The sequence below is a fragment of the Macrosteles quadrilineatus genome, unplaced genomic scaffold (genome assembly GCF_028750875.1).
Source record: "Macrosteles quadrilineatus isolate MER2022 unplaced genomic scaffold, UCM_ALF_1.0 Scaffold_1__1_contigs__length_201487025, whole genome shotgun sequence".
NCBI classification, from domain to species: domain Eukaryota; kingdom Metazoa; phylum Arthropoda; class Insecta; order Hemiptera; family Cicadellidae; genus Macrosteles; species Macrosteles quadrilineatus.
Window position 1 is genome coordinate 92,408,584 of NW_026542594.1, and position 72,089 is coordinate 92,480,672.

The following is a 72,089-nucleotide window of genomic DNA, read 5'->3' on the forward strand; positions in this document are numbered from 1 at the left end:
TTGATACACATGATACTCATGATACACTTGATACTCTTGATACTCATGATACTAATGATACTCTTAATACTCATGATACTCATGATACTCTTAATACTCATTATACTAATGATACACATGATACTCTTGATTTTCATGATACTCATGATACTCATGATACTCTTGATACTCATGATACTCTTGATACTAATGATACTCCTGATACTCCTGATACTCATGATACTCATGATACTTTTGATACTCTTGATACTCATGATACTTTTGATACTCTTGATACTCATGATACTCATGATACTCTTGATCCTCATGATACTCATGATACTCTTGATACTCTTGATACTCATGATACTCTTGATACTCTAATACTCTTGATACTCTTGATACTCATGATACTCTTGATACTCTTGATACTCTTTATACTCTTGATACTCATGATACTCTTAAAACTCATGATACTCTTAATACTCATGATACTCTTGATACTCTCGATACTCATGATACTCATGATACTCATGATACTAATAATACTCTTGATACTCTTGATACTCCTGATACTCTTGATACTCATGATACTCTTGATACTCTCGATACTCATGATACTCTCGATACTTTTGATACTCATGATACTCCTGATACTCTTGATACTCATGATACTCTTGATACTCTCGATACTCATGATACTCTTGATATTTATGATACTCATGATACTCTTGAAACTCTTGATACTCTTGATACTCATGATACTTTCGATACTCTTGATACTCCTGATACTCATGATACTTTTGATACTCTTGATACTCATGATACTCTTGATACTCTTGATACTCATGATACTCCTGATACTCTTGATACTCATGATACTCTTGATACTCTCGATACTCATGATACTCTCGATACTCTTGATACTCATGATACTCATGATACTCATGATACTCATGATACTAATGATACTCTTGATACTCTTTATACTCTTGATACTCATGATACTCTTAAAACTCATGATACTCTTAATACTCATGATACTCTTGATACTCTCGATACTCATGATACTCATGATACTCATGATACTAATAATACTCTTGATACTCTTGATACTCCTGATACTCTTGATACTCATGATACTCTTGATACTCTCGATACTCATGATACTCTCGATACTTTTGATACTCATGATACTCCTGATACTCTTGATACTCATGATACTCTTGATACTCTCGATACTCATGATACTCATGATACTCATGATACTAATAATACTCTTGTTACTCTTGATACTCCTGATACTCTTGATACTCATGATACTCTTGATACTCTCGATACTCATGATACTCTCGATACTTTTGATACTCATGATACTCCTGATACTCTTGATACTCATGATACTCTTGATACTCTCGATACTCATGATACTCTTGATATTTATGATACTCATGATACTCTTGAAACTCTTGATACTCTTGATACTCATGATACTTTCGATACTCTTGATACTCCTGATACTCATGATACTTTTGATACTCTTGATACTCATGATACTCTTGATACTCTTGATACTCATGATACTCCTGATACTCTTGATACTCATGATACTCTTGATACTCTCGATACTCATGATACTCTCGATACTCTTGATACTCATGATACTCATGATACTCATGATACTCATGATACTCATGATACTCTTGATACTCTTTATACTCTTGATACTCATGATACTCTTAAAACTCATGATACTCTTAATACTCATGATACTCTTGATACTCTCGATACTCATGATACTCATGATACTCATGATACTAATAATACTCTTGATACTCTTGATACTCCTGATACTCTTGATACTCATGATACTCTTGATACTCTCGATACTCATGATACTCTCGATACTTTTGATACTCATGATACTCCTGATACTCTTGATACTCATGATACTCTTGATACTCTCGATACTCATGATAATCTTGATATTTATGATACTCATGATACTCTTGAAACTCTTGATACTCTTGATACTCATGATACTTTCGATACTCTTGATACTCCTGATACTCATGATACTTTTGATACTCTTGATACTCATGATACTCATGATACTCATGATACTAATGATTGATACTGATGATACTTTTGATACTCTTGATACTCATGATACTCATGATACTCTTGATACTCATGATTCTCTTGATCCTCTTGATACTCTTGATACTCATGATACTCATGATACTCATGATACTCTTGATACTCATGATACTCTTGATACTAATGATACTTCTGATACTCATGATACTCATGATACTTTTGATACTCTTGATACTCATGATACTTTTGATACTCTTGATACTCATGATACTCATGATACTCATGATAATCTTGATACTCATGATACTCATGATACTCTTGATACTCTTGATACTCTTGATACTCTTGATACTCTTGATACTCATGATACTTTCGATACTCCTGATACTCTTGATACTCCTGATACTCATGATACTCATGATACTTTTGATACTCTTGATACTCATGATACTCATGATACTCATGATACACTTGATACTCTTGATACTCTTGATACTCTTGATACTCATGATACTCATGATACTCATGATACTCATGATACTAATGATACTCTTGATACTCTTGATACCCTCGATACTCTTGATACTCTTGATACTCCTGATACTCTTGATACTCATGATACTCTTGATACTCTTGATACTCATGATACTCTTGATACTCTCGATACTCTTGATACTCTCAATACTCATAATACTCTCGATACTCATGATACTCTTGATACTCATGATACTCATGATACTAATGATACTCTTGATACTCTTGATACTCATGATACTCTTGATACTCATGATACTAATGATACTCATGATACTCTTGATACTCTTGATACTTTTGATACTCTTGTTACTCATGATACTAATGATACTCTTGATACTAATGATACTCTTGATACTCCTGATACTCTTGATACTCATGATACTCTTGATACTCTCGATACTCATGATACTCTTGATATTTATGATACTCATGATACTCTTGAAACTCTTGATACTCTTGATACTCATGATACTTTCGATACTCTTGATACTCCTGATACTCATGATACTTTTGATACTCTTGATACTCATGATACTCTTGATACTCTTGATACTCATGATACTCCTGATACTCTTGATACTCATGATACTCTTGATACTCTCGATACTCATGATACTCTCGATACTCTTGATACTCATGATACTCATGATACTCATGATACTCATGATACTAATGATACTCTTGATACTCTTTATACTCTTGATACTCATGATACTCTTAAAACTCATGATACTCTTAATACTCATGATACTCTTGATACTCTCGATACTCATGATACTCATGATACTAATAATACTCTTGATACTCTTGATACTCCTGATACTCTTGATACTCATGATACTCTTGATACTCTCGATACTCATGATACTCTCGATACTTTTGATACTCATGATACTCCTGATACTCTTGATACTCATGATACTCTTGATACTCTCGATACTCATGATACTCATGATACTCATGATACTAATAATACTCTTGATACTCTTGATACTCCTGATACTCTTGATACTCATGATACTCTTGATACTCTCGATACTCATGATACTCTCGATACTTTTGATACTCATGATACTCCTGATACTCTTGATACTCATGATACTCTTGATACTCTCGATACTCATGATACTCTTGATATTTATGATACTCATGATACTCTTGAAACTCTTGATACTCTTGATACTCATGATACTTTCGATACTCTTGATACTCCTGATACTCATGATACTCTTGATACTCTCGATACTCATGATACTCTTGATATTTATGATACTCATGATACTCTTGAAACTCTTGATACTCTTGATACTCATGATACTTTCGATACTCTTGATACTCCTGATACTCATGATACTTTTGATACTCTTGATACTCATGATACTCTTGATACTCTTGATACTCATGATACTCCTGATACTCTTGATACTCATGATACTCTTGATACTCTCGATACTCATGATACTCTCGATACTCTTGATACTCATGATACTCATGATACTCATGATACTCATGATACTCATGATACTAATGATTGATACTGATGATACTTTTGATACTCTTGATACTCATGATACTCATGATACTCTTGATACTCATGATTCTCTTGATCCTCTTGATACTCTTGATACTCATGATACTCATGATACTCATGATACTCTTGATACTCATGATACTCTTGATACTAATGATACTTCTGATACTCATGATACTCATGATACTTTTGATACTCTTGATACTCATGATACTTTTGATACTCTTGATACTCATGATACTCATGATACTCATGATAATCTTGATACTCATGATACTCATGATACTCTTGATACTCTTGATACTCTTGATACTCTTGATACTCTTGATACTCATGATACTTTCGATACTCCTGATACTCTTGATACTCCTGATACTCATGATACTCATGATACTTTTGATACTCTTGATACTCATGATACTCATGATACTCATGATACACTTGATACTCTTGATACTCTTGATACTCTTGATACTCATGATACTCATGATACTCATGATACTCATGATACTAATGATACTCTTGATACTCTTGATACCCTCGATACTCTTGATACTCTTGATACTCCTGATACTCTTGATACTCATGATACTCTTGATACTCTTGATACTCATGATACTCTTGATACTCTCGATACTCTTGATACTCTCAATACTCATAATACTCTCGATACTCATGATACTCTTGATACTCATGATACTCATGATACTAATGATACTCTTGATACTCTTGATACTCATGATACTCTTGATACTCATGATAGTAATGATACTCATGATACTCTTGATACTCTTGATACTTTTGATACTCTTGTTACTCATGATACTAATGATACTCTTGATACTAATGATACTCTTGATCCTCTTGATACTCTTGATACTCGTGATACTCATGATACTCATGATACTCTTGATACTCTTGATACTCTTGATACTCATGATACTTTCGATACTCTTGATACTCTTGATACTCCTTATACTCATGATACTCATGATACTTTTGATACTCTTGATACTTTTGATACTCTTGATACTAATGATACTCATGATACACTTGATACTCTTGATACTCTTGATACTCATGATACTCTTGATACTCTTGATACTCATGATACTCATGATACTCATGATACTCATGATACTAATGATACTCTTGATACTCTTGATACTCCTGATACTCTTGATACTCATGATACTCTTGATACTCTCGATACTCATGATATTCTCGATATTTTTGATACTCTTGATACTCATAATTCTCTTGATCCTCTTGATACTCTTGATACTCTCGATACTCTTGATACTCTTGATACTCCTGATACTCTTCATACTCATGATACTCTTGATGCTCATGATACTCATGATACTCTTGATACTCATGATACTCATGATACTCTTGATACTCATGATACTCATGATACTCTTGATACTCATGATACTCATGATACTCATGATACTCTCGATACTCTTGATACTGTCGATACTCATGATACTCTCGATACTCTTGATACTCATGATACTCATGATACTAATGATACTTATGATACTCATGATACTCATGATACTCATGATACTCTTAATGCTCATGATACTCATGATACTCATTATACTCTTGATACTCATGATACTCTCGATACTTTTGATACACATGATACTCAAGATACACTTGATACTCTTGATACTCATGATACTCATGATACTAATGATTGATACTCATGATACTTTTGATACTCTTGATACTCATGATACTCATGATACTCTTGATACTCATGATTCTCTTGATCCTCTTGATACTCTTGATACTCATGATACTCATGATACTCATGATACTCTTGATACTCATGATACTCTTGATACTAATGATACTTCTGATACTCATGATACTCATGATACTTTTGATACTCTTGATACTCATGATACTTTTGATACTCTTGATACTCATGATACTCATGATAATCTTGATACTCATGATACTCATGATACTCTTGATACTCTTGATACTCTTGATACTCTTGATACTCTTAATACTCATGATACTTTCGATACTCCTGATACTCTTGATACTCCTGATACTCATGATACTCATGATACTTTTGATACTCTTGATACTCATGATACTCATGATACTCATGATACACTTGATACTCTTGATACTCTTGATACTCTTGATACTCTTGATACTCATGATACTCATGATACTCATGATACTCATGATACTAATGATACTCTTGATACTCTTGATACTCCTGATACTCATGATACTCATGATACTTTTGATACTCATGATACTCATGATACTCTTGATACTCTCGATACTCTTGATACTCATGATACTCTCGATACTCTTGATACTCTCGATACTCTTGATACTCATGATACTCTCGATACTCTTGATACTCTTGATACTCCTGATACTCTTGATACTCATGATACTCTTGATACTCTTGATACTCATGATACTCTTGATACTCTCGATACTCTTGATACTCTCAATACTCATAATACTCTCGATACTCATGATACTCTCGATACTCTTGATACTCATGATACTCATGATACTAATGATACTCTTGATACTCTTGATACTCATGATACTCTTGATACTCATGATACTAATGATACTCATGATACTCTTGATACTCTTGATACTCATGATACACATGATACTCATGATACACTTGATACTCTTGATACTCATGATACTAATGATACTCTTGATACTCATGATACTCATGATACTCATGATACTCTTGATACTCATAATACTAATGATACTCATGATACTCTTGATATTTATGATACTCATGATACTCTTGATACTCTTGATACTCTTGATACTCATGATACTTTCGATACTCTTGATACTCTTGATACTCCTGATACTCATGATACTTTTGATACTCTTGATACTCATGATACTCTTGATACTCTTAATACTCATTATACTCCTGATACTTTTGATACTCATGATACTCTTGATACTCTCGATACTCATGATACTCTCGATACTCTTGATACTCATAATACTAATGATACTCATGATACTCTTGATACTCTTGATACTCTTGATACTTATGATACTTTCGATACTCTTGATACTCTTGATACTCCTGATACTCATGATACTTTTGATACTCTAGATACTCATGATACTCATGATACTCATGATACTAATGATACTCTTGATACTCTTGATACTCATGATACTCTCGATTATCTCGATACTCTTGATACTCTTGATACTCCTGATACTCTTGATACTCATGATACACTTGATACTCTTGATACTCATGATACTCTTGATACTCTTGATACTCTCGAAACTCTTGATACTCATGATACTCATGATACTAATGATACTCTTGATACTCTTGATACTCTCGATACTCATGATACTCTCGATACTCTTGATACTCATGATACTCATGATACTAATGATACTCTTGATACCCTTGATACTCATGATACTCATGATTCTCTTGATACTCATGATACTCTTGATACTCTTGATACTAATGATACTCCTGATACTCATGATACTCATGATACTTTTGATACTCTTGATACTCTTGATACTCTTGATACTCATGATACTCATGATACTCTTGATACTGTCGATACTCTTGATACTCATGATACTCTCGATTATCTCGATAATCTTGATACTCTTGATACTCCTGATACTCTTGATACTCATGATACACTTGATACTCTTGATACTCATGATACTCTTGATACTCTCGAAACTCTTGATACTCATGATACTCATGATACTAATGATACTCTTGATACTCTTGATACTCTCGATACTCATGATACTCTCGATACTCTTGATACTCATGATACTCATGATACTCATGATACTAATGATACTCTTGATACCCTTGATACTCATGATACTCATGATTCTCTTGATACTCATGATACTCATGATACTCTTTATACTCATAATACTAATTATACTCATGATACTCTTGATACTCTTGATACTCTTGATACTCTTGATACTCGCGATACTCATGATACTCTTGATACTCATGATACTCATGATACTCTTGATACTCTTGATACTCATGATACTCTCGATACTCTCGATACTCTTGATACTCTCGATACTCTTGATACTCATGATACTCTTGATACTCATGATACTCATGATACTCTTGATACTCTTGATACTCTTGATACTCATGATACTCTTGATACTCATGATACTCATGATACTCATGATACTCTTGATACTCATGATACTCTTGATACTAATGATACTCCTGATACTCATGATACTCATGATACTTTTGATACTCTTGATACTCATGATACTTTTGATACTCTTGTTACTCATGATACTAATGATACTCTTGATACTAATGATACTCTTGATCCTCTTGATACTCTTGATACTCGTGATACTCATGATACTCATGATACTCTTGATACTCTTGATACTCTTGATACTCATGATACTTTCGATACTCTTGATACTCTTGATACTCCTTATACTCATGATACTCATGATACTTTTGATACTCTTGATACTTTTGATACTCTTGATACTAATGATACTCATGATACACTTGATACTCTTGATACTCTTGATACTCATGATACTCTTGATACTCTTGATACTCATGATACTCATGATACTCATGATACTAATGATACTCTTGATACTCTTGATACTCCTGATACTCTTGATACTCATGATACTCTTGATACTCTCGATACTCATGATATTCTCGATATTTTTGATACTCAATATACTAATGATACTCTTGATACTCTTGATACTCATGATACTCTCGATACTCTTCATACTCTTGATACTCCTGATACTCTTCATACTCATGATACTCCTGATACTCTTCATACTCATGATACTCTTAATGCTCATGATACTCATGATACTCTTGATACTCATGATACTAATGATACTCATGATACTCTTGATACTCTTGATACTCATGATACACATGATACTCATGATACACTTGATACTCTTGATACTCATGATACTAATGATACTCTTGATACTCATGATACTCATGATACTCATGATACTCTTGATACTCATAATACTAATGATACTTATGATACTCTTGATATTTATGATACTCATGATACTCTTGATACTCTTGATACTCTTGATACTCATGATACTTTCGATACTCTTGATACTCTTGATACTCCTGATACTCATGATACTTTTGATACTCTTGATACTCATGATACTCTTGATACTCTTAATACTCATTATACTCCTGATACTTTTGATACTCATGATACTCTTGATACTCTCGATACTCATGATACTCTCGATACTCTTGATACTCATAATACTAATGATACTCATGATACTCTTGATACTCTTGATACTCTTGATACTTATGATACTTTCGATACTCTTGATACTCTTGATACTCCTGATACTCATGATACTTTTGATACTCTAGATACTCATGATACTCATGATACTCATGATACTAATGATACTCTTGATACTCTTGATACTCATGATACTCTCGATTATCTCGATACTCTTGATACTCTTGATACTCCTGATACTCTTGATACTCATGATACACTTGATACTCTTGATACTCATGATACTCTTGATACTCTTGATACTCTCGAAACTCTTGATACTCATGATACTCATGATACTAATGATACTCTTGATACTCTTGATACTCTCGATACTCATGATACTCTCGATACTCTTGATACTCATGATACTCATGATACTAATGATACTCTTGATACCCTTGATACTCATGATACTCATGATTCTCTTGATACTCATGATACTCTTGATACTCTTGATACTAATGATACTCCTGATACTCATGATACTCATGATACTTTTGATACTCTTGATACTCTTGATACTCTTGATACTCATGATACTCATGATACTCTTGATACTGTCGATACTCTTGATACTCATGATACTCTCGATTATCTCGATACTCTTGATACTCTTGATACTCCTGATACTCTTGATACTCATGATACACTTGATACTCTTGATACTCATGATACTCTTGATACTCTTGATACTCTCGAAACTCTTGATACTCATGATACTCATGATACTAATGATACTCTTGATACTCTTGATACTCTCGATACTCATGATACTCTCGATACTCTTGATACTCATGATACTCATGATACTCATGATACTAATGATACTCTTGATACCCTTGATACTCATGATACTCATGATTCTCTTGATACTCATGATACTCATGATACTCTTTATACTCATAATACTAATTATACTCATGATACTCTTGATACTCTTGATACTCTTGATACTCTTGATACTCGCGATACTCATGATACTCTTGATACTCATGATACTCATGATACTCTTGATACTCTTGATACTCATGATACTCTCGATACTCTCGATACTCTTGATACTCTCGATACTCTTGATACTCATGATACTCTTGATACTCATGATACTCATGATACTCTTGATACTCTTGATACTCTTGATACTCATGATACTCTTGATACTCATGATACTCATGATACTCATGATACTCTTGATACTCATGATACTCTTGATACTAATGATACTCCTGATACTCTCGATACTCATGATACTCTCGATACTTTTGATACTCATGATACTCCTGATACTCTTGATACTCATGATACTCTTGATACTCTCGATACTCATGATACTCTCGATACTCTTGATACTCATAATACTAATGATACTCATGATACTCTTGATACTCATGATACTCTCGATTATCTCGATACTCTTGATACTCTTGATACTCCTGATACTCTTGATACTCATGATACACTTGATACTCTTGATACTCATGATACTCTTGATACTCTTGATACTCTCGAAACTCTTGATACTCATGATACTCATGATACTAATGATACTCTTGATACTCTTGATACTCTCGATACTCATGATACTCTCGATACTCTTGATACTCATGATACTCATGATACTAATGATACTCTTGATACCCTTGATACTCATGATACTCATGATTCTCTTGATACTCATGATACTCTTGATACTCTTGATACTAATGATACTCCTGATACTCATGATACTCATGATACTTTTGATACTCTTGATACTCTTGATACTCTTGATACTCATGATACTCATGATACTCTTGATACTGTCGATACTCTTGATACTCATGATACTCTCGATTATCTCGATACTCTTGATACTCTTGATACTCCTGATACTCTTGATACTCATGATACACTTGATACTCTTGATACTCATGATACTCTTGATACTCTTGATACTCTCGAAACTCTTGATACTCATGATACTCATGATACTAATGATACTCTTGATACTCTTGATACTCTCGATACTCATGATACTCTCGATACTCTTGATACTCATGATACTCATGATACTCATGATACTAATGATACTCTTGATACCCTTGATACTCATGATACTCATGATTCTCTTGATACTCATGATACTCATGATACTCTTTATACTCATAATACTAATTATACTCATGATACTCTTGATACTCTTGATACTCTTGATACTCTTGATACTCGCGATACTCATGATACTCTTGATACTCATGATACTCATGATACTCTTGATACTCTTGATACTCATGATACTCTCGATACTCTCGATACTCTTGATACTCTCGATACTCTTGATACTCATGATACTCTTGATACTCATGATACTCATGATACTCTTGATACTCTTGATACTCTTGATACTCATGATACTCTTGATACTCATGATACTCATGATACTCATGATACTCTTGATACTCATGATACTCTTGATACTAATGATACTCCTGATACTCATGATACTCATGATACTTTTGATACTCTTGATACTCATGATACTTTTGATACTCTTGTTACTCATGATACTAATGATACTCTTGATACTAATGATACTCTTGATCCTCTTGATACTCTTGATACTCGTGATACTCATGATACTCATGATACTCTTGATACTCTTGATACTCTTGATACTCATGATACTTTCGATACTCTTGATACTCTTGATACTCCTTATACTCATGATACTCATGATACTTTTGATACTCTTGATACTTTTGATACTCTTGATACTAATGATACTCATGATACACTTGATACTCTTGATACTCTTGATACTCATGATACTCTTGATACTCTTGATACTCATGATACTCATGATACTCATGATACTCATGATACTAATGATACTCTTGATACTCTTGATACTCCTGATACTCTTGATACTCATGATACTCTTGATACTCTCGATACTCATGATATTCTCGATATTTTTGATACTCAATATACTAATGATACTCTTGATACTCTTGATACTCATGATACTCTCGATACTCTTCATACTCTTGATACTCCTGATACTCTTCATACTCATGATACTCCTGATACTCTTCATACTCATGATACTCTTAATGCTCATGATACTCATGATACTCTTGATACTCATGATACTCATGATACTCTTGATACTCATGATACTCATGATACTCATGATACTCTCGATACTCTTGATACTGTCGATACTCATGATACTCTCGATACTCTTGATACTCATGATACTCATGATACTAATGATACTCATGATACTCATGATACTCATGATACTCATGATACTCTTAATGCTCATGATACTCATGATACTCATGATACTCTTGATACTCATGATACTCTCGATACTTTTGATACACATGATACTCAAGATACACTTGATACTCTTGATACTCATGATACTAATGATACTCTTAATACTCATGATACTCATGATACTCTTGATACTCATTATACTAATGATACACATGATACTCTTGATACTCATGATACTCATGATACTAATGATACTCTTGATACTCATGATACTCTTGATACTAATGATACTCCTGATACTCATGATACTCATGATACTTTTGATACTCTTGATACTCATGATACTTTTGATACTCTTGATACTCATGATACTCATGATACTCTTGATACTCATGATACTCATGATACTCTTGATACTCTTGATACTCATGATACTCTTGATACTCTAATACTCTTAAAACTCATGATACTCATGATACTCATGATACTCTTGATACTTTTTATACTCTTGATACTCATGATACTCTTAAAACTCATGATACTCTTAATACTCATGATACTCTTGATACTCTCGATACTCATGATACTCATGATACTCATGATACTAATGATACTCTTGATACTCTTGATACTCCTGATACTCTTGATACTCATGATACTCTTGATACTCTCGATACTCATGATACTCTCGATACTTTTGATACTCATGATACTCCTGATACTCTTGATACTCATGATACTCTTGATACTCTCGATACTCATGATACTCTCGATACTTTTGATACACATGATACTCTTGATATTTATGATACTCATGATACTCTTGAAACTCTTGATACTCTTGATACTCATGATACTTTCGATACTCTTGATACTCTTGATACTCCTGATACTCATGATACTTTTGATACTCTTGATACTCATGATACTCTTGATACTCTTGATACTCATGATACTCCTGATACTCTTGATACTCATGATACTCTTGATACTCTCGATACTCATGATACTCTCGATACTCTTGATACTCATGATACTCATGATACTCATGATACTAATGATTGATACTCATGATACTTTTGATACTCTTGATACTCATGATACTCATGATACTCTTGATACTCATGATTCTCTTGATCCTCTTGATACTCTTGATACTCATGATACTCATGATACTCATGATACTCTTGATACTCATGATACTCTTGATACTAATGATACTTCTGATACTCATGATACTCATGATACTTTTGATACTCTTGATACTCATGATACTTTTGATACTCTTGATACTCATGATACTCATGATACTCATGATAATCTTGATACTCATGATACTCATGATACTCTTGATACTCTTGATACTCTTGATACTCTTGATACTCTTGATACTCATGATACTTTCGATTCTCCTTATACTCTTGATACTCCTGATACTCATGATACTCATGATACTTTTGATACTCTTGATACTCATGATACTTATGATACTCATGATACACTTGATACTCTTGATACTCTTGATACTCTTGATACTCATGATACTCATGATACTCATGATACTCATGATACTAATGATACTCTTGATACTCTTGATACTCCTGATACTCTTGATACTCTTGATACTCCTGATACTCTTGATACTCATGATACTCTTGATACTCTCGATACTCATGATACTCATGATTCTCTTGATACTCATGATACTCATGATACTCTTTATACTCATAATACTAATTATACTCATGATACTCTTGATACTCTTGATACTCTTGATACTCTTGATACTCGCGATACTCATGATACTCTTGATACTCATGATACTCATGATACTCATGATACTAATGATACTCTTGATACTCTTGATACTCTCGATACTCATGATACTCTCGATACTCTTGATACTCATGATACTCATGATACTCATGATACTAATGATACTCTTGATACCCTTGATACTCATGATACTCATGATTCTCTTGATACTCATGATACTCATGATACTCTTTATACTCATAATACTAATTATACTCATGATACTCTTGATACTCTTGATACTCTTGATACTCTTGATACTCTTGATACTCATGATACTCTTGATACTCTTGATACTCTTGATACTCATGATACTCTCGATACTCTTGATACTCTTGATACTCTCGATACTCTTGATACTCATGATACTCTTGATACTCATGATACTCATGATACTCTTGATACTCTTGATACTCTTGATACTATTGATACTCTTGATACTCATGATACTCATGATACTAATGATACTCTTGATACTCTTGATACTCATGATACTCTTGATACTCATGATACTAATGATACTCATGATACTCTTGATACTCTTGATACTTTTGATACTCTTGTTACTCATGATACTAATGATACTCTTGATACTAATGATACTCTTGATCCTCTTGATACTCTTGATACTCGTGATACTCATGATACTCATGATACTCTTGATACTCTTGATACTCTTGATACTCATGATACTTTCGATACTCTTGATACTCTTGATACTCCTTATACTCATGATACTCATGATACTTTTGATACTCTTGATACTTTTGATACTCTTGATACTAATGATACTCATGATACACTTGATACTCTTGATACTCTTGATACTCATGATACTCTTGATACTCTTGATACTCATGATACTCATGATACTCATGATACTCATGATACTAATGATACTCTTGATACTCTTGATACTCCTGATACTCTTGATACTCATGATACTCTTGATACTCTCGATACTCATGATATTCTCGATATTTTTTATACTCAATATACTAATGATACTCTTGATACTTTTGATACTCATGATACTCTCGATACTCTTGATACTCTTGATACTCCTGATACTCTTCATACTCATGATACTCTTGATGCTCATGATACTCATGATACTCTTGATACTCATGATACTCATGATACTCTTGATACTCATGATACTCATGATACTAATGATACTCATGATACTCATGATACTCATGATACTCATGATACTCTTAATGCTCATGATACTCATGATACTCATTATACTCTTGATACTCATGATACTCTCGATACTTTTGATACACATGATACTCAAGATACACTTGATACTCTTGATACTCATGATACTCATGATACTAATGATTGATACTCATGATACTTTTGATACTCTTGATACTCATGATACTCATGATACTCTTGATACTCATGATTCTCTTGATCCTCTTGATACTCTTGATACTTATGATACTCATGATACTCATGATACTCTTGATACTCATGATACTCTTGATACTAATGATACTTCTGATACTCATGATACTCATGATACTTTTGATACTCTTGATACTCATGATACTTTTGATACTCTTGATACTCATGATACTCATGATAATCTTGATACTCATGATACTCATGATACTCTTGATACTCTTGATACTCTTGATACTCTTGATACTCTTGATACTCTTGATACTCATGATACTTTCGATACTCCTGATACTTTTGATACTCATGATACTCTTGATACTCTCGATACTCATGATACTCTCGATACTCTTGATACTCATAATACTAATGATACTCATGATACTCTTGATACTCTTGATACTCTTGATACTTATGATACTTTCGATACTCTTGATACTCTTGATACTCCTGATACTCATGATACTTTTGATACTCTAGATACTCATGATACTCATGATACTCATGATACTAATGATACTCTTGATACTCTTGATACTCATGATACTCTCGATTATCTCGATACTCTTGATACTCTTGATACTCCTGATACTCTTGATACTCATGATACACTTGATACTCTTGATACTCATGATACTCTTGATACTCTTGATACTCTCGAAACTCTTGATACTCATGATACTCATGATACTAATGATACTCTTGATACTCTTGATACTCTCGATACTCATGATACTCTCGATACTCTTGATACTCATGATACTCATGATACTAATGATACTCTTGATACCCTTGATACTCATGATACTCATGATTCTCTTGATACTCATGATACTCTTGATACTCTTGATACTAATGATACTCCTGATACTCATGATACTCATGATACTTTTGATACTCTTGATACTCTTGATACTCTTGATACTCATGATACTCATGATACTCTTGATACTGTCGATACTCTTGATACTCATGATACTCTCGATTATCTCGATACTCTTGATACTCTTGATACTCCTGATACTCTTGATACTCATGATACACTTGATACTCTTGATACTCATGATACTCTTGATACTCTTGATACTCTCGAAACTCTTGATACTCATGATACTCATGATACTAATGATACTCTTGATACTCTTGATACTCTCGATACTCATGATACTCTCGATACTCTTGATACTCATGATACTCATGATACTCATGATACTAATGATACTCTTGATACCCTTGATACTCATGATACTCATGATTCTCTTGATACTCATGATACTCATGATACTCTTTATACTCATAATACTAATTATACTCATGATACTCTTGATACTCTTGATACTCTTGATACTCTTGATACTCGCGATACTCATGATACTCTTGATACTCATGATACTCATGATACTCTTGATACTCTTGATACTCATGATACTCTCGATACTCTCGATACTCTTGATACTCTCGATACTCTTGATACTCATGATACTCTTGATACTCATGATACTCATGATACTCTTGATACTCTTGATACTCTTGATACTCATGATACTCTTGATACTCATGATACTCATGATACTCATGATACTCTTGATACTCATGATACTCTTGATACTAATGATACTCCTGATACTCATGATACTCATGATACTTTTGATACTCTTGATACTCATGATACTTTTGATACTCTTGTTACTCATGATACTAATGATACTCTTGATACTAATGATACTCTTGATCCTCTTGATACTCTTGATACTCGTGATACTCATGATACTCATGATACTCTTGATACTCTTGATACTCTTGATACTCATGATACTTTCGATACTCTTGATACTCTTGATACTCCTTATACTCATGATACTCATGATACTTTTGATACTCTTGATACTTTTGATACTCTTGATACTAATGATACTCATGATACACTTGATACTCTTGATACTCTTGATAGTCATGATACTCTTGATACTCTTGATACTCATGATACTCATGATACTCATGATACTCATGATACTAATGATACTCTTGATACTCTTGATACTCCTGATACTCTTGATACTCATGATACTCTTGATACTCTCGATACTCATGATATTCTCGATATTTTTGATACTCAATATACTAATGATACTCTTGATACTCTTGATACTCATGATACTCTCGATACTCTTCATACTCTTGATACTCCTGATACTCTTCATACTCATGATACTCCTGATACTCTTCATACTCATGATACTCTTAATGCTCATGATACTCATGATACTCTTGATACTCATGATACTCATGATACTCTTGATACTCATGATACTCATGATACTCATGATACTCTCGATACTCTTGATACTGTCGATACTCATGATACTCTCGATACTCTTGATACTCATGATACTCATGATACTAATGATACTCATGATACTCATGATACTCATGATACTCATGATACTCTTAATGCTCATGATACTCATGATACTCATGATACTCTTGATACTCATGATACTCTCGATACTTTTGATACACATGATACTCAAGATACACTTGATACTCTTGATACTCATGATACTAATGATACTCTTAATACTCATGATACTCATGATACTCTTGATACTCATTATACTAATGATACACATGATACTCTTGATACTCATGATACTCATGATACTAATGATACTCTTGATACTCATGATACTCTTGATACTAATGATACTCCTGATACTCATGATACTCATGATACTTTTGATACTCTTGATACTCATGATACTTTTGATACTCTTGATACTCATGATACTCATGATACTCTTGATACTCATGATACTCATGATACTCTTGATACTCTTGATACTCATGATACTCTTGATACTCTAATACTCTTAAAACTCATGATACTCATGATACTCATGATACTCTTGATACTTTTTATACTCTTGATACTCATGATACTCTTAAAACTCATGATACTCTTAATACTCATGATACTCTTGATACTCTCGATACTCATGATACTCATGATACTCATGATACTAATGATACTCTTGATACTCTTGATACTCCTGATACTCTTGATACTCATGATACTCTTGATACTCTCGATACTCATGATACTCTCGATACTTTTGATACTCATGATACTCCTGATACTCTTGATACTCATGATACTCTTGATACTCTCGATACTCATGATACTCTCGATACTTTTGATACACATGATACTCTTGATATTTATGATACTCATGATACTCTTGAAACTCTTGATACTCTTGATACTCATGATACTTTCGATACTCTTGATACTCTTGATACTCCTGATACTCATGATACTTTTGATACTCTTGATACTCATGATACTCTTGATACTCTTGATACTCATGATACTCCTGATACTCTTGATACTCATGATACTCTTGATACTCTCGATACTCATGATACTCTCGATACTCTTGATACTCATGATACTCATGATACTCATGATACTAATGATTGATACTCATGATACTTTTGATACTCTTGATACTCATGATACTCATGATACTCTTGATACTCATGATTCTCTTGATCCTCTTGATACTCTTGATACTCATGATACTCATGATACTCATGATACTCTTGATACTCATGATACTCTTGATACTAATGATACTTCTGATACTCATGATACTCATGATACTTTTGATACTCTTGATACTCATGATACTTTTGATACTCTTGATACTCATGATACTCATGATACTCATGATAATCTTGATACTCATGATACTCATGATACTCTTGATACTCTTGATACTCTTGATACTCTTGATACTCTTGATACTCATGATACTTTCGATTCTCCTTATACTCTTGATACTCCTGATACTCATGATACTCATGATACTTTTGATACTCTTGATACTCATGATACTTATGATACTCATGATACACTTGATACTCTTGATACTCTTGATACTCTTGATACTCATGATACTCATGATACTCATGATACTCATGATACTAATGATACTCTTGATACTCTTGATACTCCTGATACTCTTGATACTCTTGATACTCCTGATACTCTTGATACTCATGATACTCTTGATACTCTCGATACTCATGATACTCATGATTCTCTTGATACTCATGATACTCATGATACTCTTTATACTCATAATACTAATTATACTCATGATACTCTTGATACTCTTGATACTCTTGATACTCTTGATACTCGCGATACTCATGATACTCTTGATACTCATGATACTCATGATACTCATGATACTAATGATACTCTTGATACTCTTGATACTCTCGATACTCATGATACTCTCGATACTCTTGATACTCATGATACTCATGATACTCATGATACTAATGATACTCTTGATACCCTTGATACTCATGATACTCATGATTCTCTTGATACTCATGATACTCATGATACTCTTTATACTCATAATACTAATTATACTCATGATACTCTTGATACTCTTGATACTCTTGATACTCTTGATACTCTTGATACTCATGATACTCTTGATACTCTTGATACTCTTGATACTCATGATACTCTTGATACTCTTGATACTTTTGATACTCTTGTTACTCATGATACTAATGATACTCTTGATACTAATGATACTCTTGATCCTCTTGATACTCTTGATACTCGTGATACTCATGATACTCATGATACTCTTGATACTCTTGATACTCTTGATACTCATGATACTTTCGATACTCTTGATACTCTTGATACTCCTTATACTCATGATACTCATGATACTTTTGATACTCTTGATACTTTTGATACTCTTGATACTAATGATACTCATGATACACTTGATACTCTTGATACTCTTGATACTCATGATACTCTTGATACTCTTGATACTCATGATACTCATGATACTCATGATACTCATGATACTAATGATACTCTTGATACTCTTGATACTCCTGATACTCTTGATACTCATGATACTCTTGATACTCTCGATACTCATGATATTCTCGATATTTTTTATACTCAATATACTAATGATACTCTTGATACTCTTGATACTCATGATACTCTCGATACTCTTGATACTCTTGATACTCCTGATACTCTTCATACTCATGATACTCTTGATGCTCATGATACTCATGATACTCTTGATACTCATGATACTCATGATACTCTTGATACTCATGATACTCATGATACTAATGATACTCATGATACTCATGATACTCATGATACTCATGATACTCATGATACTCTTAATGCTCATGATACTCATGATACTCATTATACTCTTGATACTCATGATACTCTCGATACTTTTGATACACATGATACTCAAGATACACTTGATACTCTTGATACTCATGATACTCATGATACTAATGATTGATACTCATGATACTTTTGATACTCTTGATACTCATGATACTCATGATACTCTTGATACTCATGATTCTCTTGATCCTCTTGATACTCTTGATACTTATGATACTCATGATACTCATGATACTCTTGATACTCATGATACTCTTGATACTAATGATACTTCTGATACTCATGATACTCATGATACTTTTGATACTCTTGATACTCATGATACTTTTGATACTCTTGATACTCATGATACTCATGATACTCTTGATACTCTTGATACTCTTGATACTCTTGATACTCTTGATACTCATGATACTTTCGATACTCCTGATACTCTTGATACTCCTGATACTCATGATACTCATGATACTTTTGATACTCTTGATACTCATGATACTCATGATACTCATGATACACTTGATACTCTTGATACTCTTGATACTCTTGATACTCTTGATACTCATGATACTCATGATACTCATGATACTCATGATACTAATGATACTCTTGATACTCTTGATACTCCTGATACTCATGATACTCATGATACTTTTGATACTCATGATACTCATGATACTCTTGATACTCTCGATACTCTTGATACTCATGATACTCTCGATACTCTTGATACTCTCGATACTCTTGATACTCATGATACTCTCGATACTCTTGATACTCTTGATACTCCTGATACTCTTGATACTCATGATACTCTTGATACTCTTGATACTCATGATACTCTTGATACTAATGATACTCTTGATACTCTTGATACTCCTGATACTCATGATACTCATGATACTTTTGATACTCATGATACTCATGATACTCTTGATACTCTCGATACTCTTGATACTCATGATACTCTCGATACTCTTGATACTCTCGATACTCTTGATACTCATGATACTCTCGATACTCTTGATACTCTTGATACTCCTGATACTCTTGATACTCATGATACTCTTGATACTCTTGATACTCATGATACTCTTGATACTCTCGATACTCTTGATACTCTCAATACTCATAATACTCTCGATACTCATGATACTCTCGATACTCTTGATACTCATGATACTCATAAAACTAATGATACTCTTGATACTCTTGATACTCATGATACTAATGATACTCATGATACTCTTGATACTCTTGATACTCATGATACACATGATACTCATGATACACTTGATACTCTTGATACTCATGATACTAATGATACTCTTGATACTCATGATACTCATGATACTCATGATACTCTTGATACTCATGATACTTTCGATACTCCTGATACTCTTGATACTCCTGATACTCATGATACTCATGATACTTTTGATACTCTTGATTCTCATGATACTCATGATACTCATGATGCACTTGATACTCTTGATACTCTTGATACTCTTGATACTCGCGATACTCATGATACTCTTGATACTCATGATACTCATGATACTCATGATACTAATGATACTCTTGATACTCTTGATACTCTCGATACTCATGATACTCTCGATACTCTTGATACTCATGATACTCATGATACTCATGATACTAATGATACTCTTGATACCCTTGATACTCATGATACTCATGATTCTCTTGATACTCATGATACTCATGATACTCTTTATACTCATAATACTAATTATACTCATGATACTCTTGATACTCTTGATACTCTTGATACTCTTGATACTCTTGATACTCTTGATACTCTTGATACTCATGATACTCTTGATACTCTTGATACTCTTGATACTCATGATACTCTCGATACTCTCGATACTCTTGATACTCTCGATACTCTTGATACTCATGATACTCTTGATACTCATGATACTCATGATACTCTTGATACTCTTGATACTCTTGATACTATTGATACTCTTGATACTCATGATACTCATGATACTAATGATACTCTTGATACTCTTAAAACTCATGATACTCTTGATACTCATGATACTAATGATACTCATGATACTCTTGATACTCTTGATACTTTTGATACTCTTGTTACTCATGATACTAATGATACTCTTGATACTAATGATACTCTTGATCCTCTTGATACTCTTGATACTCGTGATACTCATGATACTCATGATACTCTTGATACTCTTGATACTCTTGATACTCATGATACTTTCGATACTCTTGATACTCTTGATACTCCTTATACTCATGATACTCATGATACTTTTGATACTCTTGATACTTTTGATACTCTTGATACTAATGATACTCATGATACACTTGATACTCTTGATACTCTTGATACTCATGATACTCTTGATACTCTTGATACTCATGATACTCATGATACTCATGATACTCATGATACTAATGATACTCTTGATACTCTTGATACTCCTGATACTCTTGATACTCATGATACTCTTGATACTCTCGATACTCATGATATTCTCGATGTTTTTTATACTCAATATACTAATGATACTCTTGATACTCTTGATACTCCTGATACTCTTCATACTCATGATACTCTTGATGCTCATGATACTCATGATACTCTTGATACTCATGATACTCATTATACTCTTGATACTCATGATACTCTCGATACTTTTGATACACATGATACTCAAGATACACTTGATACTCTTGATACTCATGATACTCATGATACTAATGATTGATACTCATGATACTTTTGATACTCTTGATACTCATGATACTCATGATACTCTTGATACTCATGATTCTCTTGATCCTCTTGATACTCTTGATACTCATGATACTCATGATACTCATGATACTCTTGATACTCATGATACTCTTGATACTAATGATACTTCTGATACTCATGATACTCATGATACTTTTGATACTCTTGATACTCATGATACTTTTGATACTCTTGATACTCATGATACTCATGATAATCTTGATACTCATGATACTCATGATACTCTTGATACTCTTGATACTCTTGATACTCTTGATACTCTTGATACTCTTGATACTCATGATACTTTCGATACTCCTGATACTCTTGATACTCCTGATACTCATGATACTCATGATACTTTTGATACTCTTGATACTCATGATACTCATGATACTCATGATACACTTGATACTCTTGATACTCTTGATACTCTTGATACTCTTGATACTCATGATACTCATGATACTCATGATACTCATGATACTAATGATACTCTTGATACTCTTGATACTCCTGATACTCATGATACTCATGATACTTTTGATACTCATGATACTCATGATACTCTTGATACTCTCGATACTCTTGATACTCATGATACTCTCGATACTCTTGATACTCTCGATACTCTTGATACTCATGATACTCTCGATACTCTTGATACTCTTGATACTCCTGATACTCTTGATACTCATGATACTCTTGATACTCTTGATACTCATGATACTCTTGATACTCTCGATACTCTTGATACTCTCAATACTCATAATACTCTCGATACTCATGATACTCTCGATACTCTTGATACTCATGATACTAATGATACTCTTGATACTCTTGATACTCATGATACTCTTGATACTCATGATACTAATGATACTCATGATACTCTTGATACTCTTGATACTCATGATACACATGATACTCATGATACACTTGATACTCTTGATACTCATGATACTAATGATACTCTTGATACTCATGATACTCATGATACTCATGATACTCTTGATACTCATAATACTAATGATACTCATGATACTCTTGATATTTATGATACTCATGATACTCTTGATACTCTTGATACTCTTGATACTCATGATACTTTCGATACTCTTGATACTCTTGATACTCCTGATACTCATGATACTTTTGATACTCTTGATACTCATGATACTCTTGATACTCTTAATACTCATTATACTCCTGATACTTTTGATACTCATGATACTCTTGATACTCTCGATACTCATGATACTCTCGATACTCTTGATACTCATAATACTAATGATACTCATGATACTCTTGATACTCTTGATACTCTTGATACTTATGATACTTTCGATACTCTTGATACTCTTGATACTCCTGATACTCATGATACTTTTGATACTCTAGATACTCATGATACTCATGATACTCATGATACTAATGATACTCTTGATACTCTTGATACTCATGATACTCTCGATTATCTCGATACTCTTGATACTCTTGATACTCATGATACACTTGATACTCTTGATACTCATGATACTCTTGATACTCTTGATACTCTCGAAACTGTTGATACTCATGATACTCATGATACTAATGATACTCTTGATACTCTTGATACTCTCGATACTCATGATACTCTCGATACTCTTGATACTCATGATACTCATGATACTAATGATACTCTTGATACCCTTGATACTCATGATACTCATGATTCTCTTGATACTCATGATACTCTTGATACTCTTGATACTAATGATACTCCTGATACTCATGATACTCATGATACTTTTGATACTCTTGATACTCTTGATACTCTTGATACTCATGATACTCATGATACTCTTGATACTGTCGATACTCTTGATACTCATGATACTCTCGATTATCTCGATACTCTTGATACTCTTGATACTCCTGATACTCTTGATACTCATGATACACTTGATACTCTTGATACTCATGATACTCTTGATACTCTTGATACTCTCGAAACTCTTGATACTCATGATACTCATGATACTAATGATACTCTTGATACTCTTGATACTCTCGATACTCATGATACTCTCGATACTCTTGATACTCATGATACTCATGATACTCATGATACTAATGATACTCTTGATACCCTTGATACTCATGATACTCATGATTCTCTTGATACTCATGATACTCATGATACTCTTGATACTCATGATTCTCTTGATCCTCTTGATACTCTCGATTATCTCGATACTCTTGATACTCTTGATACTCCTGATACTCTTGATACTCATGATAAACTTGATACTCTTGATACTCATGATACTCTTGATACTCTTGATACTCTCGAAACTCTTGATACTCATGATACTCATGATACTCATGATACTCTTGATACTCATGATACTCTTGATACTAATGATACTTCTGATACTCATGATACTCATGATACTTTTGATACTCTTGATACTCATGATACTTTTGATACTCTTGATACTCATGATACTCATGATACTCATGATAATCTTGATACTCATGATACTCATGATACTCTTGATACTCTTGATACTCTTGATACTCTTGATACTCTTGATACTCATGATACTTTCGATTCTCCTTATACTCTTGATACTCCTGATACTCATGATACTCATGATACTCTTGATACTAATGATACTCATGATACACTTGATACTCTTGATACTCTTGATACTCATGATACTCTTGATACTCTTGATACTCATGATACTCATGATACTCATGATACTCATGATACTAATGATACTCTTGATACTCTTGATACTCCTGATACTCTTGATACTCATGATACTCTTGATACTCTCGATACTCATGATATTCTCGATATTTTTGATACTCAATATACTAATGATACTCTTGATACTCTTGATACTCATGATACTCTCGATACTCTTGATACTCTTGATACTCGTGATACTCTTCATACTCATGATACTCTTGATGCTCATGATACTCATGATACTCTTGATACTCATGATACTCATGATACTCTTGATACTCATGATACTCTTGATACTCATGATACTCATGATACTCATGATACTCTCGATACTCTTGATACTGTCGATACTCATGATTTTCTCGATACTCTTGATACTCATGATACTCATGATACTAATGATACTCATGATACTCATGATACTCATGATACTCATGATACTCTTAATGCTCATGATACTCATGATACTCATTATACTCTTGATACTCATGATACTCTCGATACTTTTGATACACATGATACTCAAGATACACTTGATACTCTTGATACTCATGATACTCATGATACTAATGATTGATACTCATGATACTTTTGATACTCTTGATACTCATGATACTCATGATACTCTTGATACTCATGATTCTCTTGATCCTCTTGATACTCTTGATACTCATGATACTCATGATACTCATGATACTCTTGATACTCATGATACTCTTGATACTAATGATACTTCTGATACTCATGATACTCATGATACTTTTGATACTCTTGATACTCATGATACTTTTGATACTCTTGATACTCATGATACTCATGATACTCATGATAATCTTGATACTCATGATACTCGTGATACTCTTGATACTCTTGATACTCTTGATACTCTTGATACTCTTGATACTCTTGATACTCATGATACTTTCGATACTCCTGATACTCTTGATACTCCTGATACTCATGATACTCATGATACTTTTGATACTCTTGATACTCATGATACTCATGATACTCATGATACACTTGATACTCTTGATACTCTTGATACTCTTGATACTCTTGATACTCATGATACTCATGATACTCATGATACTCATGATACTAATGATACTCTTGATACTCTTGATACTCCTGATACTCATGATACTCATGATACTTTTGATACTCATGATACTCATGATACTCTTGATACTCTCGATACTCTTGATACTCATGATACTCTCGATACTCTTGATACTCTCGATACTCTTGATACTCATGATACTCTCGATACTCTTGATACTCTTGATACTCCTGATACTCTTGATACTCATGATACTCTTGATACTCTTGATACTCATGATACTCTTGATACTCTCGATACTCTTGATACTCTCAATACTCATAATACTCTCGATACTCATGATACTCTCGATACTCTTGATACTCATGATACTCATGATACTAATGATACTCTTGATACTCTTGATACTCATGATACTCTTGATACTCATGATACTAATGATACTCATGATACTCTTGATACTCTTGATACTCATGATACACATGATACTCATGATACACTTGATACTCTTGATACTCATGATACTAATGATACTCTTGATACTCATGATACTCATGATACTCATGATACTCTTGATACTCATAATACTAATGATACTCATGATACTCTTGATATTTATGATACTCATGATACTCTTGATACTCTTGATACTCTTGATACTCATGATACTTTCGATACTCTTGATACTCTTGATACTCCTGATACTCATGATACTTTTGATACTCTTGATACTCATGATACTCTTGATACTCTTAATACTCATTATACTCCTGATACTTTTGATACTCATGATACTCTTGATACTCTCGATACTCATGATACTCTCGATACTCTTGATACTCATAATACTAATGATACTCATGATACTCTTGATACTCTTGATACTCTTGATACTTATGATACCTTCGATACTCTTGATACTCTTGATACTCCTGATACTCATGATACTTTTGATACTCTAGATACTCATGATACTCATGATACTCATGATACTAATGATACTCTTGATACTCTTGATACTCATGATACTCTCGATTATCTCGATACTCTTGATACTCTTGATACTCCTGATACTCTTGATACTCATGATACACTTGATACTCTTGATACTCATGATACTCTTGATACTCTTGATACTCTCGAAACTCTTGATACTCATGATACTCATGATACTAATGATACTCTTGATACTCTTGATACTCTCGATACTCATGATACTCTCGATACTCTTGATACTCATGATACTCATGATACTAATGATACTCTTGATACCCTTGATACTCATGATACTCATGATTCTCTTGATACTCATGATACTCTTGATACTCTTGATACTAATGATACTCCTGATACTCATGATACTCATGATACTTTTGATACTCTTGATACTCTTGATACTCTTGATACTCATGATACTCATGATACTCTTGATACTGTCGATACTCTTGATACTCATGATACTCTCGATTATCTCGATACTCTTGATACTCTTGATACTCCTGATACTCTTGATACTCATGATACACTTGATACTCTTGATACTCATGATACTCTTGATACTCTTGATACTCTCGAAACTCTTGATACTCATGATACTCATGATACTAATGATACTCTTGATACTCTTGATACTCTCGATACTCATGATACTCTCGATACTCTTGATACTCATGATACTCATGATACTCATGATACTAATGATACTCTTGATACCCTTGATACTCATGATACTCATGATTCTCTTGATACTCATGATACTCATGATACTCTTGATACTCATGATTCTCTTGATCCTCTTGATACTCTTGATACTCATGATACTCATGATACTCATGATACTCTTGATACTCATGATACTTTTGATACTCTTGATACTCATGATACTCATGATACTCATGATAATCTTGATACTCATGATACTCATGATACTCTTGATACTCTTGATACTCTTGATACTCTTGATACTCTTGATACTCATGATACTTTCGATTCTCCTTATACTCTTGATACTCCTGATACTCATGATACTCATGATACTTTTGATACTCTTGATACTCATGATACTCATGATACTCATGATACACTTGATACTCTTGATACTCTTGATACTCTTGATACTCATGATACTCATGATACTCATGATACTCATGATACTAATGATACTCTTGATACTCTTGATACTCCTGATACTCTTGATACTCTTGATACTCCTGATACTCTTGATACTCATGATACTCTTGATACTCTCGATACTCATGATACTCATGATTCTCTTGATACTCATGATACTCATGATACTCTTTATACTCATAATACTAATTATACTCATGATACTCTTGATACTCTTGATACTCTTGATACTCGCGATACTCATGATACTCTTGATACTCATGATACTCATGATACTCATGATACTAATGATACTCTTGATACTCTTGATACTCTCGATACTCATGATACTCTCGATACTCTTGATACTCATGATACTCATGATACTCATGATACTAATGATACTCTTGATACCCTTGATACTCATGATACTCATGATTCTCTTGATACTCATGATACTCATGATACTCTTTATACTCATAATACTAATTATACTCATGATACTCTTGATACTCTTGATACTCTTGATACTCTTGATACTCTTGATACTCATGATACTCTTGATACTCTTGATACTCTTGATACTCATGATACTCTCGATACTCTCGATACTCTTGATACTCTCGATACTCTTGATACTCATGATACTCTTGATACTCATGATACTCATGATACTCTTGATACTCTTGATACTCTTGATACTATTGATACTCTTGATACTCATGATACTCATGATACTAATGATACTCTTGATACTCTTGATACTCATGATACTCTTGATACTCATGATACTAATGATACTCATGATACTCTTGATACTCTTGATACTTTTGATACTCTTGTTACTCATGATACTAATGATGATCTTGATACTAATGATACTCTTGATCCTCTTGATACTCTTGATACTCGTGATACTCATGATACTCATGATACTCTTGATACTCTTGATACTCTTGATACTCATGATACTTTCGATACTCTTGATACTCTTGATACTCCTTATACTCATGATACTCATGATACTTTTGATACTCTTGATACTTTTGATACTCTTGATACTAATGATACTCATGATACACTTGATACTCTTGATACTCATGATACTCTTGATACTCTTGATACTCATGATACTCATGATACTCATGATACTCATGATACTAATGATACTCTTGATACTCTTGATACTCCTGATACTCTTGATACTCATGATACTCTTGATACTCTCGATACTCATGATATTCTCGATATTTTTGATACTCAATATACTAATGATACTCTTGATACTCTTGATACTCATGATACTCTCGATACTCTTGATACTCTTGATACTCCTGATACTCTTCATACTCATGATACTCTTGATGCTCATGATACTCATGATACTCTTGATACTCATGATACTCATGATACTCTTGATACTCATGATACTCATGATACTCATGATACTCTCGATACTCTTGATACTGTCGATACTCATGATACTCTCGATACTCTTGATACTCATGATACTCATGATACTAATGATACTCATGATACTCATGATACTCATGATACTCATGATACTCTTAATGCTCATGATACTCATGATACTCATTATACTATTGATACTCATGATACTCTCGATACTTTTGATACACATGATACTCAAGATACACTTGATACTCTTGATACTCATGATACTCATGATACTAATGATTGATACTCATGATACTTTTGATACTCTTGATACTCATGATACTCATGATACTCTTGATACTCATGATTCTCTTGATCCTCTTGATACTCTTGATACTCATGATACTCATGATACTCTTGATACTCTTGATACTCATGATACTTTCGATACTCCTGATACTCTTGATACTCCTGATACTCATGATACTCATGATACTTTTGATACTCTTGATACTCATGATACTCATGATACTCATGATACACTTGATACTCTTGATACTCTTGATACTCTTGATACTCTTGATACTCATGATACTCATGATACTCATGATACTCATGATACTAATGATACTCTTGATACTCTTGATACTCCTGATACTCATGATACTCATGATACTTTTGATACTCATGATACTCATGATACTCTTGATACTCTCGATACTCTTGATACTCATGATACTCTCGATACTCTTGATACTCTCGATACTCTTGATACTCATGATACTCTCGATACTCTTGATACTCTTGATACTCCTGATACTCTTGATACTCATGATACTCTTGATACTCTTGATACTCATGATACTCTTGATACTCTCGATACTCTTGATACTCTCAATACTCATAATACTCTCGATACTCATGATACTCTCGATACTCTTGATACTCATGATACTCATGATACTAATGATACTCTTGATACTCTTGATACTCATGATACTCTTGATACTCATGATACTAATGATACTCATGATACTCTTGATACTCTTGATACTCATGATACACATGATACTCATGATACACTTGATACTCTTGATACTCATGATACTAATGATACTCTTGATACTCATGATACTCATGATACTCATGATACTCTTGATACTCATAATACTAATGATACTCATGATACTCTTGATATTTATGATACTCATGATACTCTTGATACTCTTGATACTCTTGATACTCATGATACTTTCGATACTCTTGATACTCTTGATACTCCTGATACTCATGATACTTTTGATACTCTTGATACTCATGATACTCTTGATACTCTTAATACTCATTATACTCCTGATACTTTTGATACTCATGATACTCTTGATACTCTCGATACTCATGATACTCTCGATACTCTTGATACTCATAATACTAATGATACTCATGATACTCTTGATACTCTTGATACTCTTGATACTTATGATACTTTCGATACTCTTGATACTCTTGATACTCCTGATACTCATGATACTTTTGATACTCTAGATACTCATGATACTCATGATACTCATGATACTAATGATACTCTTGATACTCTTGATACTCATGATACTCTCGATTATCTCGATACTCTTGATACTCTTGATACTCCTGATACTCTTGATACTCATGATACACTTGATACTCTTGATACTCATGATACTCTTGATACTCTTGATACTCTCGAAACTCTTGATACTCATGATACTCATGATACTAATGATACTCTTGATACTCTTGATACTCTCGATACTCATGATACTCTCGATACTCTTGATACTCATGATACTCATGATACTAATGATACTCTTGATACCCTTGATACTCATGATACTCATGATTCTCTTGATACTCATGATACTCTTGATACTCTTGATACTAATGATACTCCTGATACTCATGATACTCATGATACTTTTGATACTATTGATACTCTTGATACTCTTGATACTCATGATACTCATGATACTCTTGATACTGTCGATACTCTTGATACTCATGATACTCTCGATTATCTCGATACTCTTGATACTCTTGATACTCCTGATACTCTTGATACTCATGATACACTTGATACTCTTGATACTCATGATACTCTTGATACTCTTGATACTCTCGAAACTCTTGATACTCATGATACTCATGATACTAATGATACTCTTGATACTCTTGATACTCTCGATACTCATGATACTCTCGATACTCTTGATACTCATGATACTCATGATACTCATGATACTAATGATACTCTTGATACCCTTGATACTCATGATACTCATGATTCTCTTGATACTCATGATACTCATGATACTCTTTATACTCATAATACTAATTATACTCATGATACTCTTGATACTCTTGATACTCTTGATACTCTTGATACTCGCGATACTCATGATACTCTTGATACTCATGATACTCATGATACTCTTGATACTCTTGATACTCATGATACTCTCGATACTCTCGATACTCTTGATACTCTCGATACTCTTGATACTCATGATACTCTTGATACTCATGATACTCATGATACTCTTGATACTCTTGATACTCTTGATACTCATGATACTCTTGATACTCATGATACTCATGATACTCATGATACTCTTGATACTCATGATACTCTTGATACTAATGATACTCCTGATACTCATGATACTCATGATACTTTTGATACTCTTGATACTCATGATACTTTTGATACTCTTGTTACTCATGATACTAATGATACTCTTGATACTAATGATACTCTTGATCCTCTTGATACTCATGATACTCGTGATACTCATGATACTCTTGATACTAATGATACTCCTGATACTCATGATACTCATGATACTTTTGATACTCTTGATACTCATGATACTTTTGATACTCTTGTTACTCATGATACTAATGATACTCTTGATACTAATGATACTCTTGATACTCTTGATACTCTTGATACTCATGATACTTTCGATACTCTTGATACTCTTGATACTCATGATACTCTTGATACTCATGATACTCTTGATACTAATGATACTCCTGATACTCATGATACTCATGATACTTTTGATACTCTTGATACTCATGATACTTTTGATACTCTTGTTACTCATGATACTAATGATACTCTTGATACTAATGATACTCTTGATACTCTTGATACTCTTGATACTCATGATACTTTCGATACTCTTGATACTCTTGATACTCCTTATACTCATGATACTCATGATACTTTTGATACTCTTGATACTTTTGATACTCTTGATACTAATGATACTCATGATACACTTGATACTCTTGATACTCTTGATACTCATGATACTCTTGATACTCTTGATACTCATGATACTCATGATACTCATGATACTCATGATACTAATGATACTCTTGATACTCTTGATACTCCTGATACTCTTGATACTCATGATACTCTTGATACTCTCGATACTCATGATATTCTCGATATTTTTGATACTCAATATACTAATGATACTCTTGATACTCTTGATACTCATGATACTCTCGATACTCTTGATACTCTTGATACTCCTGATACTCTTCATACTCATGATACTCCTGATACTCTTCATACTCATGATACTCTTGATGCTCATGATACTCATGATACTCTTGATACTCATGATACTCATGATACTCTTGATACTCATGATACTCATGATACTCATGATACTCTCGATACTCTTGATACTGTCGATACTCATGATACTCTCGATACTCTTGATACTCATGATACTCATGATACTAATGATACTCATGATACTCATGATACTTATGATACTCATGATACTCTTAATGCTCATGATACTCATGATACTCATGATACTCTTGATACTAATGATACTCATGATACTCATGATACTTTTGATACACATGATACTCAAGATACACTTGATACTCTTGATACTCATGATACTAATGATACTCTTGATACTCATGATACTCTTGATACTAATGATACTCCTGATACTCATGATACTCATGATACTCTCGATACTCTTGATACTGTCGATACTCATGATACTCTCGATACTCTTGATACTCATGATACTCATGATACTAATGATACTCATGATACTCATGATACTTTTGATACACATGATACTCAAGATACACTTGATACTCTTGATACTCATGATACTAATGATACTCTTGATACTCATGATACTCTTGATACTAATGATACTCCTGATACTCATGATACTCATGATACTTTTGATACTCTTGATACTCATGATACTTTTGATACTCTTGATACTCATGATACTCATGATACTCTTGATACTCATGATACTCATGATACTCTTGATACTCTTGATACTCATGATACTCTTGATACTATAATACTCTTAAAACTCATGATACTCATGATACTCATGATACTCTTGATACTTTTTATACTCTTGATACTCATGATACTCTTAAAACTCATGATACTCTTAATACTCATGATACTCTTGATACTCTCGATACTCATGATACTCATGATACTCATGATACTAATGATACTCTTGATACTCTTGATACTCCTGATACTCTTGATACTCATGATACTCTTGATACTCTCGATACTCATGATACTCTCGATACTTTTGATACTCATGATACTCCTGATACTCTTGATACTCATGATACTCTTGATACTCTCGATACTCATGATACTCTCGATACTTTTGATACACATGATACTCTTGATATTTATGATACTCATGATACTCTTGAAACTCTTGATACTCTTGATACTCATGATACTTTCGATACTCTTGATACTCTTGATACTCCTGATACTCATGATACTTTTGATACTCTTGATACTCATGATACTCTTGATACTCTTGATACTCATGATACTCCTGATACTCTTGATACTCATGTTACTCTTGATACTCTCGATACTCATGATACTCTCGATACTCTTGATACTCATGATACTCATGATACTCATGATACTAATGATTGATACTCATGATACTTTTGATACTCTTGATACTCATGATACTCATGATACTCTTGATACTCATGATTCTCTTGATCCTCTTGATACTCTTGATACTCATGATACTCATGATACTCATGATACTCTTGATACTCATGATACTCTTGATACTAATGATACTTCTGATACTCATGATACTCATGATACTTTTGATACTCTTGATACTCATGATACTTTTGATACTCTTGATACTCATGATACTCATGATACTCATGATAATCTTGATACTCATGATACTCATGATACTCTTGATACTCTTGATACTCTTGATACTCTTGATACTCTTGATACTCATGATACTTTCGATTCTCCTTATACTCTTGATACTCCTGATACTCATGATACTCATGATACTTTTGATACTCTTGATACTCATGATACTCATGATACTCATGATACACTTGATACTCTTGATACTCTTGATACTCTTGATACTCATGATACTCATGATACTCATGATACTCATGATACTAATGATACTCTTGATACTCTTGATACTCCTGATACTCTTGATACTCTTGATACTCCTGATACTCTTGATACTCATGATACTCTTGATACTCTCGATACTCATGATACTCATGATTCTCTTGATACTCATGATACTCATGATACTCTTGATACTCTTGATACTCATGATACTCTCGATACTCTCGATACTCTTGATACTCTCGATACTCTTGATACTCATGATACTCTTGATACTCATGATACTCATGATACTCTTGATACTCTTGATACTCTTGATACTCATGATACTCTTGATACTCATGATACTCATGATACTCATGATACTCTTGATACTCATGATACTCTTGATACTAATGATACTCCTGATACTCATGATACTCATGATACTTTTGATACTCTTGATACTCATGATACTTTTGATACTCTTGTTACTCATGATACTAATGATACTCTTGATACTAATGATACTCTTGATCCTCTTGATACTCTTGATACTCGTGATACTCATGATACTCATGATACTCTTGATACTCTTGATACTCTTGATACTCATGATACTTTCGATACTCTTGATACTCTTGATACTCCTTATACTCATGATACTCATGATACTTTTGATACTCTTGATACTTTTGATACTCTTGATACTAATGATACTCATGATACACTTGATACTCTTGATACTCTTGATACTCATGATACTCTTGATACTCTTGATACTCATGATACTCATGATACTCATGATACTCATGATACTAATGATACTCTTGATACTCTTGATACTCCTGATACTCTTGATACTCATGATACTCTTGATACTCTCGATACTCATGATATTCTCGATATTTTTGATACTCAATATACTAATGATACTCTTGATACTCTTGATACTCATGATACTCTCGATACTCTTGATACTCTTGATACTCCTGATACTCTTCATACTCATGATACTCCTGATACTCTTCATACTCATGATACTCTTGATGCTCATGATACTCATGATACTCTTGATACTCATGATACTCATGATACTCTTGATACTCATGATACTCATGATACTCATGATACTCTCGATACTTTTGATACTGTCGATACTCATGATACTCTCGATACTCTTGATACTCATGATACTCATGATACTAATGATACTCATGATACTCATGATACTCATGATACTCATGATACTCTTAATGCTCATGATACTCATGATACTCATGATACTCTTGATACTCATGATACTCTCGATACTTTTGATACACATGATACTCAAGATACACTTGATACTCTTGATACTCATGATACTAATGATACTCTTAATACTCATGATACTCATGATACTCTTGATACTCATTATACTAATGATACACATGATACTCTTGATACTCATGATACTCATGATACTAATGATACTCTTGATACTCATGATACTCTTGATACTAATGATACTCCTGATACTCATGATACTCATGATACTTTTGATACTCTTGATACTCATGATACTTTTGATACTCTTGATACTCATGATACTCATGATACTCTTGATACTCATGATACTCATGATACTCTTGATACTCTTGATACTCATGATACTCTTGATACTCTAATACTCTTAAAACTCATGATACTCATGATACTCATAATACTCTTGATACTTTTTATACTCTTGATACTCATGATACTCTTAAAACTCATGATACTCTTAATACTCATGATACTCTTGATACTCTCGATACTCATGATACTCATGATACTCATGATACTAATGATACTCTTGATACTCTTGATACTCCTGATACTCTTGATACTCATGATACTCTTGATACTCTCGATACTCATGATACTCTCGATACTTTTGATACTCATGATACTCCTGATACTCTTGATACTCATGATACTCTTGATACTCTCGATACTCATGATACTCTCGATACTTTTGTTACACATGATACTCTTGATATTTATGATACTCATGATACTCTTGAAACTCTTGATACTCTTGATACTCATGATACTTTCGATACTCTTGATACTCTTGATACTCCTGATACTCATGATACTTTTGATACTCTTGATACTCATGATACTCTTGATACTCTTGATATTCATGATACTCCTGATACTCTTGATACTCATGATACTCTTGATACTCTCGATACTCATGATACTCTCGATACTCTTGATACTCATGATACTCATGATACTCATGATACTAATGATTGATACTCATGATACTTTTGATACTCTTGATACTCATGATACTCATGATACTCTTGATACTCATGATTCTCTTGATCCTCTTGATACTCTTGATACTCATGATACTCATGATACTCATGATACTCTTGATACTCATGATACTCTTGATACTAATGATACTTCTGATACTCATGATACTCATGATACTTTTGATACTCTTGATACTCATGATACTTTTGATACTCTTGATACTCATGATACTCATGATACTCATGATAATCTTGATACTCATGATACTCATGATACTCTTGATACTCTTGATACTCTTGATACTCTTGATACTCTTGATACTCATGATACTTTCGATTCTCCTTATACTCTTGATACTCCTGATACTCATGATACTCATGATACTCTTGATACTCATGATACTCATGATACTCATGATACTCTCGATACTTTTGATACTGTCGATACTCATGATACTCTCGATACTCTTGATACTCATGATACTCATGATACTAATGATACTCATGATACTCATGATACTCATGATACTCATGATACTCTTAATGCTCATGATACTCATGATACTCATGATACTCTTGATACTCATGATACTCTCGATACTTTTGATACACATGATACTCAAGATACACTTGATACTCTTGATACTCATGATACTAATGATACTCTTAATACTCATGATACTCATGATACTCTTGATACTCATTATACTAATGATACACATGATACTCTTGATACTCATGATACTAATGATACTAATGATACTCTTGATACTCATGATACTCTTGATACTAATGATACTCCTGATACTCATGATACTCATGATACTTTTGATACTCTTGATACTCATGATACTTTTGATACTCTTGATACTCATGATACTCATGATACTCTTGATACTCATGATACTCATGATACTCTTGATACTCTTGATACTCATGATACTCTTGATACTCTAATACTCTTAAAACTCATGATACTCATGATACTCATAATACTCTTGATACTTTTTATACTCTTGATACTCATGATACTCTTAAAACTCATGATACTCTTAATACTCATGATACTCTTGATACTCTCGATACTCATGATACTCATGATACTCATGATACTAATGATACTCTTGATACTCTTGATACTCCTGATACTCTTGATACTCATGATACTCTTGATACTCTCGATACTCATGATACTCTCGATACTTTTGATACTCATGATACTCCTGATACTCTTGATACTCATGATACTCTTGATACTCTCGATACTCATGATACTCTCGATACTTTTGTTACACATGATACTCTTGATATTTATGATACTCATGATACTCTTGAAACTCTTGATACTCTTGATACTCATGATACTTTCGATACTCTTGATACTCTTGATACTCCTGATACTCATGATACTTTTGATACTCTTGATACTCATGATACTCTTGATACTCTTGATATTCATGATACTCCTGATACTCTTGATACTCATGATACTCTTGATACTCTCGATACTCATGATACTCTCGATACTCTTGATACTCATGATACTCATGATACTCATGATACTAATGATTGATACTCATGATACTTTTGATACTCTTGATACTCATGATACTCATGATACTCTTGATACTCATGATTCTCTTGATCCTCTTGATACTCTTGATACTCATGATACTCATGATACTCATGATACTCTTGATACTCATGATACTCTTGATACTAATGATACTTCTGATACTCATGATACTCATGATACTTTTGATACTCTTGATACTCATGATACTTTTGATACTCTTGATACTCATGATACTCATGATACTCATGATAATCTTGATACTCATGATACTCATGATACTCTTGATACTCTTGATACTCTTGATACTCTTGATACTCTTGATACTCATGATACTTTCGATTCTCCTTATACTCTTGATACTCCTGATACTCATGATACTCATGATACTTTTGATACTCTTGATACTCATGATACTCATGATACTCATGATACACTTGATACTCTTGATACTCTTGATACTCTTGATACTCATGATACTCATGATACTCATGATACTCATGATACTAATGATACTCTTGATACTCTTGATACTCCTGATACTCTTGATACTCTTGATACTCCTGATACTCTTGATACTCATGATACTCTTGATACTCTCGATACTCATGATACTCATGATTCTCTTGATACTCATGATACTCATGATACTCTTTATACTCATAATACTAATTATACTCATGATACTCTTGATACTCTTGATACTCTTGATACTCGCGATACTCATGATACTCTTGATACTCATGATACTCATGATACTCATGATACTAATGATACTCTTGATACTCTTGATACTCTCGATACTCATGATACTCTCGATACTCTTGATACTCATGATACTCATGATACTCATGATACTAATGATACTCTTGATACCCTTGATACTCATGATACTCATGATTCTCTTGATACTCATGATACTCATGATACTCTTTATACTCATAATACTAATTTTACTCATGATACTCTTGATACTCTTGATACTCTTGATACTCTTGATACTCTTGATACTCATGATGCTCTTGATACTCTTGATACTCTTGATACTCATGATACTCTCGATACTCTCGATACTCTTGATACTCTCGATACTCTTGATACTCATGATACTCTTGATACTCATGATACTCATGATACTCTTGATACTCTTGATACTCTTGATACTATTGATACTCTTGATACTCATGATACTCTTGATACTCCTGATACTCATGATACTCATGATACTCTTGATACTCATAATACTCTTGATACTCATGATACTCATGATACTCATGATACTCTTGATACTCATGATACTCTTGATACTAATGATACTCCTGATACTCATGATACTCATGATACTTTTGATACTCTTGATACTCATGATACTTTTGATACTCTTGATACTCATGATACTAATGATACTCTTAATACTAATGATACTCTTGATCCTCTTGATACTCTTGATACTCGTGATACTCATGATACTCATGATACTCTTGATACTCTTGATACTCTTGATACTTATGATACTTTCGATACTCTTGATACTCTTGATACTCCTTATACTCATGATACTCATGATACTTTTGATATTCTTGATACTTTTGATACTCTTGATACTCATGATACTCATGATACACTTGATACTCTTGATACTCTTGATACTCATGATACTCTTGATACTCTTGATACTCATGATACTCATGATACTCATGATACTCATGATACTAATGATACTCTTGATACTCTTGATACTCCTGATACTCTTGATACTCATGATACTCTTGATACTCTCGATACTCATGATACTCTCGATATTTTTGGTACTCAATATACTAATGATAATCTTGATACTCTTGATACTCATGATACTCTCGATACTCTTGATACTCTTGATACTCCTGATACTCTTCATACTCATGATACTCTTGATGCTCATGATACTCATGATACTCTTGATACTCATGATACTCATGATACTCTTGATACTCATGATACTCATGATACTCATGATACTCTCGATACACTTGATACTCTCGATACTCATGATACTCTCGATACTCTTGATACTCATGATACTCATGATACTAATGATACTCATGACACTCATGATACTCATGATACTCTTAATGCTCATGATACTCATGATACTCATGATACTCTTGATACTCATGATACTAATGATACTCTTAATACTCATGATACTCATGATACTCTTGATACTCATTATACTAATGATAAACATGATACTCTTGATACTCATGATACTCATGATACTCTTGATACTCATGATACTAATGATACTCATGATACTCTTGATACGTTTGATACTCATGATACTCTTGATACTCATGATACTCATGATACTCTTGATCCTCTTGATACTCTTGATACTCATGATACTCTTGATACTCATGATACTCATGATACTCATGATACTCTTGATACTCATGATACTTTTGATACTCTTGATACTCATGATACTTTTGATACTCTTAATACTCATGATACTCATGATACTCTTGATACTCATTATACTAATGATACACATGATACTCTTGATACTCATGATACTCATGATACTCTTGATACTCATGATACTAATGATACTCATGATACTCTTGATACGTTTGATACTCATGATACTCTTGATACTCATGATACTCATGATACTCTTGATCCTCTTGATACTCTTGATACTCATGATACTCTTGATACTCATGATACTCATGATACTCATGATACTCTTGATACTCATGATACTTTTGATACTCTTGATACTCATGATACTTTTGATACTCTTGATACTCATGATACTCATGTTACTCTTGATACTCATGATACTCATGATACTCTTGATACTCTTGATACTCATGATACTCTTGATACTCTAATACTCTTAAAACTCATGATACTCATGATACTCTTGATACTCTTTATACTCTTGATACTCATGATACTCTTAAAACTCATGATACTCTTAATACTCATGATACTCTTGATACTCTCGATACTAATGATACTCATGATACTCATGATACTAATGATACTCTTGATACTCTTGATACTCCTGATACTCTTGATACTCATGATACTCTTGATACTCTCGATACTCATGATACTCTCGATACTTTTGATACTCATGATACTCCTGATACTCTTGATACTCATGATACTCTTGATACTCATGATACTTTAGATACTCTTGATACTCATGATACTTTTGATACTCTTGATACTCATGATACTCATGTTACTCTTGATACTCATGATACTCATGATACTCTTGATACTCTTGATACTCATGATACTCTTGATACTCTAATACTCTTAAAACTCATGATACTCATGATACTCTTGATACTCATGATACTCTTGATACTAATGATACTTCTGATACTCATGATACTCATGATACTTTTGATACTCTTGATACTCATGATACACTTGATACTCTTAATACTCATGATACTAATGATACTCTTAATACTCATGATACTCATGATACTCTTGATACTCATTATACTAATGATACACATGATACTCTTGATACTCATGATACTCATGATACTCTTGATACTCATGATACTAATGATACTCATGATACTCTTGATACGTTTGATACTCATGATACTCTTGATACTCATGATACTCATGATACTCTTGATCCTCTTGATACTCTTGATACTCATGATACTCTTGATACTCATGATACTCATGATACTCATGATACTCTTGATACTCATGATACTTTTGATACTCTTGATACTCATGATACTTTTGATACTCTTGATACTCATGATACTCATGTTACTCTTGATACTCATGATACTCATGATACTCTTGATACTCTTGATACTCATGATACTCTTGATACTCTAATACTCTTAAAACTCATGATACTCATGATACTCATGATACTCTTGATACTCTTTATACTCATGATACTCATGATACTCTTAAAACTCATGATACTCTTAATACTCATGATACTCTTGATACTCTCGATACTAATGATACTCATGATACTCATGATACTAATGATACTCTTGATACTCTTGATACTCCTGATACTCTTGATACTCATGATACTCTTGATACTCTCGATACTCATGATACTCTCGATACTTTTGATACTCATGATACTCCTGATACTCTTGATACTCATGATACTCCTGATACTCTTGATACTCATGATACTCTTGATACTCATGATACTTTAGATACTCTTGATACTCATGATACTCATGTTACTCTTGATACTCATGATACTCATGATACTCTTGATACTCTTGATACTCATGATACTCTTGATACTCTAATACTCTTAAAACTCATGATACTCATGATACTCATGATACTCTTGATACTCATGATACTCTTGATACTAATGATACTTCTGATACTCATGATACTCATGATACTTTTGATACTCTTGATACTCATGATACTTTTGATACTCTTGATACTCATGATACTCCTGATACTCATGATACTCATGATACTTTTGATACTCTTGATACTCATGATACTCATGATACTCATGATACACTTGATACTCTTGATACTCTTGATACTCTTGATACTCATGATACTCATGATACTCATGATACTCATGATACTAATGATACTCTTGATACTCTTGATACTCCTGATACTCTTGATACTCTTGATACTCCTGATACTCTTGATACTCATGATACTCTTGATACTCTCGATACTCATGATACTCATGATTCTCTTGATACTCATGATACTCATGATACTCTTTATACTCATAATACTAATTATACTCATGATACTCTTGATACTCTTGATACTCTTGATACTCGCGATACTCATGATACTCTTGATACTCATGATACTCATGATACTCATGATACTAATGATACTCTTGATACTCTTGATACTCTCGATACTCATGATACTCTCGATACTCTTGATACTCATGATACTCATGATACTCATGATACTAATGATACTCTTGATACCCTTGATACTCATGATACTCATGATTCTCTTGATACTCATGATACTCATGATACTCTTTATACTCATAATACTAATTATACTCATGATACTCTTGATACTCTTGATACTCTTGATACTCTTGATACTCTTGATACTCATGATACTCTTGATACTCTTGATACTCTTGATACTCATGATACTCTCGATACTCTCGATACTCTTGATACTCTCGATACTCTTGATAATCATGATACTCTTGATACTCATGATACTCATGATACTCTTGATACTCTTGATACTCTTGATACTATTGATACTCTTGATACTCATGATACTCTTGATACTCCTGATACTCATGATACTCATGATACTCTTGATTCTCATGATACTCTTGATACTCATGATACTCATGATACTTATGATACTCATGATACTCATGATACTCATGATACTCATGATACTCATGATACTAATGATACTCTTGATACTCTTGATACTCCTGATACTCTTGATACTCATGATACTCTTGATACTCTCGATACTCATGATATTCTCGATATTTTTGATACTCAATATACTAATGATACTCTTGATACTCTTGATACTCATGATACTCTCGATACTCTTGATACTCTTGATACTCCTGATACTCTTCATACTCATGATACTCTCGATGCTCATGATACTCATGATACTCTTGATACTCATGATACTCATGATACTCTTGATACTCATGATACTCATGATACTCATGATACTCTCGATACTCTTGATACTGTCGATACTCATGATACTCTCGATACTCTTGATACTCATGATACTCATGATACTAATGATACTCATGATACTCATGATACTCATGATACTCATGATACTCTTAATGCTCATGATACTCATGATACTCATGATACTCTTGATACTCATGATACTCTCGATACTTTTGATACACATGATACTCAAGATACACTTGATACTCTTGATACTCATGATACTCATGATACTAATGATTGATACTCATGATACTTTTGATACTCTTGATACTCATGATACTCATGATACTCTTGATACTCATGATTCTCTTGATCCTCTTGATACTCTTGATACTCATGATACTCATGATACTCATGATACTCTTGATACTCATGATACTCATGATACTAATGATACTCTTGATACTCTTGATACTCCTGATACTCATGATACTCATGATACTTTTGATACTCATGATACTCATGATACTCATGATACTCTTGATACTCTCGATACTCTTGATACTCATGATACTCTCGATACTCTTGATACTCATGATTCTCTTGATCCTCTTGATACTCTTGATACTCTTGATACTCTTGATACTCTTGATACTCATGATACTTTCGATACTCCTGATACTCTTGATACTCCTGATACTCATGATACTCATGATACTTTTGATACTCTTGATACTCATGATACTCATGATACACTTGATACTCTTGATACTCTTGATACTCTTGATACTCATGATACTCATGATACTCATGATACTCATGATACTAATGATACTCTTGATACTCTTGATACTCCTGATACTCATGATACTCATGATACTTTTGATACTCATGATACTCATGATACTCTTGATACTCTCGATACTCTTGATACTCATGATACTCTCGATACTCTTGATACTCTCGATACTCTTGATACTCATGATACTCTCGATACTCTTGATACTCTTGATACTCCTGATACTCTTGATACTCATGATACTCTTGATACTCCTGATACTCATGATACTCTTGATACTCTCGATACTCTTGATACTCTCAATACTCATAATACTCTCGATACTCATGATACTCTCGATACTCTTGATACTCATGATACTCATGATACTAATGATACTCTTGATACTCTTGATACTCATGATACTCTTGATACTCATGATACTAATGATACTCATGATACTCTTGATACTCTTGATACTCATGATACACATAATACTCATGATACACTTGATACTCTTGATACTCATGATACTAATGATACTCTTGATACTCATGATACTCATGATACTCATGATACTCTTGATACTCATAATACTAATGATACTCATGATACTCTTGATATTTATGATACTCATGATACTCTTGATACTCTTGATACTCTTGATACTCATGATACTTTCGATACTCTTGATACTCTTGATACTCCTGATACTCATGATACTTTTGATCCTCTTGATACTCATGATACTCTTGATACTCTTAATACTCATTATACTCCTGATACTTTTGATACTCATGATACTCTTGATACTCTCGATACTCATGATACTCTCGATACTCTTGATACTCATAATACTAATGATACTCATGATACTCTTGATACTCTTGATACTCTTGATACTTATGATACTTTCGATACTCTTGATACTCTTGATACTCCTGATACTCATGATACTTTTGATACTTTAGATACTCATGATACTCATGATACTCATGATACTAATGATACTCTTGATACTCTTGATACTCATGATACTCTCGATTATCTCGATACTCTTGATACTCTTGATACTCCTGATACTCTTGATACTCATGATACACTTGATACTCTTGATACTCATGATACTCTTGATACTCTTGATACTCTCGAAACTCTTGATACTCATGATACTCATGATACTAATGATACTCTTGATACTCTTGATACTCTCGATACTCATGATACTCTCGATACTCTTGATACTCATGATACTCATGATACTAATGATACTCTTGATACCCTTGATACTCATGATACTCATGATTCTCTTGATACTCATGATACTCTTGATACTCTTGATACTAATGATACTCCTGATACTCATGATACTCATGATACTTTTGATACTCTTGATACTCTTGATACTCTTGATACTCATGATACTCATGATACTCTTGATACTGTCGATACTCTTGATACTCATGATACTCTCGATTATCTCGATACTCTTGATACTCTTGATACTCCTGATACTCTTGATACTCATGATACACTTGATACTCTTGATACTCATGATACTCTTGATACTCTTGATACTCTCGAAACTCTTGATACTCATGATACTCATGATACTAATGATACTCTTGATACTCTTGATACTCTCGATACTCATGATACTCTCGATACTCTTGATACTCATGATACTCATGATACTCATGATACTAATGATACTCTTGATACCCTTGATACTCATGATACTCATGATTCTCTTGATACTCATGATACTCATGATACTCTTTATACTCATAATACTAATTATACTCATGATACTCTTGATACTCTTGATACTCTTGATACTCTTGATACTCTTGATACTCGCGATACTCATGATAGTCTTGATACTCATGATACTCATGATACTCTTGATACTCTTGATACTCATGATACTCTCGATACTCTCGATACTCTTGATACTCTCGATACTCTTGATACTCATGATACTCTTGATACTCATGATAATCATGATACTCTTGATACTCTTGATACTCTTGATACTCATGATACTCTTGATACTCATGATACTCATGATACTCATGATACTCTTGATACTCATGATACTCTTGATACTAATGATACTCCTGATACTCATGATACTCATGATACTTTTGATACTCTTGATACTCATGATACTTTTGATACTCTTGTTACTCATGATACTAATGATACTCTTGATACTAATGATACTCTTGATCCTCTTGATACTCTTGATACTCGTGATACTCATGATACTCATGATACTCTTGATACTCTTGATACTCTTGATACTCATGATACTTTCGATACTCTTGATACTCTTGATACTCCTTATACTCATGATACTCATGATACTTTTGATACTCTTGATACTCTTGATACTCCTGATACTCTTCATACTCATGATACTCTTGATGCTCATGATACTCATGATACTCTTGATACTCATGATACTCATGATACTCTTGATACTCATGATACTCATGATACTCATGATACTCTCGATACACTTGATACTCTCGATACTCATGATACTCTCGATACTCTTGATACTCATGATACTCATGATACTAATGATACTCATGACACTCATGATACTCATGATACTCTTAATGCTCATGATACTCATGATACTCATGATACTCTTGATACTCATGATACTAATGATACTCTTAATACTCATGATACTCATGATACTCTTGATACTCATTATACTAATGATAAACATGATACTCTTGATACTCATGATACTCATGATACTCTTGATACTCATGATACTAATGATACTCATGATACTCTTGATACGTTTGATACTCATGATACTCTTGATACTCATGATACTCATGATACTCTTGATCCTCTTGATACTCTTGATACTCATGATACTCTTGATACTCATGATACTCATGATACTCATGATACTCTTGATACTCATGATACTTTTGATACTCTTGATACTCATGATACTTTTGATACTCTTAATACTCATGATACTCATGATACTCTTGATACTCATTATACTAATGATACACATGATACTCTTGATACTCATGATACTCATGATACTCTTGATACTCATGATACTAATGATACTCATGATACTCTTGATACGTTTGATACTCATGATACTCTTGATACTCATGATACTCATGATACTCTTGATCCTCTTGATACTCTTGATACTCATGATACTCTTGATACTCATGATACTCATGATACTCATGATACTCTTGATACTCATGATACTTTTGATACTCTTGATACTCATGATACTTTTGATACTCTTGATACTCATGATACTCATGTTACTCTTGATACTCATGATACTCATGATACTCTTGATACTCTTGATACTCATGATACTCTTGATACTCTAATACTCTTAAAACTCATGATACTCATGATACTCTTGATACTCTTTATACTCTTGATACTCATGATACTCTTAAAACTCATGATACTCTTAATACTCATGATACTCTTGATACTCTCGATACTAATGATACTCATGATACTCATGATACTAATGATACTCTTGATACTCTTGATACTCCTGATACTCTTGATACTCATGATACTCTTGATACTCTCGATACTCATGATACTCTCGATACTTTTGATACTCATGATACTCCTGATACTCTTGATACTCATGATACTCTTGATACTCATGATACTTTAGATACTCTTGATACTCATGATACTTTTGATACTCTTGATACTCATGATACTCATGTTACTCTTGATACTCATGATACTCATGATACTCTTGATACTCTTGATACTCATGATACTCTTGATACTCTAATACTCTTAAAACTCATGATACTCATGATACTCTTGATACTCATGATACTCTTGATACTAATGATACTTCTGATACTCATGATACTCATGATACTTTTGATACTCTTGATACTCATGATACACTTGATACTCTTAATACTCATGATACTAATGATACTCTTAATACTCATGATACTCATGATACTCTTGATACTCATTATACTAATGATACACATGATACTCTTGATACTCATGATACTCATGATACTCTTGATACTCATGATACTAATGATACTCATGATACTCTTGATACGTTTGATACTCATGATACTCTTGATACTCATGATACTCATGATACTCTTGATCCTCTTGATACTCTTGATACTCATGATACTCTTGATACTCATGATACTCATGATACTCATGATACTCTTGATACTCATGATACTTTTGATACTCTTGATACTCATGATACTTTTGATACTCTTGATACTCATGATACTCATGTTACTCTTGATACTCATGATACTCATGATACTCTTGATACTCTTGATACTCATGATACTCTTGATACTCTAATACTCTTAAAACTCATGATACTCATGATACTCATGATACTCTTGATACTCTTTATACTCTTGATACTCATGATACTCTTAAAACTCATGATACTCTTAATACTCATGATACTCTTGATACTCTCGATACTAATGATACTCATGATACTCATGATACTAATGATACTCTTGATACTCTTGATACTCCTGATACTCTTGATACTCATGATACTCTTGATACTCTCGATACTCATGATACTCTCGATACTTTTGATACTCATGATACTCCTGATACTCTTGATACTCATGATACTCTTGATACTCATGATACTTTAGATACTCTTGATACTCATGATACTTTTGATACTCTTGATACTCATGATACTCATGTTACTCTTGATACTCATGATACTCATGATACTCTTGATACTCTTGATACTCATGATACTCTTGATACTCTAATACTCTTAAAACTCATGATACTCATGATACTCATGATACTCTTGATACTCATGATACTCTTGATACTAATGATACTTCTGATACTCATGATACTCATGATACTTTTGATACTCTTGATACTCATGATACTTTTGATACTCTTGATACTCATGATACTCCTGATACTCATGATACTCATGATACTTTTGATACTCTTGATACTCATGATACTCATGATACTCATGATACACTTGATACTCTTGATACTCTTGATACTCTTGATACTCATGATACTCATGATACTCATGATACTCATGATACTAATGATACTCTTGATACTCTTGATACTCCTGATACTCTTGATACTCTTGATACTCCTGATACTCTTGATACTCATGATACTCTTGATACTCTCGATACTCATGATACTCATGATTCTCTTGATACTCATGATACTCATGATACTCTTTATACTCATAATACTAATTATACTCATGATACTCTTGATACTCTTGATACTCTTGATACTCGCGATACTCATGATACTCTTGATACTCATGATACTCATGATACTCATGATACTAATGATACTCTTGATACTCTTGATACTCTCGATACTCATGATACTCTCGATACTCTTGATACTCATGATACTCATGATACTCATGATACTAATGATACTCTTGATACCCTTGATACTCATGATACTCATGATTCTCTTGATACTCATGATACTCATGATACTCTTTATACTCATAATACTAATTATACTCATGATACTCTTGATACTCTTGATACTCTTGATACTCTTGATACTCTTGATACTCATGATACTCTTGATACTCTTGATACTCTTGATACTCATGATACTCTCGATACTCTCGATACTCTTGATACTCTCGATACTCTTGATAATCATGATACTCTTGATACTCATGATACTCATGATACTCTTGATACTCTTGATACTCTTGATACTATTGATACTCTTGATACTCATGATACTCTTGATACTCCTGATACTCATGATACTCATGATACTCTTGATTCTCATGATACTCTTGATACTCATGATACTCATGATACTTATGATACTCATGATACTCATGATACTCATGATACTCATGATACTCATGATACTAATGATACTCTTGATACTCTTGATACTCCTGATACTCTTGATACTCATGATACTCTTGATACTCTCGATACTCATGATATTCTCGATATTTTTGATACTCAATATACTAATGATACTCTTGATACTCTTGATACTCATGATACTCTCGATACTCTTGATACTCTTGATACTCCTGATACTCTTCATACTCATGATACTCTCGATGCTCATGATACTCATGATACTCTTGATACTCATGATACTCATGATACTCTTGATACTCATGATACTCATGATACTCATGATACTCTCGATACTCTTGATACTGTCGATACTCATGATACTCTCGATACTCTTGATACTCATGATACTCATGATACTAATGATACTCATGATACTCATGATACTCATGATACTCATGATACTCTTAATGCTCATGATACTCATGATACTCATGATACTCTTGATACTCATGATACTCTCGATACTTTTGATACACATGATACTCAAGATACACTTGATACTCTTGATACTCATGATACTCATGATACTAATGATTGATACTCATGATACTTTTGATACTCTTGATACTCATGATACTCATGATACTCTTGATACTCATGATTCTCTTGATCCTCTTGATACTCTTGATACTCATGATACTCATGATACTCATGATACTCTTGATACTCATGATACTCATGATACTAATGATACTCTTGATACTCTTGATACTCCTGATACTCATGATACTCATGATACTTTTGATACTCATGATACTCATGATACTCATGATACTCTTGATACTCTCGATACTCTTGATACTCATGATACTCTCGATACTCTTGATACTCATGATTCTCTTGATCCTCTTGATACTCTTGATACTCTTGATACTCTTGATACTCTTGATACTCATGATACTTTCGATACTCCTGATACTCTTGATACTCCTGATACTCATGATACTCATGATACTTTTGATACTCTTGATACTCATGATACTCATGATACACTTGATACTCTTGATACTCTTGATACTCTTGATACTCATGATACTCATGATACTCATGATACTCATGATACTAATGATACTCTTGATACTCTTGATACTCCTGATACTCATGATACTCATGATACTTTTGATACTCATGATACTCATGATACTCTTGATACTCTCGATACTCTTGATACTCATGATACTCTCGATACTCTTGATACTCTCGATACTCTTGATACTCATGATACTCTCGATACTCTTGATACTCTTGATACTCCTGATACTCTTGATACTCATGATACTCTTGATACTCCTGATACTCATGATACTCTTGATACTCTCGATACTCTTGATACTCTCAATACTCATAATACTCTCGATACTCATGATACTCTCGATACTCTTGATACTCATGATACTCATGATACTAATGATACTCTTGATACTCTTGATACTCATGATACTCTTGATACTCATGATACTAATGATACTCATGATACTCTTGATACTCTTGATACTCATGATACACATAATACTCATGATACACTTGATACTCTTGATACTCATGATACTAATGATACTCTTGATACTCATGATACTCATGATACTCATGATACTCTTGATACTCATAATACTAATGATACTCATGATACTCTTGATATTTATGATACTCATGATACTCTTGATACTCTTGATACTCTTGATACTCATGATACTTTCGATACTCTTGATACTCTTGATACTCCTGATACTCATGATACTTTTGATCCTCTTGATACTCATGATACTCTTGATACTCTTAATACTCATTATACTCCTGATACTTTTGATACTCATGATACTCTTGATACTCTCGATACTCATGATACTCTCGATACTCTTGATACTCATAATACTAATGATACTCATGATACTCTTGATACTCTTGATACTCTTGATACTTATGATACTTTCGATACTCTTGATACTCTTGATACTCCTGATACTCATGATACTTTTGATACTTTAGATACTCATGATACTCATGATACTCATGATACTAATGATACTCTTGATACTCTTGATACTCATGATACTCTCGATTATCTCGATACTCTTGATACTCTTGATACTCCTGATACTCTTGATACTCATGATACACTTGATACTCTTGATACTCATGATACTCTTGATACTCTTGATACTCTCGAAACTCTTGATACTCATGATACTCATGATACTAATGATACTCTTGATACTCTTGATACTCTCGATACTCATGATACTCTCGATACTCTTGATACTCATGATACTCATGATACTAATGATACTCTTGATACCCTTGATACTCATGATACTCATGATTCTCTTGATACTCATGATACTCTTGATACTCTTGATACTAATGATACTCCTGATACTCATGATACTCATGATACTTTTGATACTCTTGATACTCTTGATACTCTTGATACTCATGATACTCATGATACTCTTGATACTGTCGATACTCTTGATACTCATGATACTCTCGATTATCTCGATACTCTTGATACTCTTGATACTCCTGATACTCTTGATACTCATGATACACTTGATACTCTTGATACTCATGATACTCTTGATACTCTTGATACTCTCGAAACTCTTGATACTCATGATACTCATGATACTAATGATACTCTTGATACTCTTGATACTCTCGATACTCATGATACTCTCGATACTCTTGATACTCATGATACTCATGATACTCATGATACTAATGATACTCTTGATACCCTTGATACTCATGATACTCATGATTCTCTTGATACTCATGATACTCATGATACTCTTTATACTCATAATACTAATTATACTCATGATACTCTTGATACTCTTGATACTCTTGATACTCTTGATACTCTTGATACTCGCGATACTCATGATAGTCTTGATACTCATGATACTCATGATACTCTTGATACTCTTGATACTCATGATACTCTCGATACTCTCGATACTCTTGATACTCTCGATACTCTTGATACTCATGATACTCTTGATACTCATGATAATCATGATACTCTTGATACTCTTGATACTCTTGATACTCATGATACTCTTGATACTCATGATACTCATGATACTCATGATACTCTTGATACTCATGATACTCTTGATACTAATGATACTCCTGATACTCATGATACTCATGATACTTTTGATACTCTTGATACTCATGATACTTTTGATACTCTTGTTACTCATGATACTAATGATACTCTTGATACTAATGATACTCTTGATCCTCTTGATACTCTTGATACTCGTGATACTCATGATACTCATGATACTCTTGATACTCTTGATACTCTTGATACTCATGATACTTTCGATACTCTTGATACTCTTGATACTCCTTATACTCATGATACTCATGATACTTTTGATACTCTTGATACTTTTGATACTCTTGATACTAATGATACTCATGATACACTTGATACTCTTGATACTCTTGATACTCATGATACTCTTAATACTCTTGATACTCATGATACTCATGATACTCATGATACTCATGATACTAATGATACTCTTGATACTCTTGATACTCCTGATACTCTTGATACTCATGATACTCTTGATACTCTCGATACTCATGATATTCTCGATATTTTTGATACTCAATATACTAATGATACTCTTGATACTCTTGATACTCATGATACTCTCGATACTCTTGATACTCTTGATACTCCTGATACTCTTCATACTCATGATACTCTTGATGCTCATGATACCCATGATACTCTTGATACTCTTGATACTCATGATACTCTTGATACTCATGATACTCATGATACACATGATACTCATGATACACTTGATACTCTTGATACTCATGATACTAATGATACTCTTGATACTCATGATACTCATGATACTCATGATACTCTTGATACTCATAATACTAATGATACTCATGATACTCTTGATATTTATGATACTCATGATACTCTTGATACTCTTGATACTCTTGATACTCATGATACTTTCGATACTCTTGATACTCTTGATACTCCTGATACTCATGATACTTTTGATCCTCTTGATACTCATGATACTCTTGATACTCTTAATACTCATTATACTCCTGATACTTTTGATACTCATGATACTCTTGATACTCTCGATACTCATGATACTCTCGATACTCTTGATACTCATAATACTAATGATACTCATGATACTCTTGATACTCTTGATACTCTTGATACTTATGATACTTTCGATACTCTTGATACTCTTGATACTCCTGATACTCATGATACTTTTGATACTTTAGATACTCATGATACTCATGATACTCATGATACTAATGATACTCTTGATACTCTTGATACTCATGATACTCTCGATTATCTCGATACTCTTGATACTCTTGATACTCCTGATACTCTTGATACTCATGATACACTTGATACTCTTGATACTCATGATACTCTTGATACTCTTGATACTCTCGAAACTCTTGATACTCATGATACTCATGATACTAATGATACTCTTGATACTCTTGATACTCTCGATACTCATGATACTCTCGATACTCTTGATACTCATGATACTCATGATACTAATAATACTCTTGATACCCTTGATACTCATGATACTCATGATTCTCTTGATACTCATGATACTCTTGATACTCTTGATACTAATGATACTCCTGATACTCATGATACTCATGATACTTTTGATACTCTTGATACTCTTGATACTCATGATACTCATGATACTCTTGATACTGTCGATACTCTTGATACTCATGATACTCTCGATTATCTCGATACTCTTGATACTCTTGATACTCCTGATACTCTTGATACTCATGATACACTTGATACTCTTGATACTCATGATACTCTTGATACTCTTGATACTCTCGAAACTCTTGATACTCATGATACTCATGATACTTATGATACTCTTGATACTCTTGATACTCTCGATACTCATGATACTCTCGATACTCTTGATACTCATGATACTCATGATACTCATGATACTAATGATACTCTTGATACCCTTGATACTCATGATACTCATGATTCTCTTGATACTCATGATACTCATGATACTCTTTATACTCATAATACTAATTATACTCATGATACTCTTGATACTCTTGATACTCTTGATACTCTTGATACTCTTGATACTCGCGATATTTATGATAGTCTTGATACTCATGATACTCATGATACTCTTGATACTCTTGATACTCATGATACTCTCGATACTCTCGATACTCTTGATACTCTCGATACTCTTGATACTCATGATACTCTTGATACTCATGATACTCATGATACTCTTGATACTCTTGATACTCTTGATACTCATGATACTCTTGATACTCATGATACTCATGATACTCATGATACTCTTGATACTCATGATACTCTTGATACTAATGATACTCCTGATACTCATGATACTCATGATACTTTTGATACTCTTGATACTCATGATACTTTTGATACTCTTGTTACTCATGATACTAATGATACTCTTGATACTAATGATACTCTTGATCCTCTTGATACTCTTGATACTCGTGATACTCATGATACTCATGATACTCTTGATACTCTTGATACTCTTGATACTCATGATACTTTCGATACTCTTGATACTCTTGATACTCCTTATACTCATGATACTCATGATACTTTTGATACTCTTGATACTTTTGATACTCTTGATACTAATGATACTCATGATACACTTGATACTCTTGATACTCTTGATACTCATGATACTCTTAATACTCTTGATACTCATGATACTCATGATACTCATGATACTCATGATACTAATGATACTCTTGATACTCTTGATACTCCTGATACTCTTGATACTCATGATACTCTTGATACTCTCGATACTCATGATATTCTCGATATTTTTGATACTCAATATACTAATGATACTCTTGATACTCTTGATACTCATGATACTCTCGATACTCTTGATACTCTTGATACTCCTGATACTCTTCATACTCATGATACTCTTGATGCTCATGATACCCATGATACTCTTGATACTCTTGATACTCATGATACTCTTGATACTCATGATACTCATGATACTCATGATACTCTCGATACTCTTGATACTGTCGATACTCATGATACTCTCGATACTCTTGATACTCATGATACTCATGATACTCATGATACTCATGATACTCTTAATGCTCATGATACTCATGATACTCATGATACTCTTGATACTCATGATACTCTCGATACTTTTGATACACATGATACTCAAGATACACTTGATACTCTTGATACTCATGATACTAATGATACTCTTAATACTCATGATACTCATGATACTCTTGATACTCATTATACTAATGATACACATGATACTCTTGATACTCATGATACTCATGATACTAATGATACTCTTGATACTCATGATACTCTTGATACTAATGATACTCCTGATACTCATGATACTCATGATACTTTTGATACTCTTGATACTCATGATACTTTTGATAATCTTGATACTCATGATACTCATGATACTCTTGATACTCATGATACTCATGATACTCTTGATACTCTTGATACTCATGATACTCTTGATACTCTAATACTCTTAAAACTCATGATACTCATGATACTCATGATACTCTTGATACTTTTTATACTCTTGATACTCATGATACTCTTAAAACTCATGATACTCTTAATACTCATGATACTCTTGATACTCTCGATACTCATGATACTCATGATACTAATGATACTCTTGATACTCTTGATACTCCTGATACTCTTGATACTCATGATACTCTTGATACTCTCGATAATTATGATACTCTCGATACTTTTGATACTCATGATACTCCTGATACTCTTGATACTCATGATACTCTTGATACTCTCGATACTCATGATACTCTCGATACTTTTGATACACATGATACTCTTGATATTTATGATACTCATGATACTCTTGAAACTCTTGATACTCTTGATACTCATGATACTTTCGATACTCTTGATACTCTTGATACTCCTGATACTCATGATACTTTTGATACTCTTGATACTCATGATACTCTTGATACTCTTGATACTCATGATACTCCTGATACTCTTGATACTCATGATACTCTTGATACTCTCGATACTCATGATACTCTCGATACTCTTGATACTCATGATACTCATGATACTCATGATACTAATGATTGATACTCATGATACTTTTGATACTCTTGATACTCATGATACTCATGATACTCTTGATACTCATGATTCTCTTGATCCTCTTGATACTCTTGATACTCATGATACTCATGATACTCATGATACTCTTGATACTCATGATACTCTTGATACTAATGATACTTCTGATACTCATGATACTCATGATACTTTTGATACTCTTGATACTCATGATACTTTTGATACTCTTGATACTCATGATACTCATGATACTCATGATAATCTTGATACTCATGATACTCATGATACTCTTGATACTCTTGATACTCTTGATACTCTTGATACTCTTGATACTCATGATACTTTCGATACTCCTGATACTCTTGATACTCCTGATACTCATGATACTCATGATACTTTTGATACTCTTGATACTCATGATACTCATGATACTCATGATACACTTGATACTCTTGATACTCTTGATACTCTTGATACTAATGATACTCATGATACTCATGATACTAATGATACTCTTGATACTCATGATACTCCTGATACTCTTGATACTCTTGATACTCTTGATACTCATGATACTCATGATACTCTTGATACTCTTGATACTCTTGATACTCATGATACTCTTGATACTCATGATACTCATGATACTCATGATACTCTTGATACTCATGATACTCTTGATACTAATGATACTCCTGATACTCATGATACTCATGATACTAATAATACTCTTGATACTAATGATACTCTTGATCCTCTTGATACTCTTGATACTCGTGATACTCATGATACTCATGATACTCTTGATACTCTTGATACTCTTGATACTCATGATACTTTCGATACTCTTGATACTCTTGATACTCTTGATACTAATGATACTCATGATACACTTGATACTCTTGATACTCTTGATACTCATGATACTCTTGATACTCTTGATACTCATGATACTCATGATACTCATGATACTCATGATACTAATGATACTCTTGATACTCTTGATACTCCTGATACTCTTGATACTCATGATACTCTTGATACTCTCGATACTCATGATATTCTCGATATTTTTGATACTCAATATACTAATGATACTCTTGATACTCTTGATACTCATGATACTCTCGATACTCTTGATACTCTTGATACTCCTGATACTCTTCATACTCATGATACTCTTGATGCTCATGATACTCATGATACTCTTGATACTCATGATACTCATGATACTCTTGATACTCATGATACTCATGATACTCATGATACTCTCGATACTCTTGATACTGTCGATACTCATGATACTCTCGATACTCTTGATACTCATGATACTCATGATACTAATGATACTCATGATACTCATGATACTCATGATACTCATGATACTCATGATACTCTTAATGCTCATGATACTCATGATACTCATGATACTCTTGATACTCATGATACTCTCGATACTTTTGATACACATGATACTCAAGATACACTTGATACTCTTGATACTCATGATACTAATGATACTCTTAATACTCATGATACTCATGATACTCTTGATACTCATTATACTAATGATACACATGATACTCTTGATACTCATGATACTCATGATACTAATGATACTCTTGATACTCATGATACTCTTGATACTAATGATACTCCTGATACTCATGATACTCATGATACTTTTGATACTCTTGATACTCATGATACTTTTGATACTCTTGATACTCATGATACTCATGATACTCTTGATACTCATGATACTCATGATACTCTTGATACTCTTGATACTCATGATACTCTTGATACTCTAATACTCTTAAAACTCATGATACTCATGATACTCTTGATACTCTTGATACTCCTGATACTCTTGATACTCATGATACTCTTGATACTCTCGATACTCATGATACTCTCGATACTTTTGATACTCATGATACTCCTGATACTCTTGATACTCATGATACTCTTGATACTCTCGATACTCATGATACTCTCGATACTTTTGATACACATGATACTCTTGATATTTATGATACTCATGATACTCTTGAAACTCTTGATACTCTTGATACTCATGATACTTTCGATACTCTTGATACTCTTGATACTCCTGATACTCATGATACTTTTGATACTCTTGATACTCATGATACTCTTGATACTCATGATACTCCTGATACTCTTGATACTCATGATACTCTTGATACTCTCGATACTCATGATACTCATGATACTCATGATACTAATGATACTCTTGATACTCTTGATACTCCTGATACTCTTGATACTCATGATACTCTTGATACTCTCGATAATTATGATACTCTCGATACTTTTGATACTCATGATACTCCTGATACTCTTGATACTCATGATACTCTTGATACTCTCGATACTCATGATACTCTCGATACTTTTGATACACATGATACTCTTGATATTTATGATACTCATGATACTCTTGAAACTCTTGATACTCTTGATACTCATGATACTTTCGATACTCTTGATACTCTTGATACTCCTGATACTCATGATACTTTTGATACTCTTGATACTCATGATACTCTTGATACTCTTGATACTCATGATACTCCTGATACTCTTGATACTCATGATACTCTTGATACTCTCGATACTCATGATACTCTCGATACTCTTGATACTCATGATACTCATGATACTCATGATACTAATGATTGATACTCATGATACTTTTGATACTCTTGATACTCATGATACTCATGATACTCTTGATACTCATGATTCTCTTGATCCTCTTGATACTCTTGATACTCATGATACTCATGATACTCATGATACTCTTGATACTCATGATACTCTTGATACTCCTGATACTCTTGATACTCTTGATACTCTTGAGCGCCCTCCGGAACACTTTTCCAGTCCGCGGATCTCCAAGCTCCGCCGTGACAGGCGTCAAAAACCTCAGGATGCGGTGGGGACCTGACCACCGATGACACAACTTGGCAGCTCTCTTGTCCACAGCCGAACTGGCCGGATGAGCTTTACAAAACACCAAATCCCCCACCTGGAAAGGGTTGTCTACTCTACCACGATTGTGCTTCCTCCGGACCAATTCCCTAGCTCTGATCAAGTTTCTCCTGGCCGCTTGCCAAGTTGCCTTGACATCAGCCGCACCAGGAGGTGGCAGAAGGTCGCCAATTCCCCACACATTCGCTAACGGGTTGTTAGGCGGATAGCCTAGAAACAGCTCGAAAGGGACCGCCTTGTGACTCTCATGGTGAGCAGTATTGAAAGCAAACTGAAGCCAAGGGAGTTCCTGATCCCAGGTGGTCCGCTTGTCAGCATGGAAAGCTATGAGAGCGGAACGAAGATTGCGATTGAACCTTTCAGCATGAGAAGGCTGTGGATAGTAAGGGGAAGTAGTCACATGGCGGATTCCGTGCCCAAAGCACATTCTTTTGAACAGATGGGAAACAAACTGTGTTCCGTTGTCGGAAACAATGGTGGCGGGTATACCAAAATGTTGGAAGAGGTGAGTTCGAAGTACCTGCACGGTGAGCTGTGCAGTGGCATTCCTTAAGGGAAAAAGCCAACAAAACTTGGAGAAGGCATCCACACAAACAAGTAGGAACTTATTTCCTGACTTGCTACGCGGGAGAGGCCCTACATAGTCAATGAAAACCTTCTCCAAAGGTCTTTCCGCCACCTCAGATGACAACAAACCAAACTTAGAGTTTTGAGCGGGCTTGCTCAGTGAGCACGTTTGACAAGAACGCACCCTAGCAGCAAGATCCCGATCCATACCCTTCCAGATGAACATTTCCCTAACCTTCGCAATGGTCTTGTGGATACCTAGATGCCCACCCACAGGAGAAGAATGAAAATACTCAAAGACCATAGGGATTAGAAGACTAGGCAGCACAACTTTAGGTTTACCTCGCTGCCGAGCGCGACAGCAAAGGGCACCCTGGGACAGAAAATATGGGGGGTGGGCTCCCCCATTTTGAAGCTCACCAATGATCTTTGCCAGCTCAGGATCCTTCAGCTGATGGGGAATGAAATCAGAAAAGGCGAGTGGAAACTCCAAGAGCACGGCACAACCCGGTTGCTCTTGGTCAGAAGGAGGATCGTCGGGTGAATGGTACATCCTAGATAGTGTGTCCGCAATCACATTCTGAGTGCCTCGAACGTGTTGCACTTGGAACTTAAGGGACGATATTTGGACAACCCAACGACCAATTTTCCCAAGCTGGCGTGGATGTGCAAGAAGCCACGAGAGTGCCTGGTTGTCGGTTTCCAATAAAAACTCCTTGTGCTCCAAAAAGCGTCTGAATTTATTGACTCCAAACACGACAGCCAAACACTCGAGTTCATACACCGAAGAGCTTTTCTTTTCGCAGGGACTCAAAGTGCGTGAGGCGTACGCAATTGGCTGCCTAACACCATCCACCTCTTGTGACAACACAGCCGCAATTGCGACGGAGGAAGCATCTGTTTGCAAGACAAAGTTTTGATTGAAATCCGGCATTGCCAAAACAGGGGGCTGCATGATAGCCTCCTTGAGAAGGTCAAAAGACGTCTGCTGCGCTTCACCCCAGACAAACTTGGCGCCCTTCTTCCGAAGCTCATTGAGAGGAGCCGCCAATTCAGCAACATTGGGGATGAAGCGTCGGTAAAAACCTACCATGCCGATGAACCTAGCAATACCCTTGACATCTCTGGGAGGAGGAAACTCCCTGATAGCCTGGGTTCTAGCGGGGTCGATGCAGACGCCTCTATGAGAGATAAGATGACCAAGGAACGAAATTTCCGGCTTTGCAAAACTAACCTTGTCAGGATTCACGGTAAGGCCAGCCCTATTCAATCTACTCATGACTTCTTCAAGATGAATCAGGTGATCTTCGAAGCTCTCACTGTACACCAAGAGATCGTCGAGGTAATTGAACACAAACTTGAACTTGACATCATGAAAGATGGAATCAAGGAGTCTGGTGAGAGTCTGGGCCCCCACAGCAAGACCCATCGGAACTCTTGTGAACTGATACAAATTCCACGGAACGCAGAAAGCAGTGAGAGGTCGAGACTCAGGTTTCAAAGGAATCTGATGATAGGCCTGATTCAGATCAAAAACAAAAAAATACTTGGCCTTACCGAACCAATCAAACGCAGAATGCAAATCGGGGAGAGGCACAGAGTCGATTTCAATTTGCGCATTCAATTTGCGATAGTCCAAAACCATTCGGGACTTGCCATTGGGTTTTGGGACGAGAAAAGCTGGACTAGCGTAGCTCGAACGGGAAGGTTCAATGACACCATTTTCCAGAAGTTCGTCAATGATTTTTCTGAGAGTTTCCATTTTGGGTGGAGCTAATTTGTATGGGTGAGAGCGAACGGGACGGGTATCTGTTAGACGAATCTCGTACTCTAACAGGTTAGTGACTCCAAGCTTTGGCGTCAGCACATCTGGGAAACGAGAACACAAGGTTCTGATGGCTTCAGCCTCGCAAGTAGTCAGATGCCCTAACGGATCAATTGTTGGCTTGCTGGGTATCTCAGGCTCGACTACCGCAGCACCACCACCAATTTCATCAGCAAAAGATATTAATACCCGCCTCGCAAATCGGAAAAAACACTGACCTCTGCCTAAATCCAAAATTAGGCCAGTGTGCTTGATAAAATCCGCTCCCAAAATGACAGGGAAACAAAGGTCCTTAGCCACCCAAAAACTCCAAACCCAAGAAAAATGTTCAATTTTGAACTTGAAACGGGCTTCATAGATGATGGGAAGGGGTGAATTTGACGCAGTCCAGCAGATAGGGGTTTTTCGCTCAACTTGCTTGATAAGCCCAGACGATTCAAGTTTTTCAAAAAGGGACAAGGAAATGAGGCAACGGGCTGACCCAGAATCCACTAGGGCCTTCTGCACCGTGGAACCTATGAAGATGTTGAGAGGTGGGCAAGTTGAGCGTGCCGCTTTCACGCCCATGGAAGCAAGGCCCGCAATCCCCCGCAGCAGAGGCTCGGTCACAGGCACAACACTCCCAGAAGGGGAGGCAACAGAAACATTAACTGACTTTAACTTAGACTTTGACTTACTTGAAAAAACATTCAAATTATTGCCCTTTACATTATCACCAACAACCTCACAGGAAGGATTGGGCAATTTTTCCTCCTGTGAGCAAACTAGTTTTTTGGACCACGTCCAAAATTTCCACCTTGACGGCAATGCCGCCGAATGTGACCTGGTTGCCCACAACCAAAACAAACGACAGGTTGCCTCTGCCACTGCGGCGGTTCGGGACCCAACCCCACGGGTGCTACGACAGCATGATGACCAGCTAGGGGAAGATGCCCCGCCGCTTGGTCTCTCTGAAAATCAGCGTCCTGGACAGATCTCGAAAGGATGGAAAGTCTGTCCAGATCCGCAAAAGATGAAGGCCGTGGTGCAAAAACCAGACGGGAGCGTTCCTCAGGCTTCAACCCCTGAAGCACAATGTCAATGAGCTCAAGCTCACTGATCCCCAAACGCAAGACCCTTTCCACCGTGCGAATGTCCCCCACGTACTGGCTGAGAGACTCGGCTGGCTGCTGAGGACGAAAAACTCTCTCAACTTTCAGCTTCTCCATGACCCGACGGGGCATGAAAAGCTCCAAAACTTCTTTATGAAAAACATCAAAGGTGACGCCTCTGCGCAAACAATCAAGCAATCTGTCCCCCAACGGTTTCAGACAGTATGGAGCAATGAGTTCCATCAAAGTTGCGTCTGACATGCCAGGGTATTCACGCATGCGCAAAACACTCTCCAGGAAAAAAACAAAGACCATTCACATCTAACCCGTCCACCGGCCGGAAACCACTCAGGACAGAGGCAAGGGGATGGGGAAGTTTGCCAAAGGAGTTAGAGATGGAAGGGGAACTATGAACTTGAGAAGGAAAGGGAGATGGGGACTGGACATTCAGCGTAGCCGCAGCCAAGGTGGACGTGTGAGAGGGGGACGGTGTGACATTTGCATTTGACATTTGAACATTTGCAGGCAACTGGAGCAGTGTACTTGGCGTAGGCGGAGCCTGGGGGGTACCCACTGGAGCCACAACTTCAACAACAGACTTTGGCACTTCGTTTGAAATTTCCGAAGAACGGTTGTCTTCAAAAATTTCAACTTTCTCTTTGACAGACTTTCCTGCCTTAATACTCTCCAAAATACCTTCCAGCTCAAGGATTCTGGCCTCCACCCAACTCTTGTCTTCATCCTGGATTTCAGGTTGCCCTGAAACCAAGAGCAGACGCTTACGCCAGTGCGTCAGCTGTGTGATAGCCGAACCCTTAGCTGAACCCATAGGCAAACTACTCCAACTATTAATTTCCCCACTTAGCTCTTCCATCCTCTCTTTACATGCCTCCAGTTCCTCATCCAAACTGAGAGACTCAACCCAAGCTTGAGGCATGCTAGCAATTTGTCTGAACTGTGTACGCAAAGTGCGTACATCAGTTCCAGGAGTCTCCCCCCGGGACCGCACCTCGTACACCAGCTCCGGCTTCCTCAAATATTCCGGCACAATTGACGCCATACCGAGTCTCAACCAGCACTTGACTCAAAATAACAGACAACAAAATCTTTTCACAAAACAAACACAGAAATTTAATTCCTAAGGCTTCTGGACGTTGATGCCTACGCACCTGATGGGGCCCAAAAGAAGAACCTGCCCATTCATACCGCAAGTACCGCAAGAAAAAACAACAACAAATGACCCACGAACGTACACACACACAAACATACACCGATACATACACTAGACAACACCTAACACTTGTGTGATGGGGTGTACACACAAACCTTTTTTTTTTTTTTTTGACACATGACCATGCTTTTGACACTCTTGCTCCCGAAGGATGCAAGTCATTACCACCGATTCCACCCGGTGCCTCGGCCAAAGGGCGAGCTCCTAATAAAATGTGTTTACGCCCCACCACAACACAACAAGGCCCTTTTCCAAAACTGCCAGGCCAGACATTTCCAAGAAACCAATCCATCCACGGCTCTTCAAACAAAACAAAAAATAGAACGTGGACAGTGATCGCATCCCTAAGTATCCGAGTCGTGAAACCAAGTTTCACGACAAGGCACCCAAGACGCAACCCACTAACCACGCTCTGCTACCAGATGAACCATGCCCTCGTGCCTGCACCCAGACTAACGAAAAGGAAGCGTGATCCATGCGCAGGCCCGAGGAGCGGCTCACAAAACTTTACTTAACAAATGAGAACCATGGATGGAGGTTCAAGAACAACACGCCATTTGAGAGAAACGAGCTGTAATTAACCATTTAAAAGAATAACACAACAATAATTAACAACAATACATGAATTAAATACTCTCAATTAAACTTTAAAAAATTTTGATACCACTCTGACCTACTCACTTACAAACATTAATTTAAAAAAATTCAAAATAGGCTAATTTCAGTCAAAGTAAATTTAATCAGTTTTAACCTTTTAAATTAACAAATTACAACAATGAAATATCTAATGACTCTTTTAATAAATTCATTTCATGGTAACTATAGAAAATTTAGGGGCCCCAAAATTGAAATTTAATAGAATATGTAAAAAAAATTATAAAATCTAAAAAAATCAACAAGTAGCCTAGGCTAAAGAATTTAAAATTTAAAAGGAATAACAATTAATAGCGATCTGTGCACAAATTAACAAAATAACAATTAAAATCCCTCAGTCCATAGCGGTAACAATAAATTAGGTCTAAGTAACTTGCGGTAGGGCGTTCAGTTCAATGGTTCTGGGCAAGCAGCACCGGAGGGGGAAACGAGCATGACGGAAGAGGGGGGCCATGATCCAGGGGTGGCCAAGAGCAGTAGAATCCACTCCGTCAATGCTGATGCGGCTGCTACATGTTCCTCCTCACGGGCCCTGAGTAACAAACCCAGAAACACAGTAGTACCAGAAAGAGTTCAAGTCCATATCCGCAAAATTCACTGTCACACATTTCACTATTTTCACTGACTTCCAAAAAACCACAGATTAGGCCTAACATAATATTTTCAAAAAAAAATTTTAAATTTTTAAAAGGTTTATCTCTCTTTAACAGCTCTTTATCAATATAAAACATTTCAAACAATAACAATATTTTAAACATAACAATTAACAGGTTAAACAGTACAAGAATGGTAACATTAATATTTGCGGTAAAACCGTCAGCAGGCCAGACAGGTATGTGACAGTGGTAAATTTCACCAATAGAGAGAAAATATTTAAATTGTCTGGTCCAAGGTGGCCAGAAGAACAAGTTAACAGAGAACAATTGACACTTAAACACAGAGAAATACTTTAAAATTGACAAAAACGTTCCAAACAAAAATTTAGGCCTAACGCAACGACTCATGTATTTTTGCTAATTTCTCCAAAAGTTGTGATCCGAATTTGTTCGGAATGGTCTTAAAAGCTGGGGGAAATGTTCCAGCAGCTTCTCCAGACCATCCCAAACCTTAACTCAAAGGCTGAAACCAGTTGGCCTTTTGGTTACCCAGTTCAAACCTGAATGGAAAGTTGCCAAACTAAAAATTACTGTAACTTTCTTAAAACTTGAGTAAAATGACTCAAACTTTCTGGGGAGCTTTAAGAGCAGTTAATTCAACTTAATTTAACTAGTTTGGCAAGGACAAAGCAAAATAAAAGACTTTAACCTTACTTGACTGGGTAACACAAACTGAACATTTTACAAGACAAAACAACACTAAAAATTGTACGGGACACAGAAACAAAAGACTACCAGAGTAGTAGCCTAAGACAATTACATTTACTGAGCAAAATTTGTAAGCCTAGGCCTACCACAAAACAGTCAGAAGGACCCAAAACTGACTTGGCAGTTTCTCTCAAATAGCGGCCTTCCAACAAACATTTCTCAGTCAATTCTAGGCCTAGCATTTCGGGCAAGGCCCTGAATTATACAAAACAACAGAGAACAGGGAAACTAACTATCAAAAGTCTTCCACGACCCCAAGACTAGGTTCCAGACCTAGTGCAACATGTGCTCTAACCTAAGTATCAGAAAATAGTCCAAACTTACCCATCAAGCGCGCTGGGCGCTCTTAATTTACTGCATAGTAGACAATATCTTCACACAAGTAAGAAAAAGGCAAAAATACAACGCAAACATACTACAAAATTAAGATGTAAGACGATGCAAAATTTATGCCGATGCAGCGCTAACGAAAGTCTCGGAGCCTCTGAATCGTCGGCGGTGGGAGTAATAAGAACAAAACCCACAGCCTTGTTCGGGGTCGTGGAGTGAGAAACACTGAACTAGCCTACTATAAAAAAAACACTTGAACCATTGATCATGAGTCGTGACATTCGCCCGGTGGAAATAGTCACGGCTCAACCTCCCTCCCCAAAAGAGGACACTCCTCTCCAAAAGGGACAAACAAACAAGCCTCTCCCCCACTTCCTGAAAAGAGATTGACCTGAAAGACAACTCAAGTGTCTGTGGTGGGGAACGCCAAGGGACTTCCAAACTGAGGGGAAAACTCACCCCCAGGGTTTGCTCTGGCCAGAGCTGGAAAATTTTGTGAGGGAAATTCCTTCGCAGAACACAGGGGACAGGAGAAGTGATCAGGTTCTCTGGCCCAGTGCACTTCCCACCCAGACACAAGAGGAAGGAAAATTGCCTACGGAAGAGTTCCGCGGAAGGGCTTGAGATGAGAAATGTGCGCCCTCCGGAACACTTTTCCAGTCCGCGGATCTCCAAGCTCCGCCGTGACAGGCGTCAAAAACCTCAGGATGCGGTGGGGACCTGACCACCGATGACACAACTTGGCAGCTCTCTTGTCCACAGCCGAACTGGCCGGATGAGCTTTACAAAACACCAAATCCCCCACCTGGAAAGGGTTGTCTACTCTACCACGATTGTGCTTCCTCCGGACCAATTCCCTAGCTCTGATCAAGTTTCTCCTGGCCGCTTGCCAAGTTGCCTTGACATCAGCCGCACCAGGAGGTGGCAGAAGGTCGCCAATTCCCCACACATTCGCTAACGGGTTGTTAGGCGGATAGCCTAGAAACAGCTCGAAAGGGACCGCCTTGTGACTCTCATGGTGAGCAGTATTGAAAGCAAACTGAAGCCAAGGGAGTTCCTGATCCCAGGTGGTCCGCTTGTCAGCATGGAAAGCTATGAGAGCGGAACGAAGATTGCGATTGAACCTTTCAGCATGAGAAGGCTGTGGATAGTAAGGGGAAGTAGTCACATGGCAGATTCCGTGCCCAAAGCACATTCTTTTGAACAGATGGGAAACAAACTGTGTTCCGTTGTCGGAAACAATGGTGGCGGGTATACCAAAATGTTGGAAGAGGTGAGTTCGAAGTACCTGCACGGTGAGCTGTGCAGTGGCATTCCTTAAGGGAAAAAGCCAACAAAACTTGGAGAAGGCATCCACACAAACAAGTAGGAACTTATTTCCTGACTTGCTACGCGGGAGAGGCCCTACATAGTCAATGAAAACCTTCTCCAAAGGTCTTTCCGCCACCTCAGATGACAACAAACCAAACTTAGAGTTTTGAGCGGGCTTGCTCAGTGAGCACGTTTGACAAGAACGCACCCTAGCAGCAAGATCCCGATCCATACCCTTCCAGATGAACATTTCCCTAACCTTCGCAATGGTCTTGTGGATACCTAGATGCCCACCCACAGGAGAAGAATGAAAATACTCAAAGACCATAGGGATTAGAAGACTAGGCAGCACAACTTTAGGTTTACCTCGCTGCCGAGCGCGACAGCAAAGGG